General features: G+C 37.7%; 2 protein-coding genes and 3 pseudogenes across 2 annotated transcripts; all 5 read right to left on the bottom strand.

The window, feature by feature from the left end:
* Nucleotides 1-5,706: 5,706 nt before the first annotated feature.
* LOC135231824 (olfactory receptor 4C15-like) lies at nucleotides 5,707-6,641 on the bottom strand (annotated as a pseudogene).
* A 7,879-nt stretch (nucleotides 6,642-14,520) lies between these two features.
* On the bottom strand, nucleotides 14,521-15,447 carry LOC100655972 (olfactory receptor 4C15-like; annotated as a pseudogene).
* A 12,879-nt stretch (nucleotides 15,448-28,326) lies between these two features.
* LOC100655694 (olfactory receptor 4C6-like) lies at nucleotides 28,327-29,494 on the bottom strand (annotated as a pseudogene).
* Nucleotides 29,495-39,643: 10,149 nt separating this feature from the next.
* Nucleotides 39,644-44,733, bottom strand: LOC100668706 (olfactory receptor 4C3D-like). The gene is made up of 2 exons (XM_064289324.1): nucleotides 44,385-44,733; nucleotides 39,644-40,566 (listed from the first exon to the last, which is right to left on the bottom strand). Exons 1-2 carry the CDS (start codon nucleotides 44,731-44,733, stop codon nucleotides 39,644-39,646), a joined length of 1,272 nt encoding a protein of 423 aa, XP_064145394.1.
* Nucleotides 44,734-50,027: 5,294 nt separating this feature from the next.
* LOC135232043 (olfactory receptor 4C3D-like) lies at nucleotides 50,028-50,960 on the bottom strand. Its single transcript, XM_064289323.1, has one exon. The coding sequence runs from the start codon at nucleotides 50,958-50,960 to the stop codon at nucleotides 50,028-50,030; it is 933 nt and encodes a 310-aa protein (XP_064145393.1).
* Nucleotides 50,961-72,089: the final 21,129 nt, after the last annotated feature.

Here is a 72,089-nt window from a genome sequence, read left to right as displayed (position 1 = left end):
GAGAGACACAGGGCACCCCAACTAGCACCACAGCAGTTCAGAGCTTCAGTCATTTAGACATTCTTGAACAATTCTGAGACAGAAACCTAGTGCTACCTATGACATCAAATACACTTAGGAAAAATTTCAAAGTCAAGGCTCTGCTCTGTGATTTGAATAAATCGTATTTCTTTACTCTCAATGCCCTGCCCTGAAATATTTCTGGAAACATTACAGGACATATTATATATAGGAGCTGTGTAAATGAAAAAGCAGCACTCAAGATACCAGGCTCCTATAGCAGTATACTTTAAAATCTCAGACAAATCGCACTTTTCAGCCTAAAACTCCAGAATGGAATGAGTATTAGGGGAGAAATGATAAATGAGAATATATTCAGAAAGAATAAATAAAATGCCATATCAAGAGCTAGGAAAAAATATGAACTTCTTGCACTTCTAAGTTATTTGGATTTAACTTGAAGATGACAAGCTGAAGACAGATCTAGTTTCATTAGATTTTAAGTAATTGGTACTCTCAACCCAGAAAAAGGTTTCTACTACATTAGCTGTTATTTGTGCGCCATTAATTATGCATTACTTCTTATGTTTCCACCAACTTTGCTAATACCATTATCCCCTTTATAGACGAGGTGCCTGAGAACCAGAGAGATGATGTAACTAGCCCAAGTGTGCACATCACTGATAAACCCATGCATTATACTTGGTAGCCTGAACGCTACACTCATACTTTTAAGCGCTACATTACACATTGAAACTCCCTCAGAAAATGCAAAATTGTGAATTATAAATCTCTCCATGTACCAGTTCCTTGAAAACTCTGATGATGGCAATCTCATATTCCTCATCGAGAAAAGTCCATTCAGTGGCTGGATAAAAGGCGCAGGTTGTTTCCAAGTCTTTTTTGTACACCTGAAAGAGAGAGAAAGAGCTTCACAGGCACACAAGGTGGAGAATATTCCCCACAGCTTCTCAAGTGCTGCTTTCAACGTGGTCTCAGGGAACAAAAAATAAAGATTCAAAAGTTTTCTACTTTAGTTCCAGCTAGAATTTAAAGAAGTTTCCCAGAGAGGACATGAACCTATAGTACTGTCTCTCAGTTGCCCCCTGGGGTTTGAAAATTTCCCAACAGTATGAGTCTCCAAGACATGGTTTTAAGTGGTCTGACTTGCTTAACTGTTTGCAAAACTTTTATGTCCCTGAGTAATTAGGTTATTTTTTTTCACCTACCTTTTTTTTTTTTTTTTTTTTAGCTGTTCTTGAGTTTCTATTTAAAGGTGCTTACATTTCCCTTTATGTTCAGGAAGAGAACACTGTGTATGCTGGGATGGAAATGCCTATGTTCTTATTAAAAGCAAGAGCTGAGTTCTGGGATAAGGTACAGCATCAATCCATGAGGATAGCATATCTAGTTCTTAGGTTTGGGAACCAATGAGTGCTTGTTAAAGAATAATACATTTCGTGTATAAATATGCAAAAATGTATAAAAACCAACCAAACCAAACCCAGTGCCATCGAGTCAATTCCGACTCATAGCGACCCTAGACGACAGGGTAGAACTGCCCCATAGAGTTTCCAAGGAGTGCCTGGCAGATTTGAACTGCCAACCCTTTGGTTAGCAGCCATAGCACTTAACCACCATGCCACCAGGGTTATAGATTAATACAAATATTATCTCTTTTTCTCAATAACTGATCCCTATTTTCCATGACTTTGAAACCAAGAGCCTGGTTTCTGACTCTGAGTGGAACAAATGGTTAACACACTTAGCTACTAACCCAAAACTTTGAAATTCAATCCACATCTAGGCACCTCAGAAGAAAAGCCTGGCCATCTACTTCCGCAAAATCAGTTCTTGAAAACCCTATGATGTACAGTTCTTCTCTGACACATACGGGTTCCCCGTGAGGCAGATTAGACTTGATAGCAACTGTTTTTGTTTTTATTTTCTAAGAATTTTTTTCTCTTTTCCTGTAATTGGAAAAGAATGAATGATAGATCCATAGAAGTTTGATGGGAAGCCTGGATTTGACCCATAAGGCCACTTCAGAAAGGGGTCAAAACAGCTTATTGCTCCATGTAATCTTTAAACATTTTACTTTACCTATTTATATGGCTTTTTGTACCCCACAAAAGATGGAAAATTGAAGTGATTCATGAGAAAAGTCAAGGCCTAGAAGCACCTTTGCATCAGTTGCCTATGGGATTAACGAATGTGTGTTGTTTTCTTTTTATTAAAATTTTAGATGTCTGCCTCAACCAGAAGAACTGGCCAATATGGACCACAAATGCAGTGATACAGACAGAAATCCCCAGGGAACAGCCTGAGTCACAGCATGGAGCCTATGGAAGGTCTGGGTGATCTCGCTAGGTAGCAGGAAGAGGGGCACTCAAGGTAAAGAATGTCTTCCTCACTCTCAACACCCTCAGTCAGAGCATGGACAGGTGACAGCTGATAAGGGCCCACACACACAGCACAAGGCCAAGGAGTAGCAGGGGACCATTTTTATCCCAGAGCCCTGAACATGTGCAATGTCACCCAAACTTAGCATGTCAGCACCACTCTGGTAACCCAATGTGGTGCAATCCTGTGAAAATATAAATACTCAGCCTGCAAAAACCATTTGCTTGCCAGATGACCCAACTGGAGCTAGGGTCCCAGCCACAGGACTTGGCATAACATCACTGGGGCTGAGTAAGAGCTTATGGAGGCTGCTGGTTGACCCCATGGAGGGGCTAGAGTATGGAAGAGGAACTTGAAAAGGAGAAATAGGAAGGGACCCATGCAGTCAAGTCCAGGTTGGGGAGACTCATCTGGAAAGCACCTCCAGCTTCCCAATACTGGGCATTGGAGAGCTTAGAAAATTTTCAGAAGACACTCCAAAGTGTGGAAGCAAGGATAGCGTTCTGCTGGCCCAGGTCTAAGGGTAACACATTGCTGTCATTTTGATACCATACTGCTGTCTAAAATATCAGTTCTCTAAATCTATGAACATAAAGTGACAATTGATGCAATTTATAAAGTCAGGGGAAAGATAATTGTTCCAGACAGAGGGAATAGCACAGTCCCTATGGAAAGAACATAACTCGTCACTAAGAGGAACAGAAAGGGGCCACATGGACTAGAAGATCAGTCAGGGGTTGTCTATGAGAGAGGAGTTCAGACAGGTAGGAGAGCAGCAAGATTACTGCTGCCTGATCTTCAGCAACTGTAATGTTTTAACTTACCCTGAATGACATGGAGTGCAATTGCAGTCATGATATGATCTTATTTATGGTTTTAAATCATTTCTCTGTGCTGAGGGTAGAGTATTGGGGTAGGGGGTTCAAAGATAAAAGCAGGGAGACTATGTAGGAGGTAATTGCAATAATCCAGGTGATTACAATGACGGCTTGGAATTAGGTGACAGCTTCGAAAATGATAAGAAGCTCTTGAATTTGGGATACATGTCAAAGTTAAAGCCAACAGGATTTCTGGATAGAGTGGATGTGGGGAATGAGAAAATACAAATAGATCAAATGCGCCAACAGTCAAGATGAAGGATGACATGTGTGGAGTCGATCTGGGGATGGGAGCAGAACCAGGAATACAGCTTTGGGTTTGTTCAGTTTGAGATATCTATTTGTCATTTAGATGGAGATACCATGAAAGCAGGTGGATGTCCAGATTTCAAGCTCAAGGAAGATTCTGGGACTTAGATATTAATTTGGGAACCTTGGTCATGTAAAGAGTATGTGAAGGCAGAGGACTACATCAACTGGGTTAAATGGTGCTAATAGATAATAAGATGAGAAACTGGCAATTGCTGTTAAATTTTATGTTGCAGAGGTCTGAGTTGTCCTTGAGAATAGGATTTGCAGATAGTATTAGGTATTAAAGTGTGACTGACAGGAGTTTAAAGAGAATGGAAGAAGAGAAATGGGAGACAGGCATCACAGTGATCCCTTGAGTTCTGCTGCAAAAGAGGGAGAATGAAACGAGGTATTACATAAAAAGGAAGTGGAGTAAAAAAAAAAGGTTTCTTTAAGGACGAGAGAGGTAATGAATTGCTTCTTTGCTAACGTAACTATTCCGAAAGAGTGAAACATAGATGAAATAAAAGACAGAAGAGATTCTTAGACAAGTAAGTGTCCTTGTGTAAGCAGTGAGAAGATGACATCCCATGCAAAAATAAAGAGAATGGTTGCCTTTGGTAAGGGTCACAGACACTTTGTTTAAAATAGCAGTTAAGAAGGCAGCATATAAGTGAATGGAGGCTGGTAGAACGATAGATATAGTTGTAGGAGTCTGGAAGTTCTCTTTTGATGGTTTAAATTAACTAAATTAAATATGAAGGAAGTACATCAACGTTTCCCATTAAGTTTGACACTTGTGGTAGTTTTTTAGGCAGATACCTTTCTTCAAATTAAAGTATCCTTCTATTCTTTTCTTTGCTAAACCTTAGTATCATGAAGAGTTGTGAATTTTTCCAATTCTAATACAGAGGTGATCATATAATTTATCAGCTGGTATTAGTAACAAGAAGTCCTGATAACAAAAGAGTAAGACCAAGATTTGTTTCAGATGTCAGGATGCTAAAAAAAAAAAAAAAAAAAGTCAGACATTGAGCTGTTAAATAATATGCTTAATGAGTAAAGTCTATTTAACGTGAACTAATTTGGGGATCCCATAGAATGATACGAAATTTGTGAGAACTAATTAACAAGGAATATCAGCATTAATGAACAGAACAGTTCATAAATGTAATAGATGATATAGATTCTGATATTACTTTATTTTTTAGCAGTGACTTAAACAAGTTGGAAATTTAGTTCTCTGTTACATAAATGAAGTTTGAGCCAAGTAGTATGGGGCTGGTATTACAACTCTATGATAGGGATATGGAATCCTTCAGTCTTGCTTTTCCACTAATCTTAACATACATCCTCATGGTCCAAAATGGCTGCCTCAATTCCCACAATGATTCCACAATCACAGAATTATCATTTAATATACCACCTTCATTTATATTTTATTGGCCATAATTCGTCACTTGGCCACACCTAACTACATTGGATGCTGGGAAATGTCTTTTAGCTAGGAAGAAATATGCCTTAAACAAACAAACAAACAAACATTGCCATCCCTTGAATTCTGACTCGGAAAGTTTCCAGATTTGTGATCTTTATAAGGAAAGCAGACTGCCACATCTTTCTGCTGTAGAGCAGGAGATGGTTTCGAACAAATACTCCTTACATCAGCAGCCGAGGGCTTACTTACAGTGTCTCTAGGGCTGCTCAACTACGATCAGTACTCTAAAAGTAAACTTTTTTTTTTTTTTTCAGTTAAAATAGCTTCAGGAAGTTTCTATTCCTGATATCTAAGATATTTTTTTCCTTCTTTCCATAAAGGTTTTTCAAAGTATGGTTTGAATGGCAAGAAGCTTAATAATCTGATTCCTGTCTTTTAGTGAATTCTTTTCATTATTTTATTCTAAACAAACATAAAATTCAACTCTCCTCAGATTCCCTAAGACGATACTGAGCTGCCAACTCCAAGATATGAGTGACCTGAGGGTGGAAATAGCATTTCCTGACCTACGCATTAGTATTTTTCTGTTGCATTACATTACATTCAGCAAAACAGGTTCCAGCCCCTATAAAGTATTTGGTCAAGCCCATTTTGATTTCTTTCCTCCTGAAATTTAATTTTTTTAAGTTTGGTGTTTTATTTTTCATCAGAAACCGCCACCAATCTGGTCCACAATTTCCTCATGGCATTTTTCACTTCCTTATTCCTGAAAGTATAAATCAAAGGATTGAGCAAGGGAGTTACAAAGGTGTAAACTATGGCCACCATCTTGTCGAAGGAGAAAGCAGATGGAGGTCGGGCATACACAATTATGCATGGGACAAAGAATAAAACCATGACAGTAATGTGAGATCCACAGGTTGAGAGAGCTTTCCTTCGACCTTCAGAGCTATGAGTTCTTAGCGAGAGCCAGATGACACAATAGGAGATGAGCAACAAGGAGAAGATTATGATGCAGATAAACCCACTACTGCCAACAACCAAAAGGCTAAGGATGTGAGTGTCAGTGCAGGCAAGCTTCAATAATGGGTTCAAATCACATAGGAAGTGATCGATAACATTGGGGCCACAGAAGGGCAGCTGGAAAATAAAGACAATTTGTATCACCGAACGTAAGAAGCCTCCTGTCCAGGCTACCCCCGTCAGGATACCACAGAGCCTCCAGTTCATAATAGAGGGGTAGTGCAATGGCTTGCAAATGGCCACATAGCGGTCATAGGCCATGGCGGTGAGGATAATCACCTCCACTCCAGCAAAGAAGTGCCAGCAAAGAGCTGGGTCATGCAGCCCTTGAAGGAGATGGTTTTCTTCTCATAGAGAGAGTCCACGATCATCTTTGGTGCAAATGCAGAGGAATAGCAGGCATCCAGGAAGGACAGGAAAGCCAGAAAGAAGTACATGGGGGATCCCAGGAGTTTCGGGCTGCTGACAATGGTCACCACAACGAGCAAATTGGCCCCAACAGTTGCCATGTAGCAAAACAAAAATACAACAAATTCTATTTTTTGAACACTTGGGTTCCATGAAAGACCCAAGAGGATGAATTCAGTTACAAAGCTTTCGTTTTGCATATTTTGGAGGAAAAAGTGGAAGCTACCACAGTGACCATGTAGAATCCAAAATTATGAGAAAGATGTTTGTCTCAAACGAGTTTATGATATTGGCATAGTCATCAATGTATCGGTGAATCTATAAGCAAAATTATTTTAAGTCCTTTGTTCTTGTTCAAAATACAAAAAAAAGAAATTTCTTGAGCTATGAGCCAGAGCTGAGGTTAAACCCTTTAAAACAGTCAGAGTTTTAATATGTGGGAATGGAAACATTCATATGTGGTAGGGATGACAAATAGTTTTTAAAGTGGGTGCCAGCTTTGACTTGTTAGGAGTGGCTACCTAGAGTGAAATGTTGAGGAGGATTCTGAAGCACATCCAAGATCTGAGGAAAGGAGGACTATAATGTATTAGTTATGCCTTCCATTGACATGGCATGGGAACCAGGATGACTTGCATGGGAGATGCATCTCTCCCCAGGAGACTGCCTTATCTACAAATAAAAGAACAGATAACATGTATTTTAAGAGACATTTGGAAGCCATGCCCACTCTCCCAAATGTTTCTTTAAAAGTTTGAGCGGAACTGGGACTTTAAGATGGAGTACTTCATTCCGTATAAAAAATAAAGACCAAGGGAAAAAGTGCCTAACTGTATGCTTAAAGAAAATGAGTATATATTAAGTGTTGTTTTTTTTAATTCATCATTTTAAAATGAAAACTGAAACTGACAAAAATAATAATACCTACTTTAAAATGTTGTGTTGTTGACTAAGTGAAATAACTCAAGGAAAGTAATTGCTCAGTGCCTAGTTTCTAAAATACAGTCCATATTAGATTTTATTACCCCTAATAACCCCAATTTGGGAGGTTAAGTTAAAAAATTAACAAAAGGTATATCTGGGATTTTCTGGCTCCAAAGTCAAAGTCCATTCCACTGGATCAATAACAAGCGGTGAGAACGTTTCTTTTCTGGGAGAACTTCAGAGCAAGGATGGCCGTTCTACAGTCTCCACATACCTCTCAAGGTTAAAACCTTCTGATTCATTTGTTCGTGTTTAAATTAGACACCTCCAGGAAAAGAAACTCCACATGATTTATAATCAGAAGGTAATGGCCCTATCATATAAATAAATATCAAATACATATACAAAGGGCAACAACCATGGAAGTGAAGAATAGAAACAACATATTCAACGTAATCCAGTCTTAAGACTTTATTAATTCTTAACCAATTGTTTAAACAAAGTGACCTAACATGATCAAGTGCAACTCCTCAAGGTATATTCATTTCAAAATTATATAATGTTATTGTAAAACAGTAAATACATGGCTTACCAAAGCATCTGACAAGACTATGATGAGGGCCAATTTTGAAAATGTGAAAGTGTTGGTTATCCCAAAGAACTGTTGCAAACTGTGGTTATTATTATCTCACTCAATAAACCAGCTGCTTTCCCCATAGAAAGCATTTCCACGATTCAACCAGATAATTATTTCAACTTCTTACTTCATTTTCCATGGGTAGACAAGCATTGAAGAATGAGCATGTCCTTGTTTGTACCTATAATAGAAATTTATCACTCAAATCATTTACATAATTATATGTTTGCAAAAGAGATGAATAAAGTACTTGTGGGGCTTATATCAGTAAACTGATTTTGTTGAATGTCACTTAGAATTGACAAATAAAACTAATGAATATACAATTTTACAGTTTAATGTCATCTGTTTGTTTGCTTTTAAACAACCATTTTCCTTACGTTCCCAGGGACCTAGGCAATCCTAAATTGTGCCACCACTGTTAACTCCGTATCCAGCTGTAAGTTGTTACCCAGAAACAAATAAAAAAACACAAAACAAACCCAAAAAGATCATTGGGTCTGTCAACAACCATATATTAAAATATAAAGATTATCAGTAGAATAAAGGCTTAACCTAACCACAGAAGGCCATAACCACAACAGGCCAATTTGTTTCTCAGGATTCACAGGGCTTAAGACACTAAGAAACTGTATCAAAGGGGGAGGACTGAGTGCTCTAACTTGTTCAATGGACTGTGGAAGTGCCTACCAAAACTAAGTGACAATTTACCCCAGGAAGCGAGTTAGAGATCTACCCAATATCACACATAGCCCACATCACTGAAACAGTTATCATATGACAGACCCTGGGCCCCTGAGCCAATAGACCAAACTGTTAGAAAAGATGAACAAGAAAAGGTCACCCAATCACGATCTTAGTTCTTTGTATTTCCTTAAACCAAAGATAGTCTCTAAGTAATTTTCTTGTAGGCAATTATACAAATGGCTGTGAAGAACCCCTAGAACCCCTTTTACTTATGATGAATCAGCACCTGTCAAAATTGTATAAAAAGCACTTATTGATTATCCTTCTTTGGATTTTGGTTTATTTGTAGCCTGAGCGCTTGGAGCCAATATCCTTTTTTGTTTTCTGATATGTCACAATAAAAAACTCTGTTGCAGGAGGCTTTAGTGAAGGTTATCACTCTACAACAGATATAGGATTCAACAGTGGTCAGTTTAACCTAGGACAAAAAAAGAGAGACAATGAAGTGAAATAAGAACATCAACTCCAGACTCATACAGGCTTGGGTTCATATCCAAGTTCTTCTATTTAGTTATGCCTCATGGAACAAGTTACTTCAAATTCTTGGTTTCCACATCTGAAAAGTGAGCTAATAAGAATTCCTGTTGATAGAATCAGATAACACAATACACATAAATACATTCAACAGGAGATCAAGCCCCCAGACCACTGACACAGAGAATTGTCAACATTTTTACTTACACTTAATTCCCCTTTTACCATGAACAGGGCTGACAAGTGCTTTTACTGATAAACTCTTTGACTCTTTCTTTTATTACTTTAAAAATGGAAATTATTTTATTTGGTCACAGTGTAGACATGCCAATTTTTTTTTTTTTTTTAACACATAGCACTTTTAAATAACCTTTGTAATCCCTTAGTACCTGTGAAACCCACATGAGTCCACTCCTACTTCAGGCAGCTTCTTTATACAAAGAAAATCGAGGTGTCTGTAAATTAATTGATGCTAATTTATATTAGTGATTACATAATTCTGAAAATGCAAAAATGTGAATTATAAATCTCACTACATATCATGTTTTTTCTGAAAATTCTAGTGTTGCCTGTCTCCTATTCTTTATGGAGAAAAGTCCCTTCAGTGGCTGGATAAAATGTGAATGTCATTTCCAAGTCTTATTTCTACATCTAAGAGAGAGAGAAAGTCTCACAGGCACACAAGGCAGAGAATGTTCCCCATTGCTTCTCAAGTGCTGTTTCTAATTTGCTGTCATGGAACAAAACACAGAGAAGCAAAGGTCTCCTCCTTTATTTCCAACTGGAATTTAAAAAGGTTTCCCTGAGACAACATGAACCTGTAGAACTGCCTCTCAGTTGCCCCTGGGGGTTTGAAAAATTTCAGTCAGCATGATTATCCCAGGTACTTTTACGTGGTTTGAAGTATTTAAGCATTGGCAGCATCCCGAGGTCCCAAATCAATTGGGAATTTTTTTTTTTAATCTCCTTCTTTCATACCTACTCCTGAGATTCTATGTGAAGATGTTTTCACTTCCCTTTATGTTGAGGAACATAACAATGTGTATGCTGGAATAGAAACGCCTATGTTCTTACTAAATGCAAAACCTCAGTTCTGGAATAAGGCACAGCATCTATACATGAGGACAGCATGTGCTGTTCTTGGGCTGGGGTAGCAATGAGTGCTTCTTAAGAAATAACATGTTTCATATATAAATATGCAAAACTATATAGATTAATGCAAATGTTATTTTTTTCTCTGCATACCTGATCTAGATATTCCATGACTTTAAAACTATAAGCCTGATATCCATCCCTGGGTGGTATAAATTGTTAATGCACACACCTGTTAACCGAAAAGATGGATGTAAAAGTCTACCTCGAGGCACCTCAGAACAATGTCCTGGCCATCTACTTCCAAAAAATTAGTACTTGAAAGCCCTATGAGGCATAGTTCTACTCTGACACACATGGGGTCCTCATGAGTCAGAATCAACTCGACAGTAATGGGTTTCGTTTGTTTAAAATTTTTTTCTCTTCCCATGTTATATGAAAAGAATGAATGACAGATTAGTTTGCTCTGGTGAAATGTAGCATTGTGATTGAAGTTTGAAGGAAAACCTGGAGATGCCCCATCAGGCCACCTCAGAAAGGGGCTAAACCAAACACTTTGTTACTCCATTCACTATTTAAACATTTTACTCTACCTACTTCTATGCCAATTCATACCCCACAAAGATGTAAAATTGAAGTGATTCATCAGAAACGTTAAGGCCCAGAGACACCTTCACATCAAGCACCTATGGGAACAAAGAACAAGGGTTGTGTTCTTTTTATTAAAATTTTAGAGATTTTCCCTGACCAGAAGAACTGGCTGACATGGACCACATTCCTTGTGATTCAAGGACAGAAAGCCACAGACAGCTGCCTGATATAGGGTGTGGAATCTGTGGAAAGACTGGATGATCTTGTTAGGTACTGTCAAGATGAACACTCAGGGTAAAGGATGTGTTCCTTCACTCTCAACACCCTCAGTCAGAGCATAGACAGATGAGAGCTTGATAGGGCTCCAAACAAAGGGCCCAAGGCCAAGGATCAGCAGGGGACTATTTTTATCCCAGAGCACTGAACTTGTGTCCCCCGAACTGAGTATTATCAGCACCACTCTGGTAACCCAAAGTAGTGCAATCCTGTGGAAATAAGTAAACAAAGATCGAGCCTGCTGAAGCCATTTGGATGCCAGACCACGTAACTTGAACTGGGGTCCCAGCCCTAGGACCAGTCATAACTTGATTGGGGCTGAATAAGAGCTCCTGGAGGATTCTGGTTGACTCCATGGATGGGATAGAGTATGGAAGAGCAAGATGAAAAGTAGAAATAGTCAGGGGTCCTTAGAGTCATGTCCAAGTTGGGATGCTATACCCAGAAGGCACTACAGACTTCCCAGTCACAGGCACTGGAGAACGTTGGATATTTTGCAGCAGGCACTCCAAAGCATGCAAGCAGGAGCACAGTTCTGCTTGTCCAGGTCCAAGGGTAGTTTTATGTAAAATATCACGTCTTCAAATTTGTGAATATAAAATGAGATTGTAAGTCATTTAGAAAGTTCAGGGGAGGGAAAAGTAATCCAGACAGAAGGAATAGCCTATGGATGTGAAGGCCCTATGGCAAGAGTATGCCTGACCAGCAAGCAGAACAGAAAAGGGTCACATGGACCGGAGAATCAGTGAGGGGTCAGCCATGAGAGAGGAGTTCAGAGAGGTGGGAGGGTAGCAAGATTACTTCTGCCTGATCTTTAGCAATTGTAAGGTTTTAGCTTTTACCCTGAGCACCCGTGCAGTTGAGTAGAGTCATAATATGATCTGACTTATGTGTTTAAAGGATAACTCTAACTTTCTTGCTAAGGATAGAATTGGAGTATTGTATACAAGGTAAAGCAGGGAGACTAAGTAAGAGGGACTTGCAATAATCGAGGTGAAAGAGGATGGTGGCTTGGAATTAAGTGACAGCTCTCAAAATGAAAAGAAGTTCTTGAATTTGAGACATAGGTTAAAGCTGACAGGATTTCCTGATAGATTGGATGTGGGCAAGGAGAAAAACAAATGAACCAAATGAGCCATTGGTAGAGATGGAGGATGACGTGAGTGGAGACTGCTTGGGGATTGGGTCAGAACAACCAGAAATACAGCTTTGGATTTATTCAGTTTAAGAAACCAACTTGTCATTTAGATGGAAATACCATGGAAGCAGTTGGACCTATAGATCTCAACCTCAAGGAAGAGGCCTGGGCTGGCGATATTAATTTGGGAAACTTGGTCATGTAAAGAGATTATGTAAAGAAAGAGGGAACAGATCAACTGGCTTAAATGATGTTCATGGATTTAATAAGATGAGAAATGAACAACTGTTGTTAAATTTACCAATGCAGAGGTCTGTGGTGACCTTGAAGAGAGGATTTTCAAATAATTTTAATTATCGACATGTGACTGAAAGGAGTTTAAAGAGAAATGGGAGATGGGCATTATAGAGATCCCTTAGTTTTGCTGCAAAGGAGGGAGAATGAAATGGGGTATTAGATATAAAAGAAGTAGAGTAAAAAAAATATTTTTTTCCAAAGAGAGAGGTAACAGATTGCTTCTTTGATGATGTAACTCATCCAGTAGAGAGGGAAACATGGATGAAATAAGAGTCAGAAGAGATTCATAGACAAGCGTCCTTGTGTAAGCAGTGAGGAGATGAGGTACCATGTAAAAGTAAAGAGAGACTGGATGTCTTTGGTAAGGGTCACAGACGCTTCATTTACAGTAACAGTTAGAAGGCAGAATATAACTGAATGGATGCTGGCAGATTGATAGATATAGTTGTGGGAGTCTGGAAATTCTCTTTTGATGGTTTAAATTATTTCATTGAAATAGGGAGAAAGTAGGTCAATGCTTCCCATTAAGCTTGATGCTTGTAGTAATTTTTTAAGCAGATACCTTTCCTCAAATTGAAGTATCCTTCAATTCCTACTTTGCTAAACCTCAGAATCATGAACAGGTGAGAATGTTTCAAATTCTAATACAGAGGTAATCATATAATTTACCAGTTAGTTTTAGTAACAACAAGTCTCCATAACAAAACAGTATGAACAAGATTTGTTTCAGATGCCAAGGTGTCAAAAAAAAAAAGTCAGACATTGAGCTGTTAAAAAACATGTTTAATGGGTAAAGGCTATTTAATGTGAACTAATTTGGGGATCCATTTTTTTTATATACAACTGTAAGAAATTTGTGAGAACAAATTAACAGGGAATATTACAGCATTAATGAACACAACAGCTCATAAATGTAATAGATGACGTAGATTCTGATATTAGTTTATTTTTTTAGCAGTGACTTAAACAAGTTGGAAATTTATTTACCTCTTACATACAGGAAGTCTGAGCCAAGTAGTATGGGGCTGCTATTTCAACTCTACAACATTAGGGTTTTAGGATCCTTCAGTCTTGCTTTTCCACTAACCTTAACACACATCCTCAAAGTTCAAGACGGCTGCCTGAACTCCCACCACAATTCCACATTCACAGAATTACCATTTAATAAACCACTTTCATTTACATTTTTTTTGGCCAGAATTTGTTCACATGGTCACACCTAACTACATTGGATTCAGGGAAATGTCTTTTAGCTAGGAAGCAATATTTCTTAAAAAACAACAGCAGCAACAAAAAACAAACAAACAAAAAAAAAAACAATTGCCATCTCCTGAATTTGGACTCAAAAGGCTTCCAGATTTTTGATCTTTATAAGGAAAGGAGACTGCCACATCTTTCTGCTGTAGAGCAGGTGGTGGTTTCAACCCACCACACTTTATGTCAGCAGCTGAGGGCTTACCTACTATGCCACCAAAGCTGCTTGACTGGGATCAGGACCTTAAAAGTAAACTTTCTTTTTTAGTTAAAATAGTTTCAGGAAGTTCCTATTAATGATATCTAAGATTTTTTTCTTCTTTTCGTAAAGGTTTTTCAAAGTATGGTGTCAGTGGCAAAAAGTTTAATAGATAATCTGAACCCTCTTTTGTAGTGATTTCTTCTCATTACTATATTCCAGACAAACATAAAATTCAATTCTCCTTAGATTACCTATAAGGATTCTGAGCTGCCAACTCCAAGATATGAGTGATCTGTGGGTGGTAATAGCATTTCCTGATCTACTCGTTAGTATTTTTCTGTGGCAGTACATTACGTTCTGCCTTACAAGTTCCAGCCCCTATAAAGTATTTGGTTAAGTGCACTTTATTTCTTTTCTCTTGAAATTTAAATTTCTAAGTTTTATTTTTCACCAGAAACCCAGCAATCTGGTCCATAATTTCCTCATCACATTTTTCACTTCCTTATTCCTGAAAGTATAAATCAAAGGATTGAACAAGGGAGTTACGAAGGTGTAAACTATGGCCACCATCTTTTCGAAGGAGAAAGCAGACGGAGGTCAGGCATACACAATTATGCATGGGACAAAGAATAAAACCACGACAGCAATGTGAGATCCACAGGTGGAGAGAGCTTTCCGCCGCCCTTCAGAGTTATGAGTTCTTAGCGAGAACAAGATGACACAATAGGAGATGAGCAACAAGAAGAAGATTATGGTGCAGATAAACCCACTATTGGCAACCACAAAAAGGCCAAGGATGTGAGTGTCAGTGCAGGCAAGCTTCAATAATGGGTACAAATCACATAGGAAGTGATCGATAACATTAGGGCCACAGAAGGGCAGCTGGAAAGTAAAGAGACTTTGTATCACAGAATGCAGGAAGCCCCCTGTCCAGGCTACCCCCATCAGGATACCACAGAGCCTCCAGTTCATGATAGAGAGGTAGTGCAATGGCTTGCAAATGGCCACATAGCAGTCATAGGCCATGGTGGTGAGGATAATCACCTCCATTCCAGCAAAGAAGTGCTCAGCAAAGAGCTGGGTCATACAGCCCTTGAAGGAGATGGTTTTCTTCTCATGGAGGGTGTCCACAATCATCTTTGGTGCAAATGCAGAGGAATAGCAGGCATCCAGGAAGGACAGGAAGGCCAGAAAGAAGTACATGGGAGATCTCTGGAGTTTCGGGCTGCTCACAATGGTCACCACAACTAGCAGATTGGCCCCAACAGTTGCAATGTAGCAAAACAAAAATACAACAAATTCTATTTTTTGAACACTTGGGTTCCACGAAAGACCCAAGAGGACAAACTCAGTTACAAAGCTTTGGTTTTGCATATTTCAGAGGAAAAGATGGAAGCTACCACAGTGATCATATAGAGTCTGAAATTAGGAGAAAGATATTTGTCTCAAACCAGTTTATGATATTAGTTATTAGTATAGTCATCGAAGTATTGGTGCATTCATAATCAAAATTATTTTGAGTGCTTCTGTTGTTGTTAAAAATACAAAATTAGAAATTTCTTGAGGCATCAGTCAGAACTGAGGTTAAACTCTTTAAAACAGTCAGACTTTCAATATGGGGGAAGGGAACCATTCATTCACATGTGGTAGGGATGACAAACAGTTTTTAAAGTGGGTGCCAGCTTTGACTTGTTAGGTGTGGCCACCTAGAGTGAAATGTTGAGGAGGATTCTGAAGCACATCCAAGCTCTGAGGAAAGGAGGACTATAATGTATTAGTTATGCCTCCCATTGACATGGCATGGGAACCAGGATGACTTGCATGGGAAATGCATCTCTCTCCAGGAGACTGCCTTACCTACAAATAAAAGAACAGCTAACACGCATTTTAACAGACAATTGGAAATCATGCCTGCTCCCCCAAATATTTCTTTAAAAAATTAGAGCTGAACTGGGCCTTTAAGATGAATTAATTCATTTCTTATCAAAAATAAAGACCAACAGAAAATTCCCTAACTGTATGTTTAACATAAATAAGTATGCATTAAGTTTTGGGTTGTCTTTGTTTTTGTTTTAGTCATCATTTTAAAATGTAAACAGAAGCTGACAAAAATAGTAAAGCTCACTTCAAAGTGTTCTGCTGATTACTGAGTGAAATAATGCAAGGAAAGAAGCAATTGCTCAGTGCCTAGTGTCTAGCATACTGTCCATGTGAGGTCTTATTATCCCTATTTTACTATTAGCTAAGTTATAGTTTGAGTGTTCAAGAAATTAACAAAAGGTAGTTCTGGGATTTTCTGGTGCCACAGCCAAAGTCCATTCCACTGGATCCATAAAGAAAGGGGTGAGAATGTTTCTTTTCTAGGGAGAACTTCAGAGTAAGGATGGCCTTTCTACGGTCTCCACACACCTCTCAAGGTTAAAACCTTCTGATTCATTTGTTCATGTTTAAATTAGACACTTCAGGGAAAAGAAACTCCACATGATTTATAACCAGAAGGAATTGGCCCGACTATACACATCAAATATATATACAAAGGGCAACAACCATAGAAGTAAAGAATAGAAACAACATGTTCAACATAAGCCAGTCTTTATTAATTCTTTAATTAATTAAGACTTTATTAATTCTTAACCAATTATTTAAACAATGTGACTCAATATGATCAAGTGCAAGTCCTCACGGTTTATTTGCTTCACAATTATATAACATTATTGTAAAATAGTTCATGCATTGCTTACCTAAGCATCTCATAAGACTACGATGAGGGCTAATTCTGAAAATGTGAAAGCCTTGCTTATGGCAAAGAAGTGTTGCAGATTGTGGTTATTATTATCTCACTCAGTAAACCAGCTGCTTTCCCCATTGAAAGCATTTCCATGACTCAACCAGGTAATTACTTCAACTTCTGACTTCATTTTCCATAGGTAGACACAGCTTTGAAGGATGAGTGTGTCCTCCTTTATACCTATAACAGAAATTTATCACTCAAATCATTTACGTAATTACATGATGCTAAAGAGATGAATAAAATACTTGTGGGGCTTATATCAGTAAATTGATTTTGTTGAATGCCACTTAGAATTGACAAATAAAACTAATGAATATACAATTTTACAGGTTAATGTCATCTGTTTCTTTGCATTTAAACAACCGTTTTCCTTATGTTCCCAGGGACCTAGGCAATCCTAAATTGTACCAGCACTGTTAACTCCATATCTAGCTGCAAGCGGTTACCCAGAAAACAAAGCATAAAACAAACCCAAAAGGGTCATTGGGTTTGTGAACAACCATATATTAAAATATAAAGATTATCAGTAGAATAAAGGCTTAACCTAACCACAGAAGGCCATAACCACAACAGGCCAATTTGTTTCTCAGGATTCACAGGGCTTCAGACACTAAGAAACTGTACCAAAGGGGTAGAACTGAGTGCTCTAACTTGTTCAATGGACTGAGGAAGTGCTTACCAAAAGTAAGTAACAATTTACCCCAGGAAGCTTGTTGGAGATCTGCCCTATATCACAGGTAGCCCACACCACAGAAAGCAATTATTATATGATAGAGGCAGGACCCCTGAGCCAACAGACCAAATTGTTAGAAAAGAGAAACAAGAAAATGCCACCCAATCATCATCTTAGTTCTTTGTCTTTCCTTTAACCAACGTTAGTCTGTAAGTCATTTACTCATAGGTAATTGTTCCAAGGATTGTAAAGAGCCGTTGAAACACCCTCACCCTTAATGAATCAGCACCTGACAAAATTGTATAAAAAGCACTTATTGATTATCCTTTTTTGGATTTTGGTTTGTTTGTAGCCTGAGTGCTTACAGCCAATTTCCCTTTTTTTGTTTTCCGATGTCACAATAAAAAACTCTGTTGCAGAAGGCTTTAGTGAAAGTTATCACTCTACAACAGATATAGGATCCAACAGTGGTCAGTTTAGCCTAGGACGAAAGTAAGGGAGACAATGAAGTGAAATTTAAGTAAGAACATGAACTCCAGACTCATACAGGCTTGGATTCAAATCCAAGCTCTTCTATTTAGTTATGGCTCATGGAACAAGTTACTTCAAATCCTTGTTTTCCACTTCTGAAAAGTGAGCTAATAAGAATGCCTATTGATAGAATCAGATAACACAATATACCTAAATACATTCAACAGGAGATCAAGCCCCCAGACCACTGACACAGAGAAGAATTGTCAACATTTTTACTTACACTTAATTCCCCCTTTATCATGAACAGGGCTGACAAGTGCTTTTACTGATCAGTTCTTTCCCTTATTCTTTTATTAATTTAAAAATGGAAATTATTCTATTTGGTCACAGTGTAGGTATGCCAATTTTTTTTTAATGTATAAAACATTTGAATGACCTTTGTAATCCTTTAGTAGCTCTCAAACCTACATGAGTCCGCTTCTACTTCAGGCAACTTCTTTATACAAAGAAAATCAAGTTGTCTGTACACTAATTGATGCTAATTTATACTAATGATTACATAATTCTGAAAATGCAAAAATGTGAATTATAAATCTCACCATATATCATGTTCCTTTTTGAAAATTCTGGTGATGGCAATCTCCTATTCTTTTACCGAGAAAAGTCCATTCAGCAGCTGGATAAAATGGGAACGCCATTTCCAAGTCTTATTTCTACATCTAAGAGAGAGAGAAAGTCTCACAGGCACACAAGGCAGAGAATGTTCCCCACTATTTCTCAAGTGCTGTTTCCAATTTGGTGTCATGGAACAAAACCCAGAGAAGCAAAGGTCTCCTCCTTTATTTCCAACTGGAATTTAAAGAGGTTTCCCTGAGAGGACATGAACCTGTAGAACTGCCTCTCGGTTGCCTTCCGGGGGGATTGAAAAGTTTCAGTCAGCATGATTATCCAAGACACTTTTACGTGGTTTGAAGTACTTAACCATTGGCAAATTTCTATGTCCCAAATCAATTGGGAATTTTTTTTTTTTAATCTCCTTTTTTTATAACTACTCCTGAGATTCTTTGTGAAGATGCTTTCACTTCCCTTTATGTTCAGGACTATAACAATGTGTATGCTGGGGTGGAAACGTCTATGTTCCTGCAAAATGCAAGAGCTGAGTTCTGGAATAAGGCACAACATCTATCCATGAGGAGTCAAAAAAATATTTTTTATCAATGAGAGCAGTAACAGATTGCTTCTTTCATGATGTAACTGATCCAGTAGAGGGGGAAATATGGATGAAATAATAGACAAAGGAGATTCTTAGACAAAAGTCCTGTGTAAGCAGTGAGGAGATAAAGTCAGGTGTAAAAGTATAGAAAGACCGATTGTCTTTGGCAAGGGTCCCAGATACTTCATTTACAGTAGCAGTTAAAAGGCAGCATATAAGTGAATGGATGCTCGTAGACTGATAGATACAGTTGTGCGAGTCTGAAAGTTTTCTTTTGATGGCTTAAATTATCTCAATGAAATAGAATATTCATCTAATGTTTCCAATTAAGATGGATTTTTCTGGTAGTTTTTTAGGTGGATATCTTTTTCCAAATTAAAGTTTCTTTCTATTTCCACTTTATCAAACATTTTTATCATGAGTAGCGGTGAATTTTTCAAATTTTAATATAGATATAACCATGTATTTTACAAGCTAAGATTAGGAAACCCAAATCCCTATAGGAATCCTGGTGGCACAATAGTTAAGCATTTAGCTGCTGTCTTAGTTATCTAATGCTGTTGTTACAGAAATACCACAAGTGGATTGCTTTAGTAAACAGAAATTCTGTAACTCACAGTCTAGGAGACAAGAAATCTAAAATCAGGGCACCAGCTCCAGGGTAAGGCTTTCTCTCTCTGCCTGTTCTGGGGGAAGACCCTTGGCATCAATCTCCTCCTGGTCTAACAGCTTCTAACAGTTTCTTAGCACAGGAACCCCAGGTCCAAAGGACATGTTCCAATCCTCTTTCTTCATTGTTGGTTGTGTGAGGTCCTCTTCTTCTCTGTTCTATTTCCACTCTTATATCTCAAAAGAGATTCACTAAAGATACAATCTAAACTTTTGGATTGAGTCCTATCTTATTAACATAACTGCCCCTAATCCTTCCTTCCCCCTGTCCGTCTGTAGTATTGTGGGGGCCTCCATGTTGCTATGATGCTGGAGGTTATGCCACCAGTATTCAAATACCAGCAGGGCCACGCATGGTGGACAGGTTCCAGCTGAGCTTTCAGGCTAAGACAAACTAGGAAGAAGAATAACAGCAGAACATTGTCTAATATAGTGCCTGAAGATGAGTCCCTCAGGTTGGAGATCACTCAAAATACAACTGGGAAAGAGCTGCCTCCTCAAAGCAGAGTCAACCTTAATGATGGAGTCCAGCCTTCTAGACCTTCATTTGATGATGTGGCATGACTCAGAATGGGAAGAAACAGCTGCAAACATCCATTAATAATCCAAACATGGAATGTACAAAGCATGGATCTAGGAAAATTAGAAATTGTCCAAAATTAAATGGAACACAAAAACATTGATATCCTAGGCATTAGTGAGCTGAAATGGACTAGTATTGGCTATATTTTCAATTGGACAATCATATGGTCTACCATGCTGGGAATGACAACTGGAAGAAGAATGGTGTTGCATTTATTGTCAAAAAGAACATTTCAAGATCTGTCCTGAACTATAATGCTCTCAGTGATAGGATAATATCCATACACCTACCAGACCAGTTAATACGACTGTTCTTCAAATTTACCCACAAACCACTAAGGTCAAAGATGAAGAAGTTAAAGATTTTTACCATCTTCTGCAGGCTGAAATTAATCAAACATGCGTTGATAAATACTGGTGATTGGAATGTGAAAGCTGGGAACAAAGAAGAAGGATCGGTAGTTGGAAAATATGGCCTCAGTGATAGAAATGATGTCAGGGATAGTGTGATAGAATTTTTAAGACAAATGACTTATTCATTGTAAATACCTTTTTTTCAACAATGTAAACAGTAACTATACACTTGGATCTCACCAGTGAAATACACAGGAATCAAATCGACTACATGTGTGGAAAGAGGTAGTGGAAAAGCTCAATATCATCAGTCAGAACAAGGCCAGGGGCCGACTGTGGAACAGACAATCAATTGCTGATATGCAATTTCAAGTTGAAGCTGAAGAAAATGAGAACGAGTCCATGGGAGCCAAAGTAGGACCTTAAGTATACCCACCTGAATTTAGAGATCATCTCAAGAACAGATTTGACTCACTGAACACTAATGAATGAATATCAGACCAGTTATGGAATGACATCAAGGACATCATACCAAAAGAAAGCAAAAAGTCATTAAAAAGACAGAAAAGAAATAAAAGACCAAAATGGATGTCAGAAGGGAGTCCAAAAGTTGCTCTTGAATGTTGAGTAGCTAAAGGGAAAGGAAGAAATGATGAAGTAAAACAGCTGAACAGAAGACTTCAAAGGTTGATTATAGAAGACAAAGTAAAGAATTAGAATGACATGCGCAAAGAGCTGGACATAGAAAGCCAAAAAGGAAGAATATGCTCAGCATTTCTCAAGCTAAAAGGACTGAAGAAAAACTTCAAGCCTTGAGTTGCAATATTGAAGGATTCTACAGGGAAAATAGTAAGCGGTGCAGGAAGCATCAAATGAAAATGGACAGAATACACAGTCACTCTACCAAAAAGAACTGGTCTATTTTCAACTGTTTCAGGAGGTAGCATATGATCAGGAATAGGCAGCACTGGATGAAGAGGTCCAAGCTGCACTGAAGGCATTGGTAAAATCAAGGGTCCAGGAATTGAGGGAATATCAATTGAGATGTTTCAAAAAATGGATGCAGTGCTGGAAGTGCTCATTCATCTATGCCAAGAAATCTGGAAGACAGTTACCTGGCCAAGTGACTAGAATAGATCCACATTTATGCCTATTCCAAAGAAAGCTGCTCCAACTGAATGCGGAACTTATTGAACAATATCATTAACATCACACACAAGTAAAATCTTGCTGTAGAGCATTCAAAAGCGGCTGCAGCAGTACATTGACACAGAACGGCCAGAAATTCAAGCAGGATTCAGAAGAGAACATGGAACCCGGCACATTATTGCTGCTGTCAGATGGATCTTGGCTGAAAGCAGAGAATATCAGAAAGATATTTACCTGGGTTTTAACACAAAGGAATTTGACTGTGTGGATCATATCAAATCACGGATAACATTTTGAGGAATGAAAATTCCAGAACACTTAATTGTGCTGATGAGGAACCTGTACATAGATCAAGAGGCAGTCCTTTGAATAGGACAAGGAGATATTGCTTGTTTTAAAGTCAGGAAAGGTGTGCCTCAGTGCTGCATCTTTTCACCATTCTTATTCAATCTGTGTGCTGAGCAAATGAAACAAGAAGCTGGGCTATACAAAGAAGAATGGGGCATCAGGATTGATGAAGACTCATTAACAACCCACAATTTGCAGATGACACAACCTTGCTTGCTAGCATGAAGGAGACTTGAAGCACTTACTGATGAATATCAAAGACCACAACCTTCAGTATGAATTGTGCCTCATCATAAAGAAAACAAAAATCCTTACATCTGAACCAATAAGCAACATCATGATAAATGGAGAAAAGATTGAAGTCAAGGATTTCGTTTTACTCGGATCCACAATCAACACCCATGGAAGTAGCAGTCTTAGAAGCAAGGATTGTGAGACTGTGTCTCACATACTTTGGACATATTACTAGGAGGGAGCAGTCCCTGGAGAAGGACACCAGGCTTAGTAAAGTAGAGGATCAGTGAAAAAGGGAAGACCCTCAACCAGATGGATTGACAGTGGCTGCAACAATGGACTCAAGCATAAGGATTTTGAGGATGACACAGGACCGGGCAGTGTTTCGTTCTGTTGTGCATAGGGTTGCTATGAGTTGGAACTGACACGAGGGCACCTAAGAACAACAACAACTTGGAGGACGAGATCTAATCGATAGGTAATATTACATGAATGGTCAGAACAACTCATGTAATAGAAGATGTAGATTCTGAGCCTACTTTTTTTTTTTTTTAACAGTAACTTAAATGAGACAGAAATGTATTTTCCTCTTACATAAAGGAAGCCTGGGGCAAGTTGTATGGGGCTGGTATGGCAGCTCCACAACATCAGGCTTACAGGCTTCTTCTGTTTTGCTTTTCTGCTAATCTCGACACACATCCTAATGGTCCACCATCGCTGCTTGAATTTCCACCAAAATTCCACATTCACAGAATTACCGTTTATTATGACTTTCATTTTCATTTCATTGGCCAAAACTTAGTCATGTGGCCACACCTAGATACATGAGATGTTGGGAATTGTGGTCTTTTAACAAGGCAGTAGTATGTCTTAAAAAAAAAAGGAGAAAACAAAACAAAATCTGTTGCCATCCAGTTGATTCTGACACATATCAACCCTATAGGACAGGGTAGAACTCCCCCTTCGGTTTCCAGGGTTGTGGTCTTTATGGAAGCCAACTGCCATATTTTTCTCCTGTGGAGCAGCTTTGCTTCATAGCCAACCATTTAACCATGGTGCCACCAGCTCCCCTTAGTTATGTGTCTAAAAAAAATAGTTATGTGTCTAGTTAGTACTATAAATGGGAGTTCTATTACTAAAAGGGAAGAGAAGAACAGGTGTTATGGACTGAATTGTGTCCCCAGAAATAGGTGTTATAAATCCTAACCCCAAAGCCTGTGATTATAATCCAATTTGAGAATGGGTTTTCTTTGTTGTGTTACTGAGGCTATATTAGCGTTTGCTAACCTGGATTAACCTGTTGCCCTCGAGAGGATTCTGACTCATAGCGACCCTACAGGACAGAGTAGAACTGCTCCATAGAGTTTTCAAGGAGTGCTCAGTGGATTCAAACTGTCAACCTTTTGGTCAGCAGTCGTAGCTCTGAACCAGTATGCCATCAGAGTTTGCATTAGAGCAGGGTGTGTCTTAAATCAATTTCTTCTGAGATATAAAAGAACGGATTGAGCCAGCAACAAAGCAAATAGTGTTGGGGGAAGATAAAAGCCATGCTACACAAGATGTCCAAGGAATAGAAGCTGAAAGACAAAAAGACCTCCCTCTAGAGCCAGAAGAGAAAGGCTTCCCCCATAGCCAGCACCTTGAATTCAGAGTTCTATCATCCTAAACTGTGACAAAATAAATTTCTCTTTGCCAAAGCTGTTCACTTGTGGTATTTCTGTTATAGCTGCAGCAGATAATTAAGTCAATAAGACCTCTGCCTCACCATGATTGCCTTAGACCAGAGATTGGCAAACTATACCCTAAAGGCCAAATTTGGCTTTCCACCTACTTTAGTTGTTTTTTCTTCCTTTCTTCTTTTTTTAATTGTGACAAGTATATTTATAACAAAACATTTGCCATGTCAACAATTTTTACACTTACAGTTCAGTGATATTTGTGTTGTACAACAATCACTATTATCCATTTCTAAATATTTTCATCATCCTTAATAGACTCTCAGTGCCCCCTAAGCAATGACTTCTCATTTTCCCCTCCTTTCTGCCCCCGGTAACACTAATAAACTTTATACACTTGCCTATTTTGTAAATATTTCATATAAGTGGGATCACATAATATTTGTTCCTTTTGTAACTCACTTATTGCAATCAGTGTAATATTTTCCAGCTTTATCCATGTATCAGGACTTTACTTCTTTTTATGGTGAGTAATTTTTTAATACTCTGCCTTATGCATGTAACACATTTAGTTATCTATCTGAGCCTACTTTTAACACTAGGAAAATTCCCCAACAGATCAAAAATATTTAAGGTGAGGAATCTCATTTTGGTCCCTCCAATTATTAAATTCTATAAATGAAATAAGAAAATGATTATCATAACGTTCTTACACAGGCAGACTTATTATGCTGTCACATACTTTTTCTCCTTCTTCAACATGGAGCAAGGTGAATAAATATAAAATGAATCCAGGTATTTAATTCTAAAATACTGTAAGCAGGCAGCAAATGTTATATTCTACTACAGGTATAACAAAAGTTAAATGGAAGCTATGTGCAAAGGTCTCAATACTAAGTTTCTAGAGTCATCAAAAAACCCATGAAAGATTTCTTTTTTAGTTGTTATTCCAGTAGAGTCATGCTGATGTCCGTGTTCTTTTTGGACTTAGCGGTTAAAAAATAATAGGACCCTGCTTATCAAGGCCCTGCCTAGTTCCCATATCTCATCCTGTACCAAATTCCCCCTTCCCCTCTGTGTACCAATTACCCAGATCTTAACTTCAGGCTAGTTGCTGCCTTAGGATTTCTGCATAAGCTTTTTTTTTTCCCCCCTGGGATTCTTTTTCCATTGATTTGTTTTGTGCTCCTTCTGTCTCATCATTCAGACCCTAATTTAGAAGGCACCTCTCAAAAAAGACCTGTGTCTACCTAAATAGAATGCCCATCCAGTCACATGTATACCACTCTATTATAATTTAGTAAGAGTCTGTTATCACTATATGACTTTATTATCAACTTACATATATTTTTGTCTCCCGTATTGGAATGTAAGCTCCAAGAGGAAAGCAAAGCTGATTGTCATATAGACCACCGTACACCGAGCACAAACTCTGCAATTATACCTCAATAATGAATAAACCTGGTGGTTAAGGAAAATTGTTGGCGGTTGTTATAGCTAGATAACTATTGTACATATAAATTTTGTACTTAAAAATAAAAATAATGATTTAAATGCTGAGCTTTGTTTCAAATACTATAACTTATCATTACAATTATTGTCATCATATATATCACATATATTTGTCTTAATAAGAAGATGATAACAATGTAAAATCATGCTATGACCTTTGACTTCCCATAGACCGAGTCAGGGGAGGCCTTTAGAAAAGAAACAGTGTCTCTGTGATGACAGCTTTTCCACAACAGGATCAGGGAAAAAATAAACACTCTTTGTATTTAGAAACCCACATTTAGAAGGTAACAGCAGGAATCATTCTCCCATAGTTAAAAATAAAATAGGTCAATATCATTTCTCTTGTTCCATATCTGTTGCTGTCAAGTCGATTCTGACTGACAGCAAGCTTACAGTAGAACTGTCCCATAAGATTTGCTAGGCTGTAATCTTTATAGAAGCAGATTGCACATCTTTCTTCCCCAGAGCAGCTGGTGGATTCGAACCATCAACCTTTCACTTAGCAGGTGAGTACTTAAGCAATGTGACACCAGGACTTCTTTCTTGTCCAATAAAGAATGTATAACTTCATGACACAGGCAATGTCTTTGCTGTTTGTTGTTGTTAGGTGCCGTCAAATCGGTTCTGACTCATAGTGACCCTATGCACAACAGAAAGAAACACCAACCGGTCCTGAGCCATCCTCACAATCGTCGTTATGCTTGAGCTCATCGTCGCAGCCACTGTGTCGATCTACCTCGTTAAGGGTCTTCCTCTTTTCCACTGACCCTGTACTCTGCCAAGCATGATGTCCTTCTCCAGGACTGATCCCTCCTCACAACATCTCCAAAGTATGTAAGACGCAGTCTCGCCATCCTTGCTTCTAAGGAGCATTCTGGCTGTACTTCTAAGAAAGATTTGTTCGTTCTTTTGGCAGTCCATGGTATATTCAATATTCTTTGCCAACATCACGATTCAAAGGCGTCAATTCTTCTTCAGTCTTCCTTATTCATTGTCCAGCTTTCACATGCATATGATGTGATTGAAAATACCATGACTTGGTTCAGGCGCACCTTGGTCTTCAAGGTGACATCTTTGCTCCTCAACACTTTAAAGAGGTCCTTTGCAGCAGATTTACCACGTGTCTGTCAGCCTGTCGTACTGTGGGTGCTTGGGTGTTGCTGTGATGCTGGAAGCTATGCCACCAGTATTCAGATACCAGCAGGGTCACCCAGGGAGGACAGGTTTCAGTTGAGCTTCCAGACTAAGACAGACTAGGAGAAGGACTGGCAGTCTACTTCTGAAAAGCATTAGACGGTGAAAACCTTATGAATAGCAGCGGACAAAGACACTAGATTCTAAAATCCCTTGACTCCTGCATGACTGGCTCTTAGTCTGTTTCCGTAAATGATAACAAAAGGCAGTGGAGAATTAACCATATGGGGCAGCTCTACTCTCTCCTGTCAGGTTGCTATGAGTTGGAATAAGCTCGACAACAATCAGTTTTTTTTTTTTTTTTTTGGAGTGGCCTCCATATTAAATAGCACACCACTAAACTGAGATTATGCTTGCCTTCAAAAAGGACACTTTGTAGCACAAAAACCAGGAGAATTCTAACTCCTTAGGTGTTTATATGTATTTATCTTTCCCAATTTTTCCCAACCATTGAATTTAAAAAGATTAAAAATCAACAACTAAGTCTCTTTTAGACTGACATTTATTGGATAATATTTACTAAGCATCTGCTAGTTGACTAGAGGAGTCCTTAGTGGTACAAACCGTTAATGCTCTCTGCTGTTAACCAAAAGTTTGACATTTTAAGTCCACCCAGAGACGCCTCAGAAAAAAAAAAAAAGACCTGGCAATCAACTTCTGAAAAAAATCAGCCGTTGAAAACCCTACAGATCACAGTTCTACTCCAACACACATAGGGCTGTCATGAGTCAGAATCAACTCCATGGCAACTAGTTAGCTGACTGGAAGTGTAGGAACCACTAGGTTTACAAAATAAATGAACAAACACCATCCATGTCCTAACAATTACAATTTTGTGGAGAAAACAGAGAAAATTAAAACTCACTTACTTATAAAGTAAGTACAGTTTCTGCTTATTTATCGTAAGGATATAAATGGGATGGAAAGCTAGAGAATAACTGAAAGAAACCACTAGAGACAAGACTTCTTGAGGAGGTGGGTGGTCATCTGAAAATGATATTTTTTATATATATATATATATATATATATATATAGGATTGAGCCAGATGAAGCATCTGGAGAAGGAGATGCCTTCAGACAGAAGTGTGAGAACAAAAGCCATGAACTGAGAAAAGCTCGGATTCTCCAAAAATCAGTTAAAAAAAAAAAAAAAAGAAGAAGAAAAGAAAGACAAAGGGGCTAGAGCCTTGTGAAAATGATGAAGTACAAAATGTACCGGAGAGGTAGGCAGCAATGTGGTTAGGCAGAGTACTGCAGTGTCTTGATCAGATTTGTATGCTTAAAAGATGCCACTTAGTATTGTACAAGCAAGAGATTTGATTGAATGCGGAGCATGAGACCTCACTGTACCTATAGGAAAAATTTGTTCATGGCATGGAAGCTAGTGACAATCCAGGATTTGTTGCCTCTTCCAGAGTTCCTTCATGGCATTTTTTACCTCTGCATTCCTCAGGGTGTAGATCAAGGGATTTAACATGGGTGCAACAATGGTAAAGGACACAGCCATTGCTTTGTCTATGGGATAAGTGGCCACAGGTCTTACATACAAGAAAATACATGGCACAAAGAACAAGACAATCACTATGAGGTGGGAGCCACAGCTGGAGAGGCCTTTGCATCACCCTTCAGAGCTGCAAGACTTCTGGGAGCAGAGGATGACCACGTACGAGGCAACGAGGATAAGGAAGATGGTCACACACATCACCCCACTGTTGAGGATGACCAAGAGGCCCAGCATGCAGGTATCCATGAAGGCCAGTGTCAGCAATGGAAATAAATCACACATAAAGTGATCAATGACAATGGGACCACAGAAGGGTATTTGGTACATGAAGAGAAGCTGTATTGTTGCATACATGGACCCGCCTACACAGGCCCCTCCCAGCAGCAGGCAGCACACCTGAGAATTCATGATAATCACGTAGTGCAGTGGCTTACAGATGGCCACGTAGCGATCATAGGCCATCACGATGAGAGGGATGATTGACACTCCACCAAAGAAATGTTCTGCAAAGAGTTGGATCATGCAGCCTTCTAGGGAGATGGTAATACTCTCAGAGAAGGAATCCACAATCATCTTGGGAGCTATGACAGAAGAATAGGTGGCATCCATGAGTGAAAAAGAAGGAAGGAAAAAATACATAGGTGACCTCAGACTCTGACTTGCAGTCATAGTTACCACAATGAGTAAGTTTCCCAGGACGGTGGCCACATACATGATTAGAAACACAGCAGAGGATATTTTCCGTAGCTCTGGATTCTTTGTAAGACCCAAAAGAATGAACTTGGTTACATTGTTTTGATTTTCCATTTACTGTAGGCTGATGTAAGCACACAGCTATGAACTGGAAAATCTGCAAGAACAATTTTTTTTAATTATTGTAAAAATGTAATAATACAAATGCAACATTTGTCAATTCAATATTTTCCACATGTACAATTCACCGATAGCAATTACATCAATCGTGTTGTGCAACCATTACCAATATTCGTTGCCAAATTTTCCATTCCATTAACAGAAACTCAATGCTTCCTAAGTAATGATTCCCCCTTTCATCCTCTCTCTTGCCCCTGGTAGCTACTGTTAAACTCTGGTCTCTATGCATTTGCCTATTCTGGGTGTTTTATATTAGTCAAAGGATATACAACCTTTGTCCTTTGCAAAAGCAATATTATTATTTCTTTTTATTTTGCTTTAGGTGAAAGTTTACAGCTCAAGCTAATTTCTCATTCAAAAATTCATACACATTTGCAAACCTCACAATATGACAGCAATATTATTTTTAATTGATAATCACCAGGTGTTAGGCATTTTTTCTACCCCATCTCACACCCTATTGACCTATCTTTCCAACCACTGTCCTCGCAACCAGCTGTTCACAATTACAGCCTGACAATAGTTTGATTCTACAAATTGATTCAACACTACCTCCTCTCACAGTCACATCTGTTGCTTTCTGTCCATGCACTTGCTGCCTGAGATATTTTGGAGACCCTGATACATCATTCTCATGCAAACACACACTTAGAAATATGAGGGATTTCACATTCCAGAGGGAAACTCTTGATCATTTGGATATAGGAGCCAGTAGATAAATGGTAACCAGCTTAACTCAACCTTGGGTTAACTTGCTTTCCTTCCCTCTTTCACTCTTCCCAGTTCCTCCATCCTGTTTCCCAGAATAAACCACCTACGTACAAGCTCTATTCTCAGCCTCTTCTTGGGGCCCAAGCTAGGATGCTGACCTTTAATCACTAGACATCCAAGAACTTGGGAATTTTCATTCATTTATTTCACATGTTTATTGAGCCCCTAGAATGTGCTATTTGGAAAGCCTACAAGACAGAGAGGCCATATCCCAAGGAATCTCTACTTATTAAGGCCTATCCTCTGCTCCTCCCATCTACATTTCTTCCTTTTCAAATTGGCTTAGTGTTGTCATTGTTATTATTAATATCATTATGCATTTATATTATTCAATGAGTCTTTACTATGTCTTAGGCAGTAGAATATCCTATGAGATATTTTTGTCATTTTAGAGTTAAGATACTGAAGCTTTAAAAAAAAAAAAAACTTTAAAAAAAACTCCTTGCTATCAAATTGATTTCAACTCATAACAACTCTATAGGACACAGTAGAACAGCCCCATTTGGTTTCCAAGGAGCCTGGTGGATTTGAACTGCTGAACTTTTGGTTAGCATCTATAGCTCTTGGGGTGAAAAAATGACATCAAGGTCATCATATAACTAGTAAACACAGAAGCCAGATTTTTCTGGTTCTAAAATCATTTCCATTAACAAGTTATACGGTATCTGTTACTCTAGTATCAAGTGCACAATAGGTGTGAACCACTGTTTCATGATATAATTTCACTTTCCTAATAATCCAATGAAATAGATATATTCTTCCCGTACTCACCACAACATTCAACAAGTCTACAGTAAAGAACATGTTCTGCTTATATACATTAAGTATCCAGTCCTGAACCTATAAATTACAATGACTGACTGACTGTCCAATTGTTTCTAGTAATTTCCCAGATGTGCTGCTTACAGAAAATAAAACTTAATTCTCTTTCTCTGTTCCAGGAACACCCAGGTTCACAACGTGATAAACACCATCTCTGCACATAAGCATAGTGTATATCATTCCTTCCATTCTTCCTTGGGAAGGGGGACTCTCAGACAGAACAAAGGGATCTAAAGATTAACCAAAGTATCAATAAATCAACTCATTTATTTATTTATTTTTAATTTATTACATTCTAGCAATGTGTTTGGTCTGCTTTATGCATTATCTCTCTCTTTTTTTTTTTTTCCGTATCACACTAAATGGGTGCTATCATGAATCCCACCTTGAGGATAAGGAAACTGAAGCTTAAAATCATTATCTCATCTATGACGAGTATGGGTTATGGATCCAAGTATCTTATTTCGAAGCACAAGTGCTTCACCGCTAGACTCTACCACTGAAGAAGTGATCGGCAGCCTCTATTAGCTAGATGCAATTGTTTCTGTAGCAAAGAACAAATGATATGGTAAAAGCACTGTTTCAGTAGGCAGCAAACTCCCCTTTACTAAGGGTACTTGAGAACAGACTGTCTTTTTCTTGGCAGGAATGTACAGAGGGCGTTGCTTTAAATGGTGATATAAACTACATGTCGTCTAAATACTAAGAGTCCCATTCTTAGCATCACTCTTACCCCTTACTCAACAAAGTAAGCAACTTCCAGAAGACTCTTTTCAAATCTACAGTATGGACCAACCCGAATTTCTTTCACCTTGAGCTCAAATAATTCAAAAGTTCTTGAATAAATCTAATTAAATAGAAAGAACACATTCTTGGAAATCAGGATAGCTGAGTTTTATTCCACACTGTCTCTCTACTGCCTTAGGATACCTTGTTAGGATGCTTACCACATTGGGCCTCAGTTTCCTCCTCTGGAGTGTGACTTGATTTTGGCTGATGACGGAATCCTAGGAGTTCAAGGGATACATCTCAAGGGCTCTATCCCTTTCAAACACAGCAGCTCAGCTCATCTTCACTAAATGTTTACTCTTCCAAGTAAAATTTCCTTTGACCCAATTTAGCACTTGAAATGTTTTAAAACAACATACACTGGAATAGATTAAAATGCTCCTCTGTTGAAATCTATTAATTTATCACAATTCGACTTTGACTACTAGTGCACATCTAAACAGAGCCTGACATTTATGACTCTCCCCCACAACTAGTCAACCTGCTATTTTTGTTCTTCTCCTTCCCACTGCAGTCAGGCCCATCTCCTGCTACAAGAACACACACCTCAGCCAATTATTTTGTACCCTGGGAAAGGCCATGGATTCACAGTGAGCAGACTTAGTTTTCCATTCCAATCAGGCACTGGAAAAAACAGCTGCCCTTGAGTCAATTCCAACTCACAGGGACCCCATGTGTGTCAGAGTAGAACCGTGCTCCATAGGGTTTTTGATGGCTGATTTTTTGGAAGTAGATCACCAGGCCTTTCTTCCAAGGCACTTCTGGGTGGACTTGAACCTCCAATTTTTCAGGTAGCAACTAAGAGTGTTAACTGTTTACACCACCCAGGAACTCCATCAGGCTGCTTATTCACATCATAGTATCAACTTTCCTAACCTTCAAATCCTGCAAAAAATAAAAGAATGCAATAGTAAGTAAAGTCGATGTGTGCCAAGTACTTACCACTTGAGGGTACATGATTTTCTCTTTTAATTCCCACAAAAACTGTATGAGATAGGAACTATTTTTTATCATTTTTTGAAATTCCAACCTGACTTTCTGATGCAGTGGATGAGGCTTAGGAGTTGTGAAACTTGCTAAAGCCTTTTGGCAAGTACTTGATTGAGTTCACAGCACAGGCTACCAGCCACTATACTCTACAACCCTTCCAAGAATTTTATATCCTGCCTCACAATACTGTAGTGAATGTCAAAGGAAGTAAAGAGCATGAGATTCTTTGGAGTGCACTGTTCAAATATTCATGATTATTTTCCATTCATGTAAGTTACTACTTCCTGCTTCTTCTGCCCATGCCCTTGGCTAGCATCCAATCCATCACCATCCCTCCCACATGCCTCACTACTAATACCCGTTCACCAGTGTCTTCATGAATATTTTGCTTGACATTTATGGTGTTTCTAATAGTCTGCCTTTCATACAACGCAGCAATGAACATCATTTTACAAATGTCTCTGTTTACTAGTTTGAATATTTTTATTGGAGAAGTTCCTAAAAACATCTTCACCGAAACCATACGCATATCTCCGGAAAATAGTGCCTCAGGCGATTAGTTTTAAGTTGCTAAATGATGTCTTACAACTTGAGATGTAAACTGCGATGGTGAATAGAAACTGCTCTTTGGTGCCCTTCCCTTCCTCCCCTCAAGTGGTGTCCAGGGCCTGTCTCATACCTGCCATACCCTAGTTATTCTTCTAGCCTAGATGTGATTCTAAAAATATGCACATTTTTAACTCTGATGGATTCTGTACCATTAAAACCCTTTGCCTTGGTGTTGATTTGGACTCATAGTGACCCTGCAGGGCAGAGTAGAACTGCCCCATAGAGTTTTCAAGGCTGTAATCATTACAGAAGCAGACTGTTAAACATCTTTCTCCTTCAGAGCAGCTGGTGGGTTCAAGCCACGAACCTTTCGGTTAGCAGCCGAGCACTTAACCACTGTGCCACAAGGGTTCCTTTCTATAGCATTACTCTCTCAAAATTCAGTTTTATTCTCATCAGTAGTGTATTAAAAAGTCATTTCCCTGCATTCTTACTAACATTAAAAAAAATTAGATATTATCAATCTTGGTTATATTCAACAAATTATAGGGTGAAAAATAGTATCTCATTTAATTTGCATTCATTCAATCATTCATTCAAAGAATTTCATTGATGACATAGGTAACAAATTGGTACCCAGAAAAAGCTGGGTGAAATACAATGTAACATTTGTATAGAGATATACTGTCTATATACAACTATCCATATCAAACTAATAATAATAATAAATTGTTAAGCACCTGCATTTTTGTACGTGGCTAGTTTTTGATATAATTATCTTCTTTAATTCTCACATCTGGCAATGACGAGGCACACTTTATGACTGAGGAAGAGCAAACCAAACAAACTGCTCAAGGTCATACAGTTATTAATTGACAAAGTCTGGATTTGAATCTATTCACCATTGCACTTTACATCTCTAGTCGTGAGACATCATTCAGCAACTTAAAACTAATTGCCCTAGGCATTACTTTCTGTAGATACACCTCTGGTCTCAGTGACGATGTTTCTAGGAATTTCTCCAATAAAAATATTCAAACTAGTAAACAAAGACATTTGTAAAGTGATGTTCATTGCTGCATTGTATGAACTTTATAGCTGATGTATGTTTCCTCTGCCTGAATTTCTCACAGAGAAAATTTCTCCCATGAAATCCTGGATAACAAGAAGAGGTTAGCAATGTGTTCAGTGAGTGCCTCTGGGTCGTCATTTTTAATGAGCAATCAGCAGCCCTGCTTTCTTGGGAAGGTATGTGCCCCAAGCATATACATCATAAAAGGACTATTTCCGTCCGTAAGTCTTCCAAATACACCTTGCTTTTCTTGAGAGTCGAGGACTTGTTAGTGAAGACGGAATAATCCCCAGTTGTGCTTTTGTGTAGGATGGAAGTTACTATATGATTGTAGATACAAAAATTAATGTTTACTTGGAATTCTTCTGCAGAAAGGGAGGGTTATTCTTTCTTAACTTCTCCACCCCCTTCTTAAGCAAATCACCAGCATCACTCCCAACACAACACTACCACCACCCCTTCAGCAGGGATGCTCACAAATAGGTGTGTAAGTTTTTATATTGATTGAGAGATATATTTTAAAGATTTCAACTCACCATGACATTGATAATGAAAACCAGAGATCTGAAGTATCATTTACTAAGTAAAAGAGAAAAAAATAAAAACACCATGTAAGTTTTTTCTCAGAGGCTATTACTAGAAAAATTAAGGTTAAAGAAATTGGTACAAAAGGAAACAAGATATATAGATATATATACATACGGAGAGAGCACTCTGGTGGTATAGTGGTTAAAGCAGTCAAGTGCTAACCAAAAGTTCAGGAGTTCAAACCCACCAACCACTCTGTGAGCGAAAGATGTTGCAGTCTGCTTCTGTAAAGATCACAGCCTTGAGAACCCCATAGGGCAGCTCTACTCTGTCCTATAGGTTTGCTATGAGTCAAAATTGACTCAACGGCAATCAATATGTACATATATACACGGTTGCTGTTGATTTGATTCCGACACATAATGACCCTATAAGACAGAGTAGAACTGCCCCACAGGGTTTCCAAGAAACGGCTGATGGAGTCGAACTGACAACATTTTGGTTAGCAGTCAAATGCTTAACCACTGCACCACCAGGGCTATATATATATAAATATATCCATATATGTATTTTAATGTCTTAAGTATATCTAAACATATGAGAGAGAATAGAAGGAAAACAGAAAAAAAAAATTTTTAAACTATCCTCATCACACCAAGAGTTCCCATTCTTTTCTACAAGCTCATCTTTGAAGCATGTATACACACTCTTTTATTTGCTAATATCCATATGTGGATAAAGGCCCAAATATTAAATTATGACATTTCTGTTTTGATAACGTGCCAAAAGTATTACGGTAAATAAAGCTAAAAATTGTTGATAGCTCAATGCTCTTACCCTGAGATCACAATGTGTGTAAACAGATCAAACAAACAGGTGAATTATTAACACATTTTAGGTATAATTGTGCGTGTGTTTAGATGATTCAATTATTTCAATAATTTCAAAATAGCAACTTAAATTAATAGGAAATAAAAAAGATGATACAAGACTGGATGTTTCATTCTGCTATGCGTAAGGTTGCCATGCATGGGAACCAACTCCACAGCAAACAACAACAACAAAAAGCTGGTTAAAGAAAAAAAAAAAAATAGTTTCCACTATTAAGGACTGAAAAAATATCTCAGCCAGGAAAAATAAGGATTAACTCTCTCTTACTTCATAAGAAATTGTATTCTCAAATAACTTGTTTCCAATTTAGATATATTTGAGGTTACACCTTTTATTCTTTTCTAACTTCATTAACAAAAAAGATACTAATGCCCTACTTTTGCAACTTGTTCATTGGAGTTTACAACTGGGTAATTCATATATTTGACCTTCCACTTGGGAATTTACAACTGGTTCATTGACATATTTGACCTTACACTTTGCAAGTCTCCTGAGAGGAAATTTTACGAAATATCATCCTCACAGATGATGGACAACCTCTGCATTTGGATCGTCTTTGCTAATCTACTACAATTACTCTACCTTCTCATCTAACGATTTATACATGGAGCCTTCTAAGGTCCCTGAGTGGTGCAGATGGTTAAGCATTCAACTACGAGCAGGAAAGTTGGCCATTTGAACCCACCCAAAGGTTCCTTGGAAAACAGGTCTGGTGCTCTGCTTTTGAAAGGTCACAACCTTGAAAACCCTATGAGGCAGTTCTACTCTTATACACATGGGTCATCATGAGTCAGAATCAACTCAATGGCAACAAACAACAATGAGACATGCTTTTCCTTATCACACACAGATATATTATCTACCTGTTTATGTACTTCATGTATCTCTGTGCTATATACGTACACACACACACTTCAAACAACTACACAAATCTACATCCAGTTATTATCTTTTGCATCACTCCTTAATAAAACTATTTTCTTCATTATACTTATTTCTAACAAACTTACATTGTTCATTTATTTGTTTACTTGTTTATTATTCATCTAATCCTCACTGGAATTTAAGTTTCACACAAACACGACCCTTGTCTATAGTGTTCTACACTATTTGCCCAGTCTTTGGAACTGTCTGGCACACTGTAAGCACTGAACAATATTGCTTGGATAAAAAAATAAGCCAAAATTTCCTAACTTAATTGGCCACACAGTCATTTTTCAAGTAATATATTGCATATAACACAGTATGCAATAACACTGGGAAAAACCTAAAGAAACAATATTTAGCTCTTCAAGATTCTGCCTTCATGCCCAAGCAGAGTATCAATTCACCTGCATGGTTGAGTTGCTTATTTTTCCTCCAAACTTCTCTCTTACTTATGGGTCACTTTCTTTTAAATTCAACAATTATTTATTCATTCCTTGAGTCCATTGAATCCCACTTTTTAAGTACACATACTCTCTTGAAGGGTAATACATTTATGGGAATGAGATCACTTTCTCTGACAGAGGAATCAAGAAAGTGTGAGTAACCTGGGAAGCTGAAGTCAAGAAAGAGATGAAGGGAAGAAAGTGGCTCCCTCAAAAACAATGGACGAAAGCCTCAAGGACAATCTTTATAAGGAACAGGTCTGTGTTTTGATATTTTTGCATCATGCCAGGAAGCATTGTGTGAAGTGAAAAGAATAAAGGAGACGAAGTCTAAAAAATTGACAGTGTTGCTTAACCTCATTGAGACTTGTTTTCTTCTTGTAGAAAATGGGGCAAAGGCCTACTAACAATGTTGTTATTGCTAGGTGCTGTCAAGTTGGTTCTGACTCATAGCACCCCTGTGTACAGCAGAACGAAACACTGCCTCACCCTGTGCCATCCTCATAATCATTCTAACAATACTTGTGACTAGAACTAAGAGAGTTTTAGTATATAAAGAACCTAACAAAGTGTGCGCCTCATAATTGGCCTCCCACAATGGTTAGCTCACTACCCTCAATTAGATAATGACTAATATTCTCACTGATTAAACCAAAGTATCCTCACACAGAAGATCCAAATATGATTTATCTTATTCTTTTTAGGATAAAATTTGCATACTTCCTTTAAGTAAAAGGAGAAAATATTGAAGTTGTCAAAGATTTCATTTTACTCAGATTCACAATCAACACCCATGGAAGCAGCGGTCAGGAAATCAAAAGACACATTGCATTGGGTAAATTTGTTGCAAATAACCACTTTAAAGTGTTGAAAAGCAAAGGTGTCACCTTGAAGACTAAAGGGCGCCTGATCCAAGCCATGGTATTTTCAATCACATCATGTGCATGTGAGAACTGGACAGTGAATAAGGAAGACCAAAGAAAAATTGACGCCTTTGAATTGTGGTGTTGGCGAAGAATATTGAATATACAACGGACTGCCAAAGAATGAACAAATCTGTCTTGGAAGAAGTACAGCCAGAATGCTCCTTAGAAGCAAGGATGGCAAGACTGCATTTTACATACTCTGGACATGTTGTCAGGAGGGATCAGTCCCTGGAGAAGGAGAATATGCTTGGCAAAGTACAGGGTCAGCAGAAAAGAGAAAGACCCTCAACGATATGGATTGACACAGTGACTGCAACAGTGGGCTCAAGCATAACAACAGTTGTAAGGATGGTGCAGGACCGGGTGGTATTTCGTTCTGTGGTACTTAGGGTAGCTATGAGTCAGAGCTGACTTGACAGCACCTAACAACAACAACATAGTAACATAGAATGACCTGCATAAAGAAGCATTATTGCTGGAAAATATTGCTACATGAGAAAAATATCTGCAACAAATTTGACGTAATTTTTCCTGGAGGACAAATTGAATCATTAGGACTGAAAGTAAATTTCTTATATAGAGAAGTAAACATAACACAGAAAGTATATTTTATTTGCAAAGAGAATATGACTGAGACATGGAAGTTCTGAATTTAAATTCTGTAGCTGAGATCTTAGACGTTGGACCTGAGGCAACTTAGTTAACTAAAACTCTTTTAGCTTCAATTTGCTTCTCTGTAGGATGGGCATATACTGAAACTACCAACTGAGTACATAGATGAAATGACCTAACATTCATTTGATGTAAATACATTTACAGAGCAATAGCTTTGGAACTTTACCGTAAGTCTTTGTGTTGAGATTAAATTAAATTAAAAAATATATATATTTACCTTCATTGTTTCAAATGGCTCCTCAAGTCTTGGTAAGAAAAAAAAGTCCTTTATAGTCATGAAAAACTGCATGCTACGAGCACATTTGAGAAAATAAGATCAAACTAAAGGTAAATTCAAAATGTCAGGCTTATATTTTGTGCTGAAAAAAATTTTGTGCCCCATCTATTAGCGCCTCTTGCTTTTCTTGGTAGATTAGTGGTGAACAACAACAACAACAAAAAAATCAGCAGTGGTTCTTTCATTCCCAGCTGTCTATCCTCCCCCCCCACCCCCATATATCCAGGAATTTCTTTTCTCTTTTTTGCTTACTGCAGGCAAAACCAAATATACAGAAAAGAAAAAAGAAGTCCTGAGACCAAGGTGCTGCGGAAAAGCCAATTTCACCCAAGTAACATACGATTGAAGAATTTCATAAAATAGTAGTGAGACTGGAGCAAAGTGTACTCTAGAATCACCAAACAAGGGACTCACAGTCCTTTCTCTGATGTATATCCTGAATGTATGCACAATGAGCACTGGAGCCTCAATAGAGTACATGAAAAACTATCAAAAGCACCTATCAAAGGGCCTAACCACCATTAAATGCTCAATAAATGTTAGTTTCTGGGCCTTGTTTTGATCAGTGATCTGCAAAACTTGAAAATCCTCTTTCACAGTTTACCACAGATATGATCCTTCCTATCTATTTACATCATCACTTTCTGGCATAATGAATAGCCTAAGTTACCCCTGTCTTCAAAAAACTTCTCATGGCATTTTTTACCTCTGTGTATCTCACTGTATAAATGATGGGGTTTATTATGGGGGAGAGGATTGCAAAAAAGACAGTCACCAACTTGTCCACTGGATAGGTGGCCACGGGACGCATGTAAGTGAATATACAGGGCACAAAGAAAAGTACAACTACAGTAAAATGGGAGCCACAGGTGGAGAGGGCTTTGTGCCGCCCTTCAGAGCCATGGGATTTCAGGGAGCACAGGATGACTATGTAGGAGATGAGTAACATGGAAAAAATGAGCAAGCACATGGCCCCACTGTTGGCAGCCACCACCAATCCAAGTATATAGGTGTCTCTGCAGGCAAGCTTCAGCAGTGGGAAGAGGTCACACTTGAAATGGTCAATGGTATTGGGGCCGCAGAAGGGCAAGTTGATCACCAAGAGAATCTGCACTGTAGCATGAAGCATCCCGCCAATCCATGCCACAACCACCATGAGGTGGCAGAGTCCCTGTTGCATGATGGTAGTGTAGTACAGGGGCTTGCAGATGGCTCCATAGCGGTCATAGGCCATGACAATGAGAAGGATGGTCTCTGACCCTCCCAGGAAGTGTTCCACAAAGAGCTGAGTCAGGCAGCTGCCCAATGAGATGGTTCTTCTCTGGTAGAGCAGGTCAATGATCATTTTGGGGGTGGTGACAGAGGTGTAAGAGGCATCTATAAAGGACAAGTAGGTGAGAAAGAAGTACATGGGAGCTGAAAGTGTGGGGCTGAAGGAGATGGTGATGATAATAAGCAGATTGGCTGGCACAGTAAATAGGAAAATGCACAAAAAAACAATGAAAAGTATTTTCTGCAAGTGTGGAATCTGTGTGAGTCCCAGGAGAATAAATTCAGTCACATTGTTGGGAGGCATGAAACGATCTATTAAAGGAATGATGTCTTTCTGAGACCTGAATTACCTGCAAAAAGGTAAAGAAAGATACCTAGTTAATGGTGAAAGGGTTATAGTTTGAATTTCACAATATACAAATAGGGTAGTTGCCATAATTATGCAGCTTGTCCTTAGCACCCTTCACCACAGTAACTGGTCCAGTTAGTCTTTCCTGCTTCCTCCATGTGCTTTCTCCTTATTTTCAGAGACACCTAATCAACTATAAAGCAGCTTCTGTAGGGCAACAACTGGTGTGTAATTTACTGAGAAAATACTTGGCAATATGCATGAGGGGAACTTGATTCTCATCCTGCTTCTGCCTCCGTGTGACTTTGCTAAGTCCTTTCCCTATGCTTCTGAGCCCTCCTCTGCACCTGGGAGCTTAGTAATTGTAACTGTGAAATGTATCTTGGGAGCTTCTAAGTACTGCACACAGGTAAGAATTATTACTTCTTCCAGGAGAATTTGCATTCGAGCCCCCAGTTCTAACTGCAGAATGAAAGACATTATTGTCTCCTGGTCAAGAAAAATCTATCATAAGGATACAGATTAGGGAATTTTGTAACTAGTTGGAAACACCCACAGCAAAACATATGCTATTCATGTCTGTTTCCTTGCTGTGCCTACTAAAGTATCTGGAAGAATGTTTGCAGCATCTGGCACTTACCAAGTGATGAACTCTTCGTGAATTTACACACTTTCTATACAACCCGGTGTCGGAACACACATGCTTTGCCAGTCCATAAACCTAGGAACCCAAGTGCTCTGGTCCTTCCACTCTGTTTGTTACTACTCTCTACTTTATGAGAAAAATAAACTTTTGGAAGGAAGTTGCATTCCAGTTTAATGTTTCCAGCAAATTTTGTAGGGTGAGTTGAAAACATTAATTGTCTCTAGAAAACAGCATATTACCAGATCATTGACTGTCAAGATAATTATAATTTTGGCTCATTAATATTGTTTATTTTATAAAATTATATTGCAATGTAATTTAACTTAGTTCCACTCAGTAAATTTACAGCCTTGATAAAATTGGAGAAATCAAAAGACCAAACCCCTTGGATAGGTTTTCAGTCCATGAAGGTCTATCAGGAAAAGGGAATCCTTATTTCCAAAGTTTTAAAAATAGAATTTTAACTTGGAGAAGAGAAAGACATATACTTTTGGTAAGATAAATAAAATGTTGAATATATATGAATACATACATGCATATATATGTAATATACATACATGTAAGCCTAAAAAATCTACTTATTACATGTTCACTCATTCAATAATTATTTATTAGACTCTCATTATGTACATTAATATATATGTTTGACTACATAAAGTCATGAAAAAAGTCCTTGTTACTGCTTTAGTGATACCTCTCCCTAGCACTTTATTAGCAAGGAGCAATGGCTCATCCATCCATGAGATGAATGATCCTCCTATGTCTTTTGTGCTCCTGCTATATGAATTCTTATGCCTTCTTCTCCCATCCTGCCCAGCAGGTCCATCATCCGTCACTCTTAGTTACAAGATTTTGCATTATTTATAAAGTGAGGATAATCATCCCATATTTGGAAGCATAAAATTCCCAGAGTAAACAGAAAACATACGGGAAAATTTATTCTTTAAAAAACATGTGTTTTCTTTTCAAAGGTAATTAGATAAAGGGCTTTTATTTTTTAATTACCAAAATGTAAATCTTATACCTATGTGAAAACACAGTGCAGCAGCTTTTTTGCAATTCCTTTATTCTGAGGTGGACTCCCCCAAAAGAGTATGATGTACACAAAGGAAAAATAAGGCATTATTTATAAAAAGTGTTTTAACAATAGCTATGAAGAAATAGAAATCACTTTGTCTTTTTCCTTTAGTGCAATAATATTTTTCCTTGAAAATATTTTAAAAAGAAAAATTGTTATGTACAAATTTGTTCAACGCAATTATTATTAGTAAAACAATAAAAAATAGAACTGCATGGCATGTCCAGCATTGGAAAAACGGTGAAGCCAAATATTTTGCATTTCATGGAATGGTGTATAACTTTTAAAAGGGATTTTTTTTAAAAGAATTGTGTAATGTCATAGGAAAACTCCTCTCGTCATTTAAGTGGAACAATTTGCATACGAATTTGGATATCTAATTTGATTCTAATTTAAATATATTTGAATTGAAAGAAAGGAAAATAATTTGAAATGTTGTTATTTGGTTGTGGGGAGGGGGATGGAAGGTGACCATATAGTTTTAAGGTCCATTTAAATCTGAGATTCAATAATTATATTCTTTCCTCAAAAAAAAAAAATTCTCACCTATGAACTTAACTGACACAGCTTCATGCTCAGGGCCCCAAGCCTCTGTTAAATCACCCGGACAGAAATAAGAAATAAGTAAAGTTGTAAGATTTAAAGTGCCAATAGCTCAGCTACAAGAAATCTCCTTACTGATTTATAAATGGCACCTTTGAATAATGCCTTTCTCTTGAGGCTTAAAAGTGTTACTACATATCCTATTTGCAGGCTACTTCTCTGAAGTTTCTTAGCTGTAGCTAATGAGACCTCAGGAGTATTTCATCATTAGCAGAACTTGCCAACCACCCAATTATTTCCAGTTACCTAACTGAACATCAGAGGAGAATTTTTATAACAATCCATCTTTAATTTTTAAGTTCTTCCCTATGTCTAAAAGAAGAAAAATCACATGACGAGAGAAAAAAAAAATGAGTTGACCACTTAAGAATAAACTAAAAGATATTAGAATTTGGATATTTTGATAAGAAGTTTGCTTAGTGGGCAGTTTCTAGGTGTTTGGCATTATATAAACAGCTGCTATCTTAGTTATCTAGTGCTGCTATAAGAGAAATACCACAAGTGGATGGCCTTAACAAAGACAAATTTATTCTCTCTCAGTCTAGGAAGATAGAAGTCTAAATTCTGAGTCCCGACTGTAAGGTAAGGCTTTCTTTTTCTGTGGGTTCTGGAGGAAGCTCTTTGTCATCAATCTTCCCGTAGTCTAGGAGCTTCTCTGTGCAGGAACCTCAGGCCCAAAGAATGCACTCTGCTCCTGGCATTGCTTTCTTGGTGGTATGAGTTTCCCAGGTCTCTCTGCTCACTTCGTTCTTATCTATCTCAAAAGAGATTGTCTCAAGACATAATCCAATCCTGTAGATTAAGTCCTGCCTCATTAACATAACTGCCACTAATCCCATCTCATTAATATCCTAGAGATAGGATTTACAACACATAGGAAAAGCACGTTAGATGACAAAATGATGGACAATCACACAATACTGGAAATCATGGCCTAGCCAAATTTATACACATTCAATTAAATCCATGATATTCCACCCTTTGGCCCCCCAAACTTCATGTTCTCGCCAGGTGTAAAACACATTCAACCCATCGTATCATAGCAAAAGTCTTAAGCAACTCCAAGTCCAAAATCCAAAAAGTCTTGCGAAATCTAGAAGTTATCTGCTTCCAAAGTACAATGGTGGAACAGGCACAAACTAAATATTTCCATTACAAATGTAAGAAATTGGAAGGAAAGAAGGGATAACAGGCACCATGCAAGTCAGCAGAACACATTACATTTGTCCTTAAGGCTTTGAAAATAATCCTCTCTTCTCTGAGACCATTTACACAAAGGCTCTGCCCTCCAGATCTAGCTATTGGCCATGCTTTCTGGATTCTGAGTGGAGGTCCCTCAGCCCTGGGCCTCTGTTCTACCTTCCAGGTCCACTGGGACAGCAACTCTGCTTCTTCAGCTTTAGGCACACCATTGTCCTAGTCCATCTGAGTGGTGACTCCACTCTTAGAAATACCAGAGGCCATGGCTCCACCCTTTGAGACCCCAGAGGTTGTGGCCATACCCTTTGAGACTGAGGCAGCTTGTTTTCCTGCATTCCTTGTCTTTTCAGCTTCTGCCTCCTGGTTTCTTGTCCTCTCAGTCCCTAGGGCCTCACAACCCACGTCTGCCCTGCTGGGGAAAGTTTTCCAAAGTTCTGTAGCTCCACTGATAAGTATCTGGAGGCACCCCACTCTGCCAAGAAGCCTACTGCCCAAGGCCCTCAGCTCTCTCACTCCATGGGTGGGCTCCAGTGTCATCTCACGTTGGTCTCCTGGTTCTGCCACTGCTGGTTCTCTGCCACTGCTTCTTGCCATCTGTGCCATCTCCAGTGTAACAGCTCTCTTCCTTTCCCTCTGAATCCTCTATACATTCACTGTTTCAAAACTGCTTCCACATTTTAGGTATCTCTTAGAGGAGCACCCCACTCTTGGTACCAAATTCTTAGTTATGTATTGCTGCTATAACAGAAATGCCACAAATGGGTGGCTTTAACAAAGAGAAATTTATTCTCTCACAATCTGGGAGGCTAGAAGGCCAAATTCAGGGTTCCAGCTCTAAGGGAAGACTTTCTCTGTCCTTGGGTTCTGGACAAAGGTCCTTGTCATCAATCTTCCTGTGGTCTAGGAGCTTCTCTGTGCAGGAACCACAGATCCAAAGGATGTGCTGTGCCTCTGGCATTGCTTTCTTGGTGGTATGAGACCCCCATGTCTCTGGGCTCACCTTTGTCTTTTCTATCTCAAAAGAGGATGGCTCAAGACACAATCTAATCTTGTAGATTGAGTCCTGCCTCATTAACATAACTACCATTAACCCCATCTCATTAACAACATAGGGACAGGATTTACAACACATAGGAAAATCACATCAGATGACAAAATGGAGGACAATCACACAATACTGGGAATCATGAATCTATCCAAATTGATACACATGTTTTTGGGAAACACAATTCAATCCATGACATGTATGTAACTATCTGGCTTTTTAATTCTTTGCTATAACATTTTGTGTCTTTATCAAGCCACCCTTTATGTGGCTCATAACTTTTAAGTATTGTATTCAGGTATACAAGGAGAGACAGACACGATCCCTTCATACTGAGTAGATTGTTAAGTACTTCCTCATAGCAGTTGATTCTAACTCTAATCCTAGAATTAGACTAATATGATAATGAGGAAATCATTTCATGTCTTGAATTATAAACAGAAGTAATTTATACACCGAGCCATTTTCTGCAGCCTTTTAAATTGAGTCAAACAATAGCCCTCTGTAATGGGAATGACACAGCTATCAATATTCACATTTTATAACCAGGAAAACTAAGACAGGGAATCAGGAAATTGACTGCCAAGGTAAAAGAAGAAACTAACCCTCCTGAATCCTGGTCCAGGATTCTTCTTCTTAGATTATTGTTTTACAGCAGAAGTGTCATGGCACATTTATGTTGACATCAATTTTGAGTATATTACAAGTCACCTATTAAAAATAATAAAATGCCAATGTTTGAAAAATTATTTTTAAAAACAAAATAAATTCAGTTCAGAAACATTCCTATACAGGACCACATTTATTCACCCATGTTCAACTGTGCTGTTTAAATAAGAGGAAAAATAAATTGTGTTTAGCTTCTGAATTGGTTCAAGAGGGTACAGTCACTGTGAGCAGCATGTGTAGTGGGAGAAAAATAATTGAAGAAAGCTGTCTGGGACCATGTGACTAAACTTATTTTGACTAAACATCTGACTATTATAGTGCTTGTCATGACAGGTTCTATAGTTTGAAAGGGGATGTGAAACTATACAAAGAACTATAATGAATATGGATTTCCATCTGTAAAAATGTCCTCAACTTTGTTTTTCAACTCTGGAATGAAAGTACAGAGTCAGAATTAGTCATATTAGCATGTACTTCCAAGGTCATTTTGCCCATTCTCCTAAAAGATTGAAATCCATTCAGAGTGACCCATTAAATTGTCATCTAATCTCTATTAAGCAACTAAAGTGGTGAGGAGAGAGATTTCTTTAGACTCCCTTACACCTGTCTAGTCTAGTTCTGCATGGCTTAGAGTAGTATGAAATAGAGAAAGGGCAGAGTCTACAGTTGTTGTTAGTTGCCTTCAAGTTGGCTCCAACTCATGGCAACCCTATGTATAATGGAACAAAACACCATCCAGTCTTTCACCATCTTCAAAATCTTTGATATATTTAAGACCTTTTTTTGGCTATTGTGAAAATCCATCTCATTGAGGGCTTCCCTTGTTTTCACTGGCCCTCTACTTTACCAAAAAAGACATCCTTTCTAGCAGATGGTTTTTCCTGATGATGTGTCAAAAGTAAGCAATCAAAAGTTTCACCATCTTTGTTTCTAAGAAGCATTCTGATTGTATTTATTCTAAGACTGTTTTATTTACTTTTCTTGCAGTCCAACGTATATTCAGTATTCTTCACCAACACCACAGTTTGAATACATCAATTCTTCTATGGAGTTAGGTCTAAATCAGTCAGGGTTGGCTCTGAAGGCAATTTTCCAAAAGGGGTGTCCCTGAAGCTATATCAGAAAAGCTTGTTTCCAGAATACAATTCCAAGGAAAGAGTGGAAAAAACACTGGAGAGACAGTAACATTTTCAAACTGGAAGATAAATTAGAATAAAAACAGGAGAAATGAAATATGCATCAGATCACAGCTGGGAAGAAACCAGTTGAGCTACAGTTTCATGTTTGACAGATTTAGGGACTGATTCCACACCAAAAAGAAGTGTGACTGCCAAAGTGTTCATCTTATGGCCAACTTCATACATTTCAATCAGCAGAGGTCCATGTTTTCAAGGCAATAAAACCTTCAAGAGCAGAGGTCTTATCTTCAATTATTTACTCCAGGCCAAAGATCCTTTCATCAAAAGAAAACATCTCCTGAGCTGTTTAGCAAAAATGGAAATGTTTAGGGTGGTGGGCTGTGGCCAACTCTTGGCCTGTAGAAATATAATCTCTTATGACTCTTCCAATTTTACTTCTTCCAAATGAAGTAGAATCAAATATAACAATATTTAAGGAAATAAAAATGGAATGAACAGAATCAAAGAGCTTGGGAACACCTCCTAAGTTATAGGGAGACCTATTTAAGATAATACGATGAGATGGTGGCCCCCCAAAGAAAACCCACTGCCATCGCACAGTAAGGAAAAAAACCAGTGTCTACTGATCCTGAAGCTGGTGTTCTTACCCTCTACTGTGTTTCACAGTCATAATATCTTGCTAATTATTATTGCATCTTAGAATCCTCTGACTTCTCGAATAAAACGTATGATACCCATGAGGTGGGAGGCTAGAACACTATGTCAAAGTGTCCTATAAAGACATCTATGGCATACATTCATCTTGTGGTTGCAAACTTTGTTTTTTAAAAGAACCAAAACTTATTTGCAACAAAGTCTTATGAGTTAGGTAAGTTCTTTAGCTGCGAAATCTTCCTTTGACCAACTGAGGAGTAATGATTTCTCTTTTCTTGTATGCCTTATGCTTAAGTCATCTCTGGAAGCAGTTTGCAAAGAGGAGTCTCAGATATATACTTAATAATGTTAGATTCAAGTAACAATATAGTGAATTTTTAATAGTGAAATTGATATGTTACAAAGTGTTTTTGGGGGAAAAAAGAACAGCACGTAATTACCACTAAGGAGCCATGATGACCCAGTGATTAAGAGCTAAGTCTGTTAACCAAAAGGTCAGCAGTTTGAATCCACCAGCTGCTCCTTGGAAACCCTATGGGGCTCTTCTACTCTGTCCTATAGGATCTCTGTGACTCAGAATCAACTCAATGGCAATGGCTTTTTTGTTTTTTTCTTTGTTTAAATGATTTTAAATCTAACAAAATGTCACTTCCTATGACACATGGAGCCCTGGTGGAGTAGTGGTTAAGAGTTTGGCTGCTAAACAAAAGGTAAGCAGTTCAAATATATCAGTCTCTCTTTGGACTATAGGGTACTATAGGGTTGCTGTGTGTCAGAATCAACTTGATGGCAACAAGTATGACATAAAATTAAAAAATATATATTTAAAAAACAGATCATAACTAAGTATAACTAAGTACTAGCACAAAAGAATTATATGTATAATGAAAAAGTCATAGGATGTGAAGTGAGAATATTTGAGCACAAGGCTCATTTATTTGTTCTATGATCTAATTATTTAAATTTTATGACCCACCTATTTTTTTTCCAGTAAAATAATAATATTAACTAAATTTCAATGTTATAGGGTCATTGTGACCACCAAAGGACACTTTAAAATTTCACTTAGGTTTAAATACAATTAATTTTTATTACTGACAGCTTTTACTTGACAGAACAAGAAACCCATATAATTTTAAACATTGGTATATTGTCAGTGTGCTGAGAGAGTATTAGCAAGTATTTTCTTTCTAAACTGTATTCTGCACTGTCCTAGACACCAGTAGCCAATATGGGTTCTGAGTAACAACAGCTTCCATGTGCAAGTCAGTTATACAACTCTGCAATTAGAGAAGAGAATTTGCAATTTGTAACAAAGCAAGAAAGGCTTCGATATAAAATAAAGGCTGCCTTTGATCCTGATACAATTTGAAATGGTTGAAAGAATATGGGATTTGTAATTAGGACAAATGCAGATTCAAATAGCTCTGCCTCTGACCTTGGGCTGATTATTTAGCCCTTTTTAACTTAATTTTTATCATCTGTAAATCAGAATAATTGTTGCAAACTGCGATGTGAAGGATCACTTTTGTGTGGCCTGTCTAGCCACGGTCTTATAACTCCCAGCAGCACTCCGTGGTAGGGTAATTGTGGTCCACCAAAGGGATTGGTCAGTTTTGCCACCCAGCTAGGCTTGAAAGGAGCCACATCAAATGGGGTAAAGAAGAGATCCCACTGCCACCAAAGATTAACAGCCAGAAGCCAGCACATCCTTTGGACCTGGGGTTCCTGTGCTAAGAAGCTCCTAGAAGAAAGAGACCAACAGAGACAACAAGCTATAACCCTGAAGATGGTGAGAAGTGGTGGGAAGAAAGAACTGGCAGGAGAAGGCTTGGTGGGCTTCCTGGCCCATGAAGAAAGTTGAGTGCCTTTGGGTAGGTGCCTAGGACCAGGGAGAGGTGTGCCTGTGAACACAGCTGCGAAGAGGCTGTCCTGATGGAAGAGCTGTATCTTGAATGTTCTTGGGCCTGAATTGTAACTGTTACTTCCCTAATAAACACCATAATCATCTGTGAGTTCTGTGTGGCCATTGCAATGGATTACCAAACCCAGCAGAGAAGTAGAGAGTGCCATGGAGGGACAGTTGGTATCAGAATTAGTAAAGATGGCAGAGAAAGGAGGTATGTCTGACTTCCGCAAGGAACCAGGCTTGGGCTGTTGATTTTGATTTTCCTTTCCCCTTGTGAAGTTAGAAGATGTCAGACACCACCTCCGTGCCATTCTTGCTCAAAGGTTCTATGGGAGTTAAGAGATTTAGGTGGGAAAGAGCTATATATACACATACATAATATATATACATATATATACACACACACAAACCCACATACATACATACGTAACATAAAAATATAAAGATTATGATAGAAATAAAATCTTCATATTGGGTCAGGTCATTTGTTATCTGAAATTACATTTCTTTTCAATAACATTTTGATGGCATTTTTTACTTCTGCGTTCCTTACTGTGTAGATAATGGGATTTAACATGGGAGTGACAAGGGTATAGAATACAGATATTCCTTTATCCATGGAAAAGGTGGCTACTGGTCGCAGATACGTAAAAATACAGGGCACAAAGAACAAGACAACAACAGTGATGTGGGAGGTACAGGTAGAGAGGGCCTTTTTCCTTCCTGCAGAGCTGTGAATCCTCAACGAATGCAGGATGAAGACATAGGATACCAACAACATTACAAAGGTAATCACAGACATTACCCCACCATTGGCAGCAATCAGGAGACCAACAAGGAAAGCGTCTGTGCAGGCAAGTTGTGTCAGGGGGAAGATGTCACACAGGAAGTGATCCATAATGTTGGGGCCACAGAATGGGAGCCAGAAAGTGACAAGAATCTGTCCAATAGAGTGGAAAAAACCCACTGTCCAAGACACACCCACTAAAACGCAGCATACATGGTGGTTCATGGTGGTCACATAGTGCAGAGGTCTACAGATGGCCACATAACGGTCATAGGCCATGACCACAAGGAGGGCAATCTCAGAACCACCTAAGAAATATTCAGTAAAGATCTGTGTCATGCAGCCATTGAAGGAGATGGTTTTTGTCTCAGAGAGCAAGTCAGCTAGCATTTTAGGGATTATGGAAGAGGAGTAGCAGGCATCTATCAAAGATAAGAAGGCCAGGAAGAAATACATTGGGGATTTCAATGTCTGACTACAGATTATGGTGACCACAATGAGCAGGTTTCCTGAGACGGTGACAATGTAGGTGATAAACAACGCAACAACTAGAATTCTCTTCATCTGAGGATTCTGTGTAAGCCCTATTAGAATTAAATCAGTCACATTCATCCTGTTTTCTTTCATTTCAGTGCTGATGATGGGCACAGATATTGGCATTATCCTGTAAAGACAATATTCTTAATAGCAGGGTAATAAGCATTTCATATTTTGTGTTCTCAAATAAGACCAAAGCATTTTAATAAATAAACTGTTTTCCTTCGTGACATACTAAAAAAAAAAAAACAAGGAAGAGAAAAAATATTCTTTTTCTATTTTACAAAAAGATTAGGACCATTGAAGCTGTCCCATCTACAACAACTTGTGACAAGTGGTCACTGGGCATTTGCTGGAGGACATCCAGACACAGGGAGCTCATCACATTATAAATTCCTTCTCAGCCAGCAAGAAATGTTAGAGAACTCATAAAAAAGTGTGTGTGAATCCCTGGTGGTGCAATGGTTAAGCACTCGGTTGCTAAACAAAATGTTGGCACTTCAAACCTGCCAGTTGTTCTGTTGGAGAAAAGACCTGACCATTTGCTCCCATAAAGATTTCAGCCTAGGAAACCCTGTGGGGCAGTTCTACTGTGTCATATACGGTTGCTGTGAGTCAGAATGAACCACACAACACACAACAAAAATGACACACACACACATATATATACACAAGTGTGTGTTTGTGTAAGTATTCGTATGTATACATATACATATCTGTATACAAGGAGCCCTGGTGAAGCAGTGGCTAAGAGCTATGGCTGCTAACCGACTATTGATTCTCGTTTCACACATTGTTGATACACAGATTAAGACCAAACCACCTGGCTGTTCCACTAAAAAAAAAATTTTTTTTTTTTTTTTTTTTTTTTGCAAGAGCCCTTTAAATAGGCCACAGAGAAGCAAAGCTGTACCTGCCTTCTTCACCTCTTTATCCCCAGATCTACGTTAATGTTTGACTCAGAGTGGTAGTTAATAAATATTAAGTGTGCAAACAAGTTGGAAGACAATTTACTTATTTCTCCTGTGTTTTCTTTTTCCAAAATAGGAGTGTTCACCACCTTACCTAGAAAAACAATTAAATAAAGTGTTGGAAAGTGAGCTAGATATATCCCCTCTCAACCCTTCAGATCTATTCTCACTCTTCTCCTTCATGGCGGGCTTCCATGGTGTTCCTCAACCAGGCCTCCTTCTTCTCTGGCCAACAGGAAGTGCTAGATAAATGTTAGGTGGACAGAGTGGGAAGAAAAGAATGTCAGGGTTTATTCTCCTGGGTCCCTCCTGTGGTTTTTCAGTAACAGGGTACCTTTAACTAGGGTTACAGCTCTTGTTGGGTGGCTATCTCCTACAGTTATATTTCCTTTTGTAGGAATTTCTTCCCCTTGTTCCCTCAGGCCTCCTGGTGGTAATGATTTCCTATTGGTAGCTAGCCCTGGCAAGCTTTATAATCACCCTTAACTAATTTCCTTCATAGCTTGATAAATAATCTTCATTAAACTTTTTTTTAATCTGCCTTTTTGAGCATGCTGTTTCCTGTTAGGACTCCAATGGATATGGAAAGTTTGTAATTTTTCTTTGTAAATAATACAAATAATTGAAAAATTTTAGGTTGTTTAAAAATTATCTCTACTTCTTTTGATGTATAGCTGCTGAATAAATTTAACTTCTGTGAGAAAAAAATTGTGAAAGACTTTGAAATATTAAAAAGATTACTGGCTATCTTCAATGAAAAGCTATGTGTTGTCCATAGCACTCCCCTTGGGATTACATGATTCTATGAGAATTATGCCTTTCACTGTCTTTGAGCTATTTTACAACTCTTCCAGTTATAGAAAAGTGATAATGCAAATAATTCTTGTGCATAAAATTGAAAATATTGTCTGATGGGGGTTCAATTGATTTCCCTCAGTTATTGTGCGTAAAGTCAGTTTTGCATCTGTTTGTAAATTCATGACACATCCCTGATTGAACAAATGTGCTACACTGGATTCTCCTTTAAAAGGATTATAACATACCCCTGGTTCCCTCCTTAATTAATGTGTTAAATAAAAACTTTGTCATGTATTCATTTTATATTTGTATGAAAGCCATGATTTTATATTTTTTTGGAAAAGTCTTTTGTCTTCGTGTATTAGAGTTACTTAGAGAGAAAGCTGAAAAACTCTCAAAAATCCTGATCCTCTTTCTCTCTGTGTTATTGCATTATGGATTTTTCTGTATTATTTTATTGGGGGAGAGTTGTTTTAATTAATTTATAAAATCTCTTTTTGAGACTTTGAAATCAAATATAAACAAGATACGATATTAAAGAACATTTTATTAACCGCTCTAACTCCATTCCCAAACAAAATTAGAGAAAATGAACATCATGGATTAAATTATGTCCCCCCAAAAATGTGTGTATCATTTGGGCTGGACCATCATTTCCAGTTTTGTGTGGTTGTCTTCCATTTTGTAACCGTAATTTTATGTTAAAGAGGATTAGGATGGGATTGTAACAGCCTTACCCAGGTCACATTCCTGATCCAAAGTAAAGGGAGATTCCCTGGCATGTGTTCTGCACTAGCTTTTAACTCTCAAGAGATAAAAAAGGAAAGGGAAGCAAGCAGAGAGCTGGGGACCTCATACCACCAAGAAAACTGCACGTGGAGCAGAGTGCGTATCCTTTGGACCTGGGGCCCCTGTGCTTGAGAAGCTGCTCAGCCAGGGTAAGGTTGATGACAAGAAATCTTCCTCCAGAGTCAACCGAGAGAGAAAACTGGCCCCTGGAGCTGACACCCTGAATTTGGATTTGTAACCTACTAGACTGTGAGAGAATAAATTTCTCTTTGTTAAAGCCATCCACTAGTGGTATTTCTGTTATGGCAGCACCGGATGACGAAGATAATGAATATCCTTATTAATCAAAATAAAACCTGTGGAGTCTGGGGAGAGGTGGGGGAGAAGGATTACCTAATGAAATATAGTTTTGAGGCCCATTTAATAAGCCATTTACCAAATATTTATTAATCATCTATTATGTGCCCAACACTCTAGAAAGTTGAGAGATAGCAGTGAACAAACAGATAAAGTCTCTACACTCACGTAGCATACATTCTAGTAGGGGGAGACAGAAAATAAGCTAATAAAAAAGAAAGTAGATAGTATTTCAGATTGTAACATCTGCTATGGGAATATTAAGCAGGGCAATGGATATTTGGAATCTGGGGGTGGGGTGTTATTTTCTATAAGGTAGTCAGAGAAGACTTCTTTGAAAAGGGAACATGTAAACTAGACTAGAAAGAAGTGAAGAAGGATGCAAGAAAACATTTAAGGAAAGAACATTCCAGACAAAAAAAAAAAAAAAAAATCAGTAAGTGAAAACTCTCTGAGAAGAGAATGTGGTTGGCATCATTGTCTAAAGGAGGTCAGTGTGGCTGGAGTGGAATGAACAAGGATTTATAAGTGGCAGTTTTTATAGGGCTTCGTAGATCATTTTAAGGTGTATGAATTTATTCTAAGTGAAAAACAAAGCCATTGAAAGGTTTTGCACAGCAAAATGGCATGGTCTGACTGAATCTTAGAATTGATTGTTCTGGCTATTGTGTGGGGAATAGACTATAGAGGGGCAATAGTAGAAGCAGGGAGATTATTAGTTAAGAAGATATTGTATCCATTCAGCAGAAACGTAATGGTGATTTGCACCAGGATGGGCGTAGTGGAGGTAGATGTATGATGACGGTAGCTTCAACACTACCTGCTGATGGACTTGATGTGGGCTGTCAGAAAGCAAGAAGGGTAAGAATTATTCCAAAGTTTTGGACTTCACCCCATGAAGGATATTGTTGACCTTTATTGAGACTACTTCACATACAGATGCCGTGATTAACGTGGCTAACGTTTACTAAACGTTTACTTGGGTGCCTTTTAAATGCCAGGCACGTTTAATCCTTGTATCAACATTGAGTCATACATTGTTATTATCTTTATTTAGTAGATGAAATAACTAAGATAGAGGGAGGGTAAGGAAGTTTTTCGATGTTAGTAAGTCATAACCCTAGTCTTACACTAAAATAAAGAGTTAGCAAAGGTAATTCCATAAAATGTGTTTAACCTCTGAACCTCTCAACTATTGTTCTGTCAAATGAGGACAACTAGCTTGAGGGGGGGCTGTGAGAGTGTCAAGACTACTAGCTCTGCAATTGGCCCAAAGTAGAGGTACCATCAATATCAAATACTTTTATTCTTATTGAAATTTTTTTATGTTTACTGCCTGTGAAATTTCGTAACATATGACTGTGACTATTAAAATTATAGTGCTCTTTCTATGAGGGTGTATGTGTGCCACCCAAAAGCAAATACTTTATAAAAAAGGATGAGGACACATTTTACTGTCATTTATCTGCAAGTTTTTTAAGAACCTAGCATGAGTCTTTTATGTTTTTTCTTCTTTATCAATGTGATTGTAAGGTATTTTATACACACATGCACACACACACCACTGCCACCACCACCACCACCACAAGCACCACCACTATCCCTAGAATTATTGATTAATTTTGGCTTTGAGTGGATAGAAGCAGAATCTGTCACATGATTAGTGTTTTAATATGAAGGTGAAATCTAATTTTCTTACATCAATGTACAGATTTTCTTACAAGGTTGTCACTCACTGATGCCCTCCCCTTCAATCCCACTTTTTTTTTTCCTTATTGCTAAGCATTCCCCATCCCCCAAAAGATCTCTGCTGTCCACTGGTCTCCAACCCTTTCTCATACCTCTTTCTTATCTTTACCTCCATTTCTCAGATCTCAGAGTGAGTCCTGAGGAAATTAAGGACTGAAGAAATTAAGCCTACTTTCCCCACAGGACATACGAAAATGTTTCATAAATTATATAAAGGTTAGGCATTATTATTACATGCATTGATCAAAAACTAATATTAAATGGTTGTTTCTTATATTCTTATACGGTAGGCACTGTGCAAAGCACTTCACACAAATGACCTCTTTTAATTTTTTTAAAGCACTATATATAGTAGGAAGGTTATTCTTTCTATTTTACATATAGGAAAATTGAGACAAACAGAGAGTTAGCCTTTTACCCCAGAACATATGGTTAGTGAAGAGCAGGTCGGAAGAACTAATTCAGCTCTCTCTGGCCTCAAATCCTGCTCTTGACCTTGACCCCATGTTATCTCCCATGTAAGAACTTACCTAAGTAGTTAATATGATCCTTCTTTATTATTTGTCTATCAACAAAGGCTTTAAGAAGGCTCTCATCCTAACTTGTGGAGGCATAAAAATGGATTGAAAAAAAAACGCTTAGGAATTTGAACCATGCCTATCTCTCTACTTCCCCTGAGAATTTTCCATCTTCCCTCTCAGGAGAATCTAGAACAAAAATTTAGAACTACTTACATGCTGCTTTGGGGCCCTGGTGGCACAGTGGTTAAGAGCTACAGCTGTTAACCACAAGTTTGGGAGTTCAAATCCACTAGCCACTCTTTGGAAACCCTATGGAGCAGTTCTACTCTGCCCTGTAGGGTTACTATGAGTCGAAATAAACTCAAAGGCAATGGATATATACTTATTTGTTTAAGTCAGTAAGTAATGCATTACTACCCCTGTGCAAATAGTATTTCTAACCCACCCTAAATTCATCATTAAGAGTAAGTAGGCCCCTGAGTGGCACAAACAATTTTCATTTGACTACTAACCTAAAGGTTGGTGGTTTGAACCCACCCAACAGCTCCACGGAAGATAGGCCTGATGACCTGCTTCTGTAAAGATTACAGCCAGGAAACCCCTGTGAAGCAGTTCTACTCTGTAACACATGGGGTAACCATGAGACAGAATCAGTACGATGGCAACAGGTTTGGTTTTGATTTTTTGGATAATGTATTGAGCACTTAGTATTTGCAATCCACTTTCACATTTAAACTCAAATAACCCCATGTGTATATTATTCCTGATTCATAGATGGGAAAGCCGAGGCTCAGAATGCTTCATTTCACTTGCACAGTGTGGTGTAACTACTGAGCAGTAGAACTAAAAGCCAGCTTATTCTGTTTCAGTTCCATTATGTGTTCTTTCTAACTTAAGAGTTCTCCAAAATCAGAAGTCTCTGAAAAGAGTTGGACCCCATTTCCTACTGAGCAGAGTAAAATCCTATTCATATGACATTATAATGAGAATTTTCTGAGAATTTAAGTACATACAGGCCAGAATGTGATTATATATAAATAAGCAGATAGATGATAGATGACAGATAGGAAGATAAATGGATGAATAGACAGATGCATGGATGTATGGATGGATGGATAGATGGATGAATGGATTGGTTGGTCAGTAGCCTGGTCTGTCGGTCGGTCGGTTGGTAGGTAGGTAGATAGATTCTTTTCATTTTGCAAATGAGGAAACTGAGACTGAGAGAAGAAACAGACATGTACAAAATTGCACATTCAGACTGTGGTAGACTAAGGATAAGTATTCAGATTTCCTGAGTCTCAACCTGTTTATCGTTTCCCTACATGGAATAGCTGATATTCTCACTTGTTACAGAGTAATTCAAACAAAAGGTATTGCTTTGTCTAATTGATCTATATCATGGCTTCAATAACTGTAATGGGTTGAATTGTGTGCCTCCAAAATATGTGTCAACTTGGCTAAGCCATGATTTCCAGTATTGTGCTATTGCTCACCATTTTGTCACCTGACATGATCTTCCTGTGTTGTAAATTCTGTCTCTATGATGTGAATGAGTTGGGATTAGAGGCAGTTGCATTAATGAGACAGGACTCAATCTACAAGATTAAGTTGTGTTTTAAGCCAATCTCTTTTGAGATATAAAAGAGAGAAATGAACAGAGAGACAGAGGGACCTCATACCACCAAGAATTTAGTGCTAGGAGAAGAGTATGTCCCTTGGACCCAAGATCCCTGCACTGAGAAGCTCCTAGTCCAGAGGAAGTTTGATAATAAGGGCCTTCTGACAGAGCAGACAGAGAGGAAAGTCCTTCCCCTGGCACCAATGCCCCGAATTTGGATTTCTAGCCTCATAGACTGTGAGAGAATAAACTTCCGTTTGTGAAAGCCGTCCACTTGTGGTATTTCTGTTACAGCAGCACTACATAATAAGACAGTTACCCACATTGGTTTCCAAACGATACCAGCCTTTTGGGAAACGAAGATGTTGAAAGATAATAAGCAAATATAGCCTTTGAATTTGTTCTAAAGGATTTATCATATAAAGACAAATCACAAAATGTAAAGATCAATGATAAGGAATTTTTAAGCTTCTATTTTCCACACATATTAAATCTGTCTTTCCATCTTTTTCCAAGACAAGCAAGTAAATTAAATTTGAATGTGATAAGAATCACCCCCACATCCTTCAAATATCTTTGGTAACCTACAAACACAAACTATATATTATGGAAAAGAATGGATAATTCAGAAAGCAGAACCAAAATCCCAAAGGTATTTTGGGAAAAGATGCATGGAAAAATCACTACCAGAAGTACTGGACAGATGACTAAGGACCTGGAAATAACATGTGTCTAAATAGGTTGTCAAAATTTCTATGGAACATCACTTCTGTTCACCTCTCATGTTTCCCTTTTTTGAACATAAGTGTGTATAGAACTTATCCCATACCTGTCAGAGTGGGCGGGAGGTGGGGGGCAGTGGGGAGGAGGAAACAGATAATATAACTCTAGTTCATAGGTCTTCAGATTGAATGGAGCTATACCTCAGGAGTCTCTTCCACACTTGGACATGATTTAGACGATAAGATACTGACCCTTAAGTCAGAACTCGATACTGTCATTGGATGAGGATTGAGAGGGGGACCTTGTGAAAGGGGAAAAGGGACAGTGAGTATATTTTTCTTGTGGAGGGGATGTGCATTGTTGAGGCCAAAGGACATATTGTGGAGTATTATATTTCTACCACATTATATCCTGTTATATATGCTTTTCCAGAACATTGCCACTTCCTCCTCAAATGGTGGCATCTATGCACTTTCTATTTGAACATGGATGGGAATTTATGACTCTGGGGACTAAGAGGATATGACAGAAGTGATTCTACATGACTTCCAAGGTTAGGTAAAAAAAGACAATGTGCTTCTATCTTGCTCACTCTCTCGGTACACATACTTTTAGAGCTCTGATTCACCATGTAAAATTCTCCATGCTTGAGAGACTACATGGACAGACAACATAGAAATAGAGAGAGATGCCCAAACAGTGCCAGTTATTCCAGCCATCACTTTTCAAGACTTTCAAGACCAGGTACCAGATATATGATAAAGAACCCTGTTAGATGACCTCATCCTCAGTCACTTCTGATTTTAACCTCATGAGACACCATGAACCAGAAGTACCCAGCTGAGCTGCTTACAGATTCATGACCTAGAGAAACCATCTGAGATAATAAAGTGATTGTTGTTTTCAGCCACTAAATTTGGGAGCAATTTGTTACACAGCTATAGTATCTGAAACAATACAGTAATTTAAACACTATAGAATTGGCTCATAGATAGACCAATAGATGGAAATAGAAATTCAAGAAACAGAACAATGGATCCAGAGATATTTTATATATAATAGTGATGGCATTGCAGGGTAGTAGGAAATGGATTGGTTGTTCAATATATGGTACTGGAAAAATCTAGTTGTCCATATTACCAGCTCACACACTACCTTAAAATTCAAGCTCTATATAGATTAAAGACATAAATGTGAAAAGCAAAGCTTTAACATTTTTGAAGTAAATTATCTTTTTAACCTCCAAGCAGGGAAGGACTTTGAAAAGTAGTTTCATTGGCCTTTCTTTCTGAATCCAGCTTTCTAATCTCTGTATCACAGCTTAGATTGTCAATTCTTGATCTCAACTGGGTCCACTCCAATATCCAAAAGCCAGCTCCTCCAATCCCTCCAACGATTATGTAAGTTTTTAATTCTGTGTACTGAAACTGCACACACACATTTGTATGTGAATACATGTGGATCTGTTTCTGATCACACACAGGTTTGTATCTGCCTACTGAGATGACTGTTTGACTAAACACAGGTCTATATCCATTTACACACGATGCTATAGTTTACCATACAATGGCATGTATCTGATCACATATGGCCTGTATTCAACTGCCCATGGTTTTTTATGTGACCTCACAAGGGTCTGTACTCAACCAGGTATGGATCTGTATCTAGCCAAACATGTATTTAGCTATAACCAACCTCCCATATATCTGTATTCCATCCTTGGGTGGTGCAAGTGGTTTGTACTTAATGAATAACCTAAAGGTTGGTGATTTGAACACACCCAGCAGCACTGTGAAAGAAAGGCCTGTTGATCTGGTTCTGTAAAAATTACAGCCAAAGGAAAAAAAAAATCCTGTGTGGAAGTTCTACTTTGTAGATGGGATCATCATGAGTTGGAATCAATTCTACAGCAATGGGTTTGGTTTTTGGTTCTGGCCATGGGAAAATTTTTGATTTGGTCCAAGGAGATGTAATTTGGAAGAATTAATTGGTATGTAATGTCTTATTTAAATAGTTTGCTAGTGTTTTCAGCTGTGGTTTGAATTACAGAGTAAGTGAAGCCCAAAGTGGAATTAAAAATCTTTCAGGAAAAAAAAAAATTTATTTCAGGATAAATTCATTTTTAGCCACCAGGAGTTGTAGCCAATGGTTCTTTGCAATTTCTCTACAACTATGCATTGGTCCTTGGCCCTATTTTAAGAGCTTTCCTGCTATTGCTATACAGCATGGTCTCCTACAACATTAGTGACTTTGGTTGGCTTAATGGAATATGTTGTTATTGTGGGCATAATTGTATGTCATTCATTTTAAGTATTCAAGTGACCACTTCTGGGGTTTATGCCAAAGGCATTCTATTTTTTTTGAGCCAATGCCTAGGTTTTTTGTTGTCATCTACATGACCCACTTTAATCTTCCCTCAGAATACCCATAATGCCTTCCATAACAGCATTCTCTATCACTTCATTTCTTGACTGTCCATTTCTCAAGAGATTGTTTGCCTGACCAAATGGTGAGTGCATTAACCACAACCCATGAGCTTGTAAAGAGCCAGGCATAGCTCTGACTGTGAGAACCAAGTGCTTCCTGCATGCTGAATATACTGCTCATACATCTGGGCACTGGGTAGAACGAACTTTGCCTTTTTTGACTAAGTTTGTACCATTCAGAGGGAGAATTTTGGCAGATTTCCGTATTGAATCACACCCTTCTACATGAGAACTTTCTTTTGAAAACAAAGTCTCTTGTTTTTCTTTAGCAGGAAGTGAATATTGCATTCATATCTCTCAACAAGAGAAGTGGAAATCTTGCCAGAGTTTCCATTTTGTTTTGAAAATTTTAGTTATGAATATGATAGACTTCCCCTGAGCCACATTCCTTGCCATATATCTGTATGTACTATCTTGTTTTTTTAAGGAGTTTTGTTATGCTGATCAATCTCTTAGCAAATGAGCCTCTGACATCATCCATGACATAAAGGGCACTCATGATGTCTTTCACTCACGTCTCTATGAGAGCCCAGTGATCTTCTACTAGTTGTCTTTCAAACAGCATGCATCTCGAAACTCTATCAGGGAACTTTTGAATTCCACCTCCTAGTGTTGTTCATCACGGGGTGGCTTCTGCCAATGTGTCCATCTGCATATGTTCATAAAATAGACATTTCCAAAGTTATCTGAGCACTAGGATTATGGATTTCTAATGCAAACACTGTATTAAGAAAAAAAGAATACAAAAAACAGAATTGATACATCTTAATTGTGGTATTAAAAAAAAGGATAATTAACATGCCATGGACTGCCAGAAGAATGTAATGAATTAACTTAGCGTGTGCTCAAGTCTAAATTTTGTCTCACAAAGTTGTGAGTATGCTAAGTACATCCTTGGGAAAAAAGTAAACATATATTTCACTTCTTTCTTTTTTTTCCCACATATAACTATGCCTAACATTTCTCTGATTCTAAAAGTTCATTTCAAAGCAGAACAATATGGAAATTGTATTTAAATTTTGAAACAGTAATGACAGGTTATAAAGTAAAAATTAAATCAATTGACACTGGCTCAAAAAACACAGTCATACACAGAAATTAATCTAAATTCATATATACATTTAAGATCAGGGTGTTTCAGTTAGGTTGATTTTGGTTGCAAATGACAGTAAACTCAACTAATAACTTTTGAATATGAAGTATTTATTAATTGGACATCACAACTATAAACTTCAAGGTTATGGCAAGCTTCAGGGTTAGTTGATAAAATGTATCAATTTTGTGTAAAAGAGCCATGCATGCAAGTAAAATTTTAGCTGGCTCAAAGTTAAGGTACCAGTCTGAAGTCCTAGTCATGTTGAGTCTTGGTCCAACTGAGAATAAAGTGATTAAATTAAGACACATCTTCTTGGATTGGGAGTTAAATCTTTATGTTGTGACTATTGATGAAAGCAGTTGTTGATTGTGTTTCAGAAATAGATCAGTATGGTTCCGGCTGACCTAGATCAGCATTTGTTCCTATCCAGAGCTGCAGAATTGTGCCTATCTGCCTTTTCAAGAATTGGAAGGTAAATATCAGTCACTTAGCTAGTTCCAACGTTCTCTGCCTCTGAGCCGTAGGGTTTATTGGGTATACACCCTCTAACAGTCAGAGTAAGGCCTTCCTCTGCTAGGAATATGGTTAGGCAAGAGAATCTGGGGCTTGTTCTCCCTTCATTTTGAAATAAACATTATCTGCATTACCTAAAGATTTACTAATATAAAACTCATAATTTATTATTCAACTTATTTTGGAATTTTCTCTTCACATTACAGACTTTTCTCATTACTTGCTTGTCTGCTACTTTTTCTTGGCAAGACCCAAGTCTTTTTCCTTTAGAGATTGTCTAGGGAGGAAAACTGTCCAGGAGGGGTAATTTCATTTGAATTTGTTCCAAATATTCTAACAAACTAATTTATAATGAACTTGCATTGTTTTTTATTTAAAACAGTGATGATGTAAAAAGCCACATACTACGTCTGCATTTATAAATGGAAGAATTATTTCCTGACAGAATGATCCAAGAGATTTCTGAAAACTCCAATTCCTATCCAGGCTGGAGGCTTTCTTTAATTGGCATCTAGATCCGTAGATGTTTTCTTGTTATATTTTCTGTTAATACATATCTCTCATTGCTTGTAGAAATTTTTGGAAGTGCATGATTTTCTGAAGTGAAGTTGGAGGGATGTAGGGGCATTCTTCTAATGAGGACAGAAATGGTCTTTGGATATGCTTTTTGAATGACTGAATTGCTGAAAAGTTCTGCTCCTACCTGTAAGAAAACTCTGTCTTTGACTTTTCTGGGAAGATAAGTCCCAGCATTTGCCTTGTTAGGTACAGAATTAATGACTAGGGACTTGAGTGTTACCCTAAATCCTCAGTCAAAGTAAAATACTTTTTGGTTGCTTCATCTTAATTGATTAAAAGGAGAAAAATTCAAATGACTAATATTAGTAATTTTTCCTTTTTTCTTTGTTTGTGTCACTAAATAACAGGCTTGGCCAGGTTAATTTTCATTAATTTGCCCAATTTCTACAGACTTATGCAAACATAGCATCTTCATTGTTCTTTGAACACATTTTCCCAACAGGTAAGAACATTCATCTATATACTATCTTTGTACTGTAAAAACTGACCAAAACCAAAATCAAGCCAAACCCTTTGTAGTCGAGTCAATCTTGATTCATAGCGACCCTATAGGACAGAGTAGAACTTTTCCAAAAAGTGCCTGGTGGATTTGAACTACTGATCTTTTCATTAGCAGCCGTAGCACTTAACTACTAACCACCAGGGTTTCCGTTAAAAACTGACAATGTTTTTAAATGTCTTCATATTCCAGGCATCTGCTTTGGAAATACATATATACCTCCACATTTATCAAAAAATATATATATATATATATATATATATATATATATATATGATGAACAGCTTGTATGGAAGTATGAAAAGTGTCACCACTTGGAACTATTGCTAGATCCACTGAACACACATTGCCATGTGTTCTGTGTTTGCAGATAAATACATGAGATATCTGCAATTATTCTCAATAAAAGAAGCCCTGATTTTCAGGACCAAGGACAAGACCCAAGAGGTGAGTTTTTGAAATCTCTAATGGAAAACACTCATTATAAATTTACACGATATATTAAAATGTAGCTAATGTCTTAAATACATTTCATTAAGTTAATTCTGAATTTGTAAAATTAAGCAAGAGAAACAAAAAATTAATCAGAAGATACATAGTTTATTTGGCTTCAGTATTTCAGCCTGATAGACATTTACTGTCCATTTGCCAAATAACAAAAGAAACATGTTGTGCATTAAAAATAAGTCAATAGATTTGTAATTTTGGTTCATAGGTAATGTGATATATTAATAAAGATTTATAATTAATTTAGATGTATTTGAACTAAATCAAATAACCAAGCCCATTGCCATCCAATTGAGTTGATTCTAATTCATAGCAACCCTGTATCACGGGGTAAACCTACAGGGTTTCCAGGGAGTGGCTGGTGGATTTGAGCTGTTGACCTTTTGGTTAACAGCGAAGCTCTTAATCACCGAGCCACCAAGGCTTTGTATTTCAACTAACCCAGTAAAACCCAGTGCCGTTGAGTCATTCTGACTCATAGTGACCCTATAGGACAGAGTAGAACTGCCCCATAGAGTTTCCAAGGAGCGCCTGGTGGATTTGAATTGCTTACCCTTTGGTTAGCAACCGTAGCTAGAGAATTTAAAACTATGTATTACATCAAGTGTGTCAGGGTATAAAGAACAAACGCCTGTTGTGTTTGCAAGCTTGATATGTGCTTTTATGTGTGAATATTTTAAAATTATGACAACAACCTTTTTAGGATATATACAAAAAGAAAAGGGATCACGAAATACCTTGTCTATTGTAACTGAGAGAGACTTATAAAACTGTAATTGTAATGTACTATAGAGGTTATTAGGAAACCCTAGTGGCATAGTGGTTAAGTGCTATGGCTGCTGACCAAAGGGTCAGCAGTTCGAATCTGCCATGTGATCCTTGGAAACTCTATGGGGCAGTTCTACTCTGTCCTATAGGGTCGCTATAAGTCGGAATTGACTTGATGGCACTGGGTTTTTTTGGTGTTTTTTATAGAGGTTATTTTTGTTACTATGGCATTTTAGTTTCTATTTGTAAAAAGCGAGGTTCTTTTAAAAATATGTTAAAGGATTTTCTTTTTCTATAAAGATGTTAACTTAGGCGTTTAAGTTGAAAGCCTACTAATACTTTTAGTTTTTATAGTATCAAATCTTTGAGGACTGAAACTATAGTGGATACTTTACATACTCATTTTCTTTACATGTAATTTAGCTGGCCAATAGAATATTTATTTCAGTGAAATCCAGCATTAATTATTAAATAAGATTAAGAACATTAGACTTTGCAGAAGATAAGTAGTTAAAAAATAATTAGATATAAACTATCTTTACCATTATATTCTTCAACAGATGTGCCTTTATTAATCTACAGCATCTAAAATTGTAGAACTCCTGAGCCACCCGGACATACAGAGCTCTCATTAGAGCTGGTTTCTAAAAGAAAGCTCAAAATTCTTCTGCACATGTTCCCGCCCCCGCCAAACCAAATCAATATAAATGAAATCAGCTTGTCTACATCTGAGGTTTAGTCATTCAGCAACTTTCTCCAACAATGAATAATCCTAAAGTTTGTGTTTATATCTATATATGTACTATTCACTCTCATTTGAATTTGTCCTTAACCATAAGAGCTAGGGACTTCTAGGAGTCAATGTTCTTGTTCTTTTTGTTGTTGTTTTTCCTTTTGAATTTTCTTTTCTTTTTCCCCTTTTCCTTCCCTTCCTTTCTTTTTTCTTCCCTTTCCTTCTCCTCTCCTCCAATCTTTCTTTCATCTTTTCATCTTCTCTCCCTTTTCACCTTCCTTTGCTTTCATTTTCTTTTCTTTTTTATTCTTTATTTGCTAGGAGGATCTGTGTTTATTTGCAATGGCTTCCCAAGAAGCCTCCTGAGTAAGTTCAGGAAGCCTCAGAGGTTGGCCTTCCAGAACTCTTTCACTAGAAGAAATCTTCCTGAAGAAGATTTGTTAAGAACACTATCCACACTTAACACATTAATATTACTCGTGTATAATTTACTGGGTATAATATTTCTTAAATATAATATCTCTGCTTCCTGATTTGATTCTCCTTTTCTTTCATTTTCTACTCTTTAGGTCCATCTGATGCATGGGTACAATCTTTTCCTTTTTTCTGCTTAACTTCCGTCAATATACATAGCATGACAGGTAGATATTACTACAGATATGCAGCAAAATAGATAACTCTTACAATGTACAGTTTTATTCTATGTCCAAAACTGGGTGTTCATGAGTTATAGGTATATAATATTCTTTTTATAAGTAATGTACATATTACTAAATGAACAAAGATCCAGATGATTTGTTTTGATTCGATGTCTATACTGAAACATTCAAGAACAATAAAAGTTATGGTTTGTTGATTCTTTATCAGGTTCCAGGCAGTGATCTAGGTGCTTTACATGCAAAAAAAGATACACACAGCCTTAAGAGATAGGTATTATTAGTATCCCCATTTTACAAATTCTGAAACTGAGGCACAAAGAGGTTTATTAAAGTTGCCCAAGGTCACATACATAGTAAGCGGTGAAGGTGGAATCCAAACACTGTTTTTCCAGAGTTCACATTATTCTTCACTGCTATGTTCTCTCTAAGGATGTCCTGGGCCTTAAATAGGCACACACTGAGTGAGATACCTTACCCATTATCCAGTCACTGTAAAGGTCAAAACTCAACACTGTCTAGCATTTTCAAAGTAACATTGACGAGCTTAGAGATTGCTGTTTAATTATAAATATGTAAATAGAAGTATCCAGCAGAATAAAAATAGGTGGGTTTTCACTGAAAGTGTCATAGACAGTTGAACTAGGAAGGATTCCCAGATTATCTAATTTAATCCTTTTATTTTCCATTGAGTAAATTGAGACAGACTTGTGACTAAATTTAGAAAATGACTACAACTCATACTTTCTGATGCTGAGTTTGGACTTTTTCTTTGAATATGCTCCTTTTTGAAATCTGGACATTGACGTTCTAATTTTGACCACTCTCAGTGCCTAAGAAGCATTATATATAAAACGCTGTTCCATTGTCTTCTACCTATCTTTACAGTGTCTATTTTCTCCCCCCGTCACTACCCAGCTCACCCCCAATTGGTTTGAAAATACTGGCTGCTAAAGTACTAGTTGGTAACTTCAGTTCCAAAATATTTGCTGAAAATATAGATCATATTGCAAGGGTACTCACCACAAATACTATCAACTTAAAGTAAAACTCTATCCCAAAAGAGCATAGAAGTGTGTTAAGAGTGGTAGGATAGGCAAAGAGGAAATAGAAAGCATTACGGACCCTTAAGAAGAGACCAACAATCTATGTCCAAATAATTGCTACAGGGAATATTGTGCTAAATAATTGATAGATCTCAAATTCCAGCCTCTTCAAATTTAAGGATTCATGAAGACTGGACAACCTTTGAGGCAGGAGGGATTGAGCTTCTAATAGTGGAACATCATAATATTTAGTGAGATGCTCCTGAAGAGGGGTTATTTTTGGAGCTATATAGATCATATTGTAAAGGTACTCACCACAAATAGTACCAACTCTAAGTACTGATTCTATATAAATTTATTTATCTAGAGTTTATCTTCACCACCAGAGAATAAGTTTCTTGAGAGCAGAAATAATTTCCTTTGTTGTCATTGTTGACTTTAGTGCCAAGCACTGTCATATTCTAAAAAAGGATTAACTGTTGGGTCTCTGACTGCTCTCCACTAACATTTAGAGATAAAAAAAAAAAAAAAAACCCAGGGCCGTTGAGTCGATTCCGACTCACAGCGACCCCATAGGACAGAGTAGAACTGCCCCATAGAGTTTCCAAGGAACGCCTGGCAGATTCGAACTGCTGACCTTCTGGTTAGCAGCTGTAGCACTTAACCACTATGCCACCAGCGTTTCCACATTTAGAGATAGAACCTCTTATTTGAAAGTCCAATTCAGTCATCTGAGAAGTAGAATTGTTGAGGAAATTGGGATATTTGGAAGAGAAACCCAGTAAAAACAAACCTAGTGCCATCGAGTCAATTCCGACTCATAGCGACCCTGTAAGACAGAGTAGAACTGCCCCATACAGTTTCCACAGAGCGCCTGGTGGATTCGAACTGCCGACCCTTCGGTTAGCAGCTGTAGTACTTAACCACTACTGCACCCAGTAGACATTTCTAAATGTTTATTAAGTATAAGCCACTGTAGAAGATTAATAGTGAAGAAGTTCTCCATTACCTAATGTAAATACTAATAATTGTATTCATGATTTCATTACAGGTCTTGTTCTACTGAGCTCCCATCTCTGAAATAGGTCTTGTAGAAGAGTAAACAGGGCACAGTAACAATGTAACAGATTTTGTCCTCCTGGGACTCTCTCAGGATCCTGAGGGCCAAAAAGCGTTATTTGTCATGTTTTTGCTCATCTACATTGTCACGATGGTGGGCCACTTGCTCATTGTCATGACTGCTATTGTCAGCCCCTCCCTGGACTCCCCATGTATTTCTTTGTTGCCTGTCACTCATGGATGCTGTTCTTTCCACTGCTGTTTCCCCTAAAATTATTGTAGACTTACTCTGTGATAAAAAGACTATTTCCTTCCGAGCTTTCATGGGCCAGCTCTTTATAGAATACTTATTTGGTGGTGTTGAGGTCTTTCTTCTGGTGGCAATGGCCTATGATCGCTATGTGGCCATCTGTAAGCCACTGCATTACTTAATCATCATGAATTGACAGGTTTGCATTCTGTTGCTAGTGGTGGCCTGGGTTGGAGGTTTTTTGCACTCTGTGGTTCAACTTCTCTTTGTGTACAGCCTCCCCTTCTGTGGCCCCAATGTCATTGATCACTTCAGCTGTGACATGTACCCGTTGTTGGAACTTGCTTGCTCTGACACCTATTTTATAGGGTGCACTGTTGTTGCCAATGAAGGAGCCATCTGTATGGTAATTTTTATCCTTCTACTAATCTCCTATGGGGTCATCCTAAGCTCCCTGAAGACCCACAGTCAGAAAGGGAGGTGCAAAGCCCTCTCTACCTACAGCTCTCACATCACAGTAGTTGTCCTCTTTTGTTCCCTCCATTTTCTTGTATGTTAGACCTGTTTCCAACTTTCCCATTGACAAATCTACGACTGCAGTCTTTACAGTTATCACTCCAATGTTGAATCCTCTGATATACAGCTTGAGAAATTCTGAGATGAAAAATGCTATGGAAAAAATCTGGAATAGAAAATTAACCACAGGTAGACTAAGAATATGCTTCCACACTGAAAATATTATTCCTAATGCTAAAGCAAGAAATAGGAAATAAATTATCACAATGACTGATTTAGTCAATTCTGTGGATTCTCTAGGTACACTTCTCTTTATTGATACAAAGGCATCCAAAATATAGAATAAATTGTTCTTCTAGTTTAGAATTAACCTAATAGAGACATTCTGGAGGCTGGATAAAAGACATAGGTATTTTTCCTCTCATAAACAAAAATAAAACTAAGCTCACATTGTAAATTTATTTTTCTGAGTATGTACTGAAACAGGACTTAGAAGAATTTTTTTTTCTTTCTCTTTTAAAAAGAATAAAACAAATTACTTTAGAAATTTTTCTATCATTGAATTTAATGAGAAAACATTTTGGCTAATACTTAGAACAAATTTCTGAGGCCAAGAGAGTGATTTAAAATTTTACTGTTCATTATTCTCTTAGCACAAAAGCTTTTTTAGCTGTCCTAGGCATTTTGTGTTTAAAATTACTTCTGTTCTTCTGGCCAATGTCCATGTATTTTTAATTCTGCATATTTAAGTGGGACACGATATTGTGTTTTGTTTGAGACACCATAAGTGAGTAATTTTGATAGATGGGATGTGGTTGATGAAGAAAACTCCTTCTAGTTCTTGATTAGAGGACAGATACTATTTCAATTTGGATTTGAAAATCACAATCTAAGTTTTAAACATATTTTATACATTCCTCATTAGTTATTATGTGCATTTTTTTTGCAGTTCTTAAAAGAGTAGATAAAGCTTCTGATTTTATCTCCATAAAATTGAAGATATGGAAAGAAATGTGTTATGTCGCATAAACAGCATGTTCCCTAAAAGTTGTATTAAACTTAATTGCTTTTTACTTAAAGACTTAGTAATGATTTCTTTTGGCAAAAACAAAATTTTGTTTTTTCAACTTTACATAAAAAAATAAGTTTTTCTCAGTCTACAGCCCATCCAGGGACATCCCAAAGCCAGAAAGCAGGAAGAATTTTCTCAGTGTAACATGGATCTTTACCTATGCTTAATAAGAGTTTACTTTTCTAACTAAAAGAAAAATTTTAGAATTTTTCTTATTTTTAAATTTTAGTGTGTAATTTTTCGTGTGTATCCAACAACATATGCAATTGTTTGTAAGTTTTGTAGCCTTTTACCTAGAATATTATCAATATCATTGAAAGTGCCTGATTTCACTTCTCTGATGCCATTTCTCCACCCCTTCTCAGAAGAAATTCCATTCCTAGTTTTTTAATCGTAGTTAAAAATAGTTTAACTATGAATATAAAATGTATATTTAGATTTCTTATTCCTTACTTTTATTAAAATTATTTTATGTAGCTCATAGTTCTCAGAATCTTAACATTTATCACTCAATGTTTACTATTTAATATTTGTTTATATACCTGCAAGTCGCTCCTGTCCAATTATTTTTCCTGCTGCATATTATTTCATTGTTTGAATATACCATAGGTTATGTATCCATCCCTGGTCACTGCTCGTACAGATTGTTTCCAGTTATTGTTATCATAAGCAGTGTCATTGTGGACATTCTAAAAGAAATTATTTTGTGTTAAATAGGGTATTTATATGTTCACTTTTACAGATGGTTGCAATTTTTTCCTGAAATGGTATCATCAGTTATACTCCTGCCACCAGAGTTGAACAGTTCCATTACTCTGTATACTTACCAACACCAGATATTGTAGATGCTTGATACTTTGGTCATTCAAGGGGTTTAAAACTGTGATTTCACTGTGGTTTCAATTTGCATTTCTTATTTCTATTGAAGTTGAGCATGTTTTCATATGTTTATTAGATGTCACTTTGTTCCCCTCTTCTATGACATGTATAGTATATTCTTGCCTTTTGCCAGTTTTTCAACTGGGTTGTCTTTCTGCTATTAAATTGTTTATGTATCCTGTGTACTAATTCTCAAATTTCATTTAAAAGTAGTACAAAATTCTTTCCCGTTTGTGTTTTTTCTTTTTACACTTTTATAATTTCATTTGAAAATACTTCTTAATGTAGTTAAATTTCTCAATCTTTATGCATTGTGTTAACACTTCTATGCCTTACTTAAGATGCCCTCTGATATAAAACCAAAATTTGTTGGGGTCAAGTAGATTTGGACTCATAGCAACCCTATAGGACAAAGTAGAACTGCCCCCATATGGCTTTCCAAGGAGTAACTGGTAGATTTGAACTGCCAACCTTTTGGTTAGCTGCCAGACTCAACTACTGTACCATGAGGGCTCCATCCTCTATTACAAGGACAGGAAAACATTCTATATTGTCTTCTAAAGATTTCAAAATTTTGAATTTTTAATATCTGATTTAAATCTACTGAATATTTTATTTTTATAGCTAAACATGACATCAGCACAGTAATCTATTCTTTCTGCCTTTTTTATCAGCATAGAATCCCCAAATAAAAATGGGACTAATTCCATTTAAATGTAATGGAAGAATGGCTGTGTTCATTGGCAGACATATTTCTTTCTTATCAACTAGGGCTTCCAAACATAGCCAGCTCAAAATTTTGAGTACACAAAGCAGAAATACTTTAAGTGGTTTATTATGAATAGTAGACATAATAGTGACAAGGGCCACTCTGACCTCTATGTTTTGTTCACAAGCTTTTTATTCTGGCTACAGGAGAGATGGTCTTGGTTTAAGTATATACCACATTCTGTAGGATAGCATACCAGTGCTATTTTTGTTGTCTTTTGTTTTCCAGGCAGCACTATCATAGAGTATTCAGAACCAAATCC

Source organism: Loxodonta africana, chromosome 7 (genome assembly GCF_030014295.1).
Source record: "Loxodonta africana isolate mLoxAfr1 chromosome 7, mLoxAfr1.hap2, whole genome shotgun sequence".
In the NCBI taxonomy this organism is placed as follows: Eukaryota; Metazoa; Chordata; class Mammalia; order Proboscidea; family Elephantidae; genus Loxodonta; species Loxodonta africana.
The sequence above is the reverse complement of the archived record's forward strand: the minus strand, read 5'-3'. Positions and strand labels throughout refer to the sequence as shown.

Coding starts and splice junctions, on each gene's coding strand:
- LOC100668706 (XM_064289324.1), bottom strand. CDS start 44,733: ATGGCACAGATGGCAAGAAGCAGTGGCAGAGAACCAGCAGTGGCAGAA. Junction 40,567..44,384: donor GGGTGGAGCCATGGCCTCTG/GTATTTCTAAGA, acceptor TTCCTTTAATAG/ATCGTTTCATGCCTCCCAAC.
- LOC135232043 (XM_064289323.1), bottom strand. CDS start 50,960: ATGAAAGAAAACAGGATGAATGTGACTGATTTAATTCTAATAGGGCTT.